Source organism: Malania oleifera, chromosome 3 (assembly GCF_029873635.1).
Source record: "Malania oleifera isolate guangnan ecotype guangnan chromosome 3, ASM2987363v1, whole genome shotgun sequence".
Classification (NCBI taxonomy): Eukaryota; Viridiplantae; Streptophyta; class Magnoliopsida; order Santalales; family Ximeniaceae; genus Malania; species Malania oleifera.
This window is the reverse complement of record NC_080419.1, coordinates 5,454,610-5,526,698: the sequence shown is the minus strand read 5'-3', so window position 1 is coordinate 5,526,698 and position 72,089 is coordinate 5,454,610. Positions and strand designations below refer to the sequence as shown.

At 37.6% G+C, this 72,089-nt stretch overlaps 4 protein-coding genes and 1 long non-coding RNA gene across 6 annotated transcripts; 4 read left to right on the top strand and 1 right to left on the bottom strand.

Annotated features, from left to right (window-relative positions):
• Positions 1-10,236: 10,236 nt before the first annotated feature.
• On the bottom strand, positions 10,237-12,158 carry LOC131152016 (uncharacterized). The gene is made up of 2 exons (XR_009135811.1): positions 11,506-12,158; positions 10,237-10,686 (listed from the first exon to the last, which is right to left on the bottom strand). It is a non-coding gene; the product is annotated as an uncharacterized LOC131152016 (long non-coding RNA).
• On the top strand, positions 11,153-16,307 carry LOC131152014 (cellulose synthase-like protein G3). The gene is made up of 8 exons (XM_058103569.1): positions 11,153-12,174; positions 13,006-13,095; positions 13,311-13,439; positions 13,514-13,726; positions 14,039-14,141; positions 14,773-14,951; positions 15,048-15,395; positions 15,615-16,307. Exons 1-8 carry the CDS (start codon positions 11,563-11,565, stop codon positions 16,161-16,163), a joined length of 2,223 nt encoding a protein of 740 aa, XP_057959552.1. The 5' UTR covers positions 11,153-11,562; the 3' UTR covers positions 16,164-16,307.
• A 3,327-nt stretch (positions 16,308-19,634) lies between these two features.
• Positions 19,635-27,020, top strand: LOC131152015 (cellulose synthase-like protein G3). The gene is made up of 8 exons (XM_058103570.1): positions 19,635-20,529; positions 21,414-21,503; positions 21,981-22,109; positions 22,182-22,394; positions 22,614-22,716; positions 25,445-25,623; positions 25,720-26,067; positions 26,311-27,020. The coding sequence occupies exons 1-8, from the start codon at positions 19,918-19,920 to the stop codon at positions 26,857-26,859; spliced, it is 2,223 nt and encodes a 740-aa protein (XP_057959553.1). The 5' UTR covers positions 19,635-19,917; the 3' UTR covers positions 26,860-27,020.
• Positions 27,021-28,514: 1,494 nt separating this feature from the next.
• LOC131151616 (cellulose synthase-like protein E6) lies at positions 28,515-30,277 on the top strand. 2 transcript variants are annotated; one of them, XM_058102885.1, is made up of 2 exons: positions 28,515-29,244; positions 29,659-30,277. In XM_058102885.1, the coding sequence occupies exons 1-2, from the start codon at positions 28,632-28,634 to the stop codon at positions 29,661-29,663; spliced, it is 618 nt and encodes a 205-aa protein (XP_057958868.1). In that variant the 5' UTR covers positions 28,515-28,631; the 3' UTR covers positions 29,664-30,277. The 2 variants fall into 2 exon arrangements, with proteins under 2 accessions (XP_057958868.1, XP_057958867.1); XM_058102884.1 differs by having other exon boundaries at positions 29,656-29,671.
• A 14,744-nt stretch (positions 30,278-45,021) lies between these two features.
• On the top strand, positions 45,022-47,129 carry LOC131151767 (serine/threonine-protein kinase BLUS1). The gene has a single exon (XM_058103169.1). The coding sequence runs from the start codon at positions 45,092-45,094 to the stop codon at positions 46,892-46,894; it is 1,803 nt and encodes a 600-aa protein (XP_057959152.1). The 5' UTR covers positions 45,022-45,091; the 3' UTR covers positions 46,895-47,129.
• The last annotated feature ends 24,960 nt before the right edge of the window (positions 47,130-72,089 follow it).

The window sequence follows — 72,089 nt, the reverse complement described above, 5'->3', positions numbered from 1 at the left end:
AGAATAGGGAGAGTTTTAAAGAGAGAGAGAGAGAGAGAGAGAGAGAGAGAGAGAGAGAGAGAGATAAGACTGAGTTTTCTTAATGAAGAAGAAATGAAGATTTCCTTTTATAACCCTTTGACACGACCCAATTTCGTTGACAAAATAGTGTTCTCGTCTATGAATCTTTCATTGACTTCATTGAAGAATCGATGGCCTTGTCGACGAATCTGAGATCTCCGATTTTTCTTAGACTTCTCAGTTTCTCCTCGTCGACGAGTCTCTGAATTTCGTCGACGAGAAGAACACATGTTTTGTGACGAAATCTGATTTCGTCGACGAATCTTGCTCTTTTACCAAAATGTCCCTCTCTTTAGAATTAAACCCATTTATCATTGTTCAAGTTCTTACAATCTCCCCTCCTTACAAAAATTTCGTCCTCGAAATTTGCCATTCATCTCTCATTCATAAAGTCATACCTGGCATACACATATACGAATTACCAACAAGAAACTTACGACTACTACAACGCAATCCCATCATACACATACACATACATACCCTCACTTATGGCGGAGGAATACCGTGGTTACATATACAACAGTCTCAAGAGTTCACAATACATACACTCCTTACAACTAACCACCTATCCCAACCCACAGTAGGATCATATACAAGTGCTCAAAATAATTGTGGATACTTCCGGCGTATTTCTATTTCCAGTTCCCAAGAAGCTTCCTCAACCTCGTGGTTTCGCCACAATACCTTCACTAACGGTATCTCTTTGGTACGAAGCTTCTGAACTTTACGGTCCAAAACCTGAACAGGTATCTCCTCATATGCTAAAGTATCCCCAATTTCCAACTCATTATGACTAATAACATGTGAAGGATCCAACATGCACCTCCTCAACATAGATACGTGAAACACATCATGGACCCTTGAAAGTGCTAGAGGTAATGCAACCCTGTAGGTTATCGGACCCACTCGCTCAAGTACCTCGAATGGTCCGATATACCTCAGGCTCAGCTTGCACTTCCTCCCAAATCTCATCACCCCCCTTTCATCGGAGCGATACGCAGAAAAACCTTACCTCCCACTTCGAACTCTAAATCACTGCGGCAAACATCTGCGTAACTGTTCTACTGACTCTGAGCCGATCGAATCCTCTCCCAAATCAAACCCACCTTCTCAGATGTCTGTTGTACAAGTTTAGGTCCTAACACCTGACGTTCACCAACCTCATCCCAACACAAAGGAGATAAACACCTCCGACCATACAATGCCTCGAATGGTGCCATCCCGATACTAGATTGGAAGCTATTATTATAAGAGAACTCCACAAGTGGCATAAACTGTATCTAGCTACCACCAAAGTCTAACACACAAGCTCGCAACATATCTTCCAATATCTGTATTGTCCTCTCCGACTGTCCATCAGTCGGGGGGTGGAACGCTGTACTAAAAGTAAGTTTCGTCCCCAATGCCTCCTACGAGTTTATCCAAAATCGAGAAGTAAACCTTGGATCCCGATCCGATACTACGGACACCAGTACCCCGTGCATTCTCATAATCTCATGCATGTACAAATATGCTAGCCTACTCAAAGGATAGCCAACTTTCATCGGTATGAAATGAGCATATTTTGTCAATCTATCTATGATCACCCAAATAGCATTCTGCCCGTGAAGCGTTGGTGGCAATCCGATCACAAAATCCATGGATATATGCTCCCATGTCCACACCGGAATACGCAAAGGCTGCAATGGCCCTGCCGGCCTATGATGTTCAGCTTTCACTTGCTGACACGTCAGACACTGCTCCACGAACTAAGCAATCTGCCTCTTCATACCAGACCACCAGAAGGTCTCGCGCAAGTCTTGATACATCTTCGTACTACCAGGATGTACTGTATACATGGAATGATGCGCTTCCTCTAGAATCGTCCTCCTGATCTCATTATTATTCGGAACACACAGTCTGGTCCCAAACCTCAACACACCACCCTCAGAGATGTTAAACTCTGTAGCCAATCCCTGCTGTACCTTTTCCATAACTTCTGCCAACTCTGCATCACTAGCCTGTGCGGCTTTTATACGCTCAATTAAGGTTGGTTGAACCACCAAACCAGTAAGATAAGCTTGATGATCACCAACCACCAACTCTATACTCGAGCTTTCCAAATCTCGTCTGATGTGACATTGAGTTACGACCGCTGATATAGCCATAAGCCCTGACTTCCGGCTCAACGCATCAGCCACCACATTAGCCTTCCCCGGGTGATAACTTATCGTGCAATCGTAGTCCTTAATCAACTCAAGCCACCGTCTCTGCCTCATGTTCAACTCCTTATGTATGAAGAAATATCTAAGGCTCTTATTGTTAATGAAGATCTCACACTGCACCCCGTACAAATAGTGTCGCCAGATTTTCAGTGCATATACCACAACAGCCAATTCCAGATCATGCGTAGGGTAGTTCTTCTCATACTCTTTCAGTTGCCGAAAAACATACGCCACTACCTTACCCTGCTGTATAAGCACACATCCCAAACCCTTCAAGGACGCGTCGCTATAAATCACAAACCCACCATCCCCCGAAGGAATGGTCAACACTAGTAGTAGTAACCAGTCGGTGCTTCAACTCTTGAAAGCACTGCTCGCAATCACTGGACCACTCAAACTGCACTCCTTTCTTGGTCAATCGTGTCAAAGGTCCAGACAGTTTAGAGAAGCCCTCTATGAGCCGACGATAGTAACCCGCCAGTCCCAGAAAACTCCGAACCTCCTGCACATTCTTCGGCCTTACCCAGTCGACCACAACTTCAATCTTGCTAGGATCAACTGATATATCATCCCCAGTAACCACATGGCCTAAGAACGCAATCTGACTCGGCCAGAATTCACGCTTCTTCAGCTTAGCATACATTTTCTTCTTCTTCCACAGAATCTGTAACACTAGCCTCAAATGTTCCACATGCTCTTCTGTACTTCTCGAGTATACCAGAATGTCATTAATGAGCGCCACCACGAACCGATCCAGGTACTCATGGAAAATCCTATTCATCAGATCTATGAACACCGCCAGTGCATTCGTCAACCCAAACGGCATGACTAAAAACTCGTAGTGGCAATATCTGGTCTGGAAACCAGTCTTCGCTACATCCTCCGCTCCTCACCTAATGATACCCTGACCTCAAGTTGATCTTCGAAAAGACCCGCATTCCCTGCAACTGATCAAAGAGGTCATCTATACGAGGTAAAGGATAACGAGTAAATCATCTGGAAACATGAAGTTCCCTACAACTGCTCCTTCAAATCCTGAAGTTCTACTGGAGCCATCCGATACGGAGCTTTAGAGATTGGTGCTTTACTGGATAGTAACTCTATCACAAACTCCACCTTATGATTTGGAGGTAAACCGAGTAAATCATCTGGAAACACATCCGGGAATTCGCGGACTACTTGAATGTCCTCGAGTCTCAACTCATCCCACGGCGGTTCCTTTATACAATCTAGGTACCCCTGACATCCATCCAAGAGTAGCCTCCTTGTCTGTAGTGCCGACAGAATCTATGGCGCTGGACGCACATACGATCCCACGAATTCATATTCCTGCTCCCCAGGAGGTCTGAAAACTACCACCTTCCTATGACAGTCGATCACGGCATAACTGGAGAACAACCAATCCATCCCCAGAATGACATCAAACCCCGACATGTCGTATATCACAAGATTCGCCAGTAGCAGCTTTCCATGAATTTCCATTGGGCAGTCTACCAACATCTTCCTACAGAAAGATATACTCCCAGATGGCGTAGTAACAGTTAACACCTCATTCATGTCTCGGGTCTCAAACTCACACCGTCCCACAAAATTTACAGACACAAAGGAATGGGTTGCACTCGAATCAAACAAAACATAAGCTTTATTCAACAGTAATAATAAGGTACCTGTCACCACGTTACCTGCATGCTCAGTGTCCGTTGGAGTAAGAGAATATACTATGGACGGAGCTGTATTCGTCTGAATGGTTCCCCGAGGTATCTGATTGCTCCCTCGGTCCCCACTAAATGCAGGCACGTCTCTCCTCGTTGCACGACAATCACGAGCCATGTGACCAGGTCGACCACAGTTATAGCAATTACCATCAAAAGACCGACACTCACCCTCGTGCCATCTGAAGCACCTGGTACAACGACCACAAGTCTGGCTCATCTGAGAATCCTGAAGCTCGGTATTCTGACGATAGCCTGAGCCCTTGCTCCTTTTCTTCCACGATCCCTAACGAGATCTTGTCTGAGAACCAGAAGGTATCGTCCTCTTCCTCGATTCCTAATCCACCACATCCTCTCGGATACCAGTGTCGATCACCATGGCCTTATCCACCAACACCGAGAACTCGCAGATCTGAAGCATACCCACCAGTCTGCGGATATCCTTCCTCAAACCCTTCTTAAACCTCTAAGTCTTCTCATACTCGCTCGAGATCATACTTGGTGCAAAGCGGGACAGCTCTATGTATCGAGCCGCAAACCCCTGCACCGTCAAACTCTCCTAAGTCAAAGCAGAAAATTCATCTGCCTTCGCATCACGTACTGAAGTCGGGAAGTATCTGTCAAAGAACACCTCCTTGAATCGGCTCCATGTCATTTCCTCAGGACCAGCTCTCTGCTTCTCCAGCAGATTCACCGCATTCCACCATCAACCCGCCTCCCCAGGTAGCTGGAAGGTAGCATAAAGAACTCACTGCCTGTCCGTGTAGTGCAGGACTTCCAGAATCCTCTCAGTCTTTTCCATCTAGTCCGCTGCTGTCATTGGGTCAGGTCGTCTAGAGAATGTTGGAGGATGCATGCATGTGAATCTCTCAATGGTGCACCCTGCAGCAATAGGAGAGTGCTCGCATCTCCTTACACTTCGCGCAATCTCCCGTAACACCTGCCTCGTCAAACCTCGAGGCACAGAAGGAGACTCATCACTCGCAGTCTCCTCAGATCCACTTCCCAGGTCATTATCCTTGGAATCCATTCTGTAGCACAATAGGAATCTATCAGTATCCCTATAACACATATAGTTAACACAATGATCTACACTAATCGTGTTAACTACTCCCTGTCAGGTCTAGTTATGTCCTATCACACCGACACGAAAGTCATCAATGATCTGCCCTACTTTTACTGGAATCGTCATTCTAGGAAAAACACGGAATACCGTCGATAAATCCCGGTCTAGCAACCGAACAACCCTTAACCAACTCTACCCATATCCACATTCTATACTCTAGTATGTACTCATAACTAAGCCTAACCAAGTCTACAAGATCTAGTAACCTGGTTAGCTCTGATACCAAACTGTCATGCCCCAAACCCTGAAATGGGACCCCAAAGGTGAAAATATAATCTAACCTGTCCCTGTATCTAATAAAAACATCCAAAGATACAGTACAATGAATGAGGGTTCGACCCTATGGGGTTCCCAGGCACCCTAAATAGCATCCAATCACAATCATATACGCAGTAGAAAAAGTTCATTCTATAACATCATATACCGTATCATACTAGAGTTTATACAAAAGAAAAACATGGCTCTATCAAAACGTACAAACTGGGTGCCTAACACATCCCAAAATGGCAACCCACCAAAAATACAGTCCTAACAATTACCCAAGTGCTAAACACAGTACACCAGCCACTATGCTTCCTACACTAGGACTCTAGTTCCAGTTACTCGAAGGACATGTAAAAAATATACATACAGCAGGGGTGAGACACCTCTCAGTAAGGAAGAACACAGGTTATATCGGTGTGTGGCATTTGAGTGTTATCATGACACAACATACACGCGTTAAATGCATTCCAGTACTAATTTCCACAGTGCATACACACACACACATACACATACACATGATCAGCAATCCTCGATGTCGTCACACCCTTCGGCCCAAATTCGGTTCACGACATCCGGTGTTGGCCCGGCTAACCCGCGAAGCACGGCACCATCGGAACATGGTTAGTCCTCGACTCCCATGGCATCATACCAGTACTAACTGGTGGATCCACACCCTTCGGCCTGATTTGCCGATATAGGCTCACGCCCTCGGATATAGAGCCAGACACTCTTGCCTACATGGCAAGCGATAAACACATGCCGTCGGATATAGAGCTAGACACTCTCAGCACCTGGAACAATTTCGGAACCCAGTTCCTACTATCATTTCAACATATCACACACACATGCATGCTCAAATAATCAAACAAACCACACCCATTTGGTAATCTAAATCATGGTTCTTCAAACAAATACAGTTTAAACAAGTCAAGGCACGACCATCCCAATATCACAGTATAAATAACACATATACTCAATTTTCAACAAAACCCGGGATTAAGCCTGTCGCCCCCTTTTTCCTAAAACTGTAATAATGCAAAAACCCATAATTTTTCCCGTTAGATCCCCCCAAATGAGTAGCCAAAATACACATAGGACCGTGGACCACAGTTCCACCGATTCCAATTTCAAAAATAACCAATATAAACATAGTTCCCCTTACCTTTTCCTTGAAAAGCAAATCCTGAACTCTAAGGCTCCTAAATAGTGAATCGTGTTCCAAAACCTATAAATCACAGTACAGAATATATTCACAAGACCATTACTTACAAAACTACCAGATCAGAAATGAAAACCGAGCCTTACCTCGATTTTCTGCCAAACCCGAAAATCTCCGAATCAAGATTCCAATCCATAGAAGTTGTAAAGAATCCTTCCACGATCCTCGTGGTAACTTCAGATTTTCGATTCCATCAACGATCGGCGAAGAAATCTAGAGAGAGAGAGAGAGAGTAGGGAGAGTTTTACAGAAAGAGAGAGAGAGAGAGAGAGAGAGAGAGAGATGAGATTGAGTTTTCTTAATGAAGAAGAAATGAAACTTTCCTTTTATAACCCTTTGACCCGGCCCAATTTCGTCGACGAAATAGTGTTCTCGTCGATGAATCTTTCATTGACTTCGTCGATGAATCTTTCATTGACTTCGTCGATGAATCTTTCATTGACTTCATCGACGAATCGGTGGCCTCGTCGACGAATCTGAGATTGTTGATTTTTTTGAGACTCCTCGGCTTCTCCTCATCGATGAGTCTCTGAATTTCATCAACGAGAAGAACACAGGCTTCGTCGATGAAATCTGACTTCGTCGACTAATCTTGCTCTTTTACCAAAATGTCCCTCTCTTTAGAATTAAACCCATTTATCATGGTTCGGGTTCTTATAATTCCACCACCTCTCAGTCTCTCCTGTCAGTTTATAGGTGGCAAAGAGGACCCTCGGTTCCTCAGTACACTGCAACACAACTAAGACTTTCTTGATCTCTTGCATCCAGTTCTCAGCGGCTGCAAGATCAACTCCACCTGAAAACGCCGGAGGGTTCATCTTCGTAAACTTTTCTATAGTGCACTCATAGCCTGCAGATGGGCCACCCTGCTCCCTCGAGCTCCTAGAGATTTCAGTCATAACCTGCTGAGCCACGCTACGTAATACTGCGCAGAGTAGGTCCCAGCTGCACCTGAAGGCCCTGCTCCATCACTACCATTTACATGGGCACTATTGCCTCCTGGATCCATCCTCAAACAACAAACGCAACTTACAAATCCTATTCTCATAATTTACCCACCTATCCTCACCACTTACCTCAACATTTCCAACTTATTTCTAATCTCAAGTCCTACATTCTAGGAACACAACCCGACAATAGCTTACTATGGTTTTCCTGAAATCGTCGCCTCAGGAAAAACACAAAAACTACCACGGAAGTCCTGCCTCTAGATTGTGGAACAAAACCTCAACTCATTTCCTAAACTCTGGTATTGTTTCCGTTGCATTCTAAAGTCTATAGAACCTAATAACCTAGGCTCTTATACCAAACTGTAACGACCTACTTAATTTCCAAATTTTTTTTCCATATTACAAAATCACAACCCTCAACTCAGCGGATCATAATCCACCTGGACCCGCGGATACCAGGGATACATCAGAACACATAATGGAAGTCCAAGCTGTAGGAAACATACAATCACAATATTATAAATACAAAAACATCCATCACATTACCATAAATACCAGAGTCACTGTATCCACTATATTTCAGTATATACATCCCAAAAAAAAAATCTAGGGACATTTCCCCCAAAATCTAACTGTCTCTACTAAAACTTACCCTTCAAAGAGGGTAGATAAATAATACTAGATCAGCGGGGCTTTTCCCGCTCTTCTATCTGGGGCTCTTGAAAAGTTTATAAAATTTTGGGGTGAGACACCTCTCAATAAGGGAAATAAACTAATACCAGTGTGTGGCAACATGAGTATTCCGTATTATACATCTACCATACAGAACATATTCAGTAACTATTTTGTCAAATTTGGGAAAACATATATATCATCAAAACATGGCAGAATATGCTGCATTTTCATATACATATTTCATCTCATATAATAATAATACAAAAACATTCCTGGAAGATTAACTGGCTGTTGTCATGTATTACCCCCGCATGACTAGGTTGTGTGGCTCGAAGGCGGGGCCTGACAATGGTTGATCGACTACTGCCAAGTCAAAAGTACAGTTTGTAAGTCTAAAGGGTCTACCTGACCTGGTCCGTACACCAGGGGCGCTGACACACTTCTTAAAAACCACATCGACCATCCAATCTCACACCACTCTGTACAATGACGTTAACACAAATATCATGATCATGATGACCATGGACACATAGCAACGATACCGTGCAAGTGCTAGCCTAGACCAATCTAACCAGGTTCTGATATCATATAACATATACTGAAACTGTGATACATGGATATTTCATATCATTAATTATCAAATCAGTCATATCATTTTGCATATATACGTTTATCATGAAAATCATCGGCCCATACACCAGTATTACACATTTTACCATAGCTTGGCCTGTACGCCGGCAAATCATATCATAGCATAGCCCGTACGCTGGCAAATCACATCCATATCTCGGCTCGTATGCCGGCAAATCATATCATAGCACAGACCATACGGTGGCAAATCACATCCATAGCTCGGCCCGTATGCCGGTAAATCATATACATAGCTCAGCCCGTACACTGGCATATCATACACATAGCACGGCCTGTACGCCGGCAAAACATATAAAAATCTAGGCCAGTACACCAGTTTTCCATTATAAAAATCTGTATCATTAACACATTCTTAGAAACAGTATTTCATATTAAGTTTTATTTATGCCACACTAAACAAGTTTTTTATATATTTGACATATCATTACTTTCAACAACATTTTCTCAAATATAAATCATATATAAATATATTTATTTTCCTGAAATCAAATGCTATAACAATATACATATTTTTCATAAAATACTAGCTTAGTTTATCCCCTTACCTTTGTCCTGAAAAGCCCATAAATCAAACACTCCTGCACTCACAGGGTTCCCCGTTCAATACCCTGAAAATAATATTCTCCAGAACTAAAGTTCAGTATTTCTACGCGTATATCACTTCCTACAACTGTCAATTAACCAAATACTAAGTAGAAAGCCTTACCTTGGATTTGGGATGGTTTCCAACTCAGCCCCATCAACTATCCGCTTCGGTAGACTTGCAGAGAAATTTTCCAGAAGCGTTGTGGTGGCTTCAGATCGTCGAACCGGCTGAAATCCGACCCAAAATCTTAGTGAGGAGAAGAAACCATGTGAGGAGAGAGAGAGATTCGGCGTAGGAAAATGAAGTGAAAATCACGTTTAACCCTATTTATACTGCGGGATTCGTCGATAAGCCACGTTACCTCGTTGACGAGTCTTGTAGAAAGTTCGTCGACGAACTTCAACCCTCGTCGACGAATTTCAAGTTTCCAAAAATCTTCTCTCAGTATTTTCTCGTCAATGAATTTCAGCCTCGTCGACGAGCACCTGTTATATCCTCGTCAATGACTCCCCTGTATTCGTCGACAAGGAGCTGAAAAATTCCTCAGGATTATCCTTTCCAAAATGCAACGTCATCAACGAACGTGAAGTCGACTGCCTCCTTCTATTTTTGAATTCCATTTCCATTTCTTTTTATTATTTAAATACCATTATACTTCGAGTCGTTACATAGGAAATTAAATAGGTAGAAACAGTATTGCACAGCTAAAATAAAGAATGGAAAAATAGGAATTGATACCAAGATTTACGTGGAAAACCTCAAACAAATTGAGGAAAAAATCACGGGTAAGGCTAAAAGGAATCCACTATAAATAAGGGATAATACAACTTCTTTCTAATTATAAGAAGAGAACAATGATACATTTTTCTTGAATTAGGAGTATACAAATCTCTCTAATTATAATAGAAGAAACTACAAAAAATTGGAGCTGCTTCGGGGTTATATCCTTGAACCGCAAACATGCCCTTTTAAAGGCATTTAGGTATAATGCTAGATGAACAAAATACGGATGTGCGCTGTGAGGCAGCTAGACGACTGACAACATTCACATGGGTGGTATGGCTTCACGTATGACTTGTTGTATTTGTCATGGGTTGTAGGTCTTCATATGGGATGCGCAACAGGAAATCACATGGTATTGGTAGCGTGCAGGTCTTCACATGGGTATGCAGGGGATGGCATGGGCATGGGCGGCTTGCTCCACATTTACTTCATGCAGGTCTTCACATGGACAGTCTGCTGCTCCATATTTAATAATAAAAAATACTTTATTTTTTCACATAACTTTGAGTTTGAAACATGTAATTTGGATATGGAACTTGGTTCCACACAAATCCGAATTTAAATTTAAGTTTTACAATAGATGTTTCCGGACATTACTTAAAAAAATAAATCATGAATAGGTTGTTTGAAATTTATATTTGAAGAGACTTCTCGAGAAGGAAAAAATTTAAAACACTTGGGTGTTAAAAAACTTGTTGTGAAATCATACTACATAGCCTTGTAATAACTTGTATGAAACAATTTTAGTTAAAGGAATACCATTTACAAATTTTTCTCCTCGACAAGACACAAAACCAGCCTTGGGATCAATTCGGATGGCTAACCTTTTGTTATATTCTCTCTATCTCGACTGAATGAGCAGAGTCAAAAAAGGCTTTGTTCTTCCCTATTTATAAAGCAGAAGGGATAAACAAAAAAAAACAAAAGTAATATAGATCCGCGGAGGACAATTGGGAAAACAACTAAGGGTATCTTCTCCCAAAGTTGAAAAACCAGTTTGAATCCTTAGTCAATTCTCTTAAACCAGCAAATCAACGCAGAGAAGACTGTTTGGATGCGTTCATCTCGTAACCAAAAAAGACATCAAGGCATGAGTGAGAGAGAGAGTGAGAGATATTGGCACTGACCCATTTAAAAATGAGAAAAAACAAATAGTCTTCTCAAACACTGGCAAAGAGGCAGAGAGAGATCAGTCAACAAAATACTGCTTCCTACTATTCATTAATAGATCGAAGTTTTCTAGAAAGCAAATCAACTCAAACAGAGAAGCATCACCTTCCTTAAAAGGTGGGTAGGAGTGGCACATCCAGTCGTGCTCTGCAGTCTGCTGCAATGGATTCTCTCCCTTTAAATCTCTCCAAGCCCATCAGATCGGCAGCCATAGCCAACAGATTACACGCCCTTATTCACTCCATAGCCTTAGCCTCCTTCATATATTACAGAGCATCTTCTCTGCTCTCCTCTGCCACAAACAGATCAACCTCTCAAAACAGAGCACCTGTTTCGGAGCTTTTGATCTTTGCTTCTGAGCTGCTTCTCTCCATCCTCTGGCTCCTCAACCAAGCTTTTCTATGGCTTCCCATTTCCCGGGTCGTCTTCCCTGAGAGATTACCGGCTGACGAAAAGCTGCCGGCCATCGACGTTTTCGTGGTCACTGCGGATCCGAGGAAGGAGCCGCCGCTGGGGGTCATGAACACTGTTCTGTCAGCCATGGCGCTCGATTACCCGCCGGACAAGCTATCGGTGTATCTCTCCGACGACGGGGCTTCTCCCTTGACTTATTTCGCGGTTCAGGAGGCGTGGGTGTTTGCGAGGTCGTGGCTTCCGTTCTGCCGGAGGTATGGTATTCAGTGCCGGTGCCCGGAGGCTTACTTTTCAGATCCGGAATATGATGCTGGCAGTTTCAGCAACAGAGATTTTTTGGAGGCAAGAGACAAGATCAAGGTTAATTGACAACTTAACTCATTTATTTTTACTTTATTGATCTGACATATCACTTTACGACGACATGTTGAGATTTAATTTTTGAAATTTTTTTTTTTCACTTGAGTCATATATTGAGCATAGGGTGGCAAAACGGATGAGCATGTCGAATTTGGAAAGAGTAATAATAAATCATAAATTAAAATTCGTCCAATTAATAAATAGGTATCCCTAAAGCATTTGTTAAGAAAAATATAATATATTAATTTTTTAAAAAAATTTACTAAAATTAAAGTAAATCTTCTTTTTTTAAAACTGTTCGTATTTAGTTTTTCGCTTAATATTTTTTTATTAATATCTTACCATTTGTAAGTTAATAACACTTATTTATTATCTAATTTATTTTTTTTTTGAATAAATTTTAAAAAAAAGTGATTTGAAATTTAAAAAATAGTACCTACAACCTATTTATAATTGTTTTCATCTAAATATTTAAAAAAAAAACATAGTTATATAACTTATATTTTATCTCTATTTACTTAAAAAAATATATGTTACAGCATACATGCATTAAATATCATAATTTATGTATACGTAGAGAATTTAAAATTTTTTTATAACAAACTAAATAGGAGATCCTTTGATTTGATTAACCTGTTTATTAATTGGATTGAGTTTATGTTGGCGTATTTATAACCAATCACTCATTCTTAGACCGATCTTAGACCGAAATCCATTTTAAAAGGATGAAAAACATTTGACCCGGGTCTCGAATCGTTTCATCATCTCTAATTAAATATTTAATGATGATGATGACTACGACGACCATAATAAGGTTGGGGATTTCTGCAGATGAAGTATGAGTTGTTCAAGGAGCAATTGATGAGAGCTGAAGAAGATGATAAGAAGACGAATGGTGTATGTCGTCCTCCGGTGGTCCAGGTATATCCCTAAGCAGTACACTGCTTCTATTTTTTATTCCGAAAGGAAGAGCGCTGGTTTAAGGCTATCCAATTTCGGCCTTGTATGGTTGTTTATCCTCTCTGTCTAATGTTTGATGAAAAATGTCTGACAAATAGCTTTATATTTGATAGCTTAGCACCCTTATTAATCTAGTACAATACATAATTAAAATTAACTTGACCAATATTATGCAGGTGATGAACAATTGCACTACTGATGCACCAGACACTGAACGAGCAGAGATGCCTCTTCTTATCTATGTTTCCCGTGAGAAAAAACTTAGTCATCCTCACCATTTCAAAGCTGGAGCTCTTAATGTCCTTGTATGTACACATCTATTTTTCTCATCCACTTCCTCTTTTTTTATTTCTAATAAACTCTTTTGTAATTGTTGTAGCTTAGAGTCTCGGGCATCATCAGCAATGCTCCCTACATACTTGTGTTAGATTGTGACATGTATTCCAATGACCCAACTTCTGCCCGGCAGGCCATGTGCTTCCACCTTGATCCTAAGATGTCTCCTTCCCTAGCTTTCGTACAGTTTCCTCAAGCATTCCATAATGTCAGCGAGAACGACATCCATGGCGGGAGCATAAGAAATGTATTTGTGGTATGGACTTGAAATTCTTATGATCGGACACTAATTTAGTTCCAATCAGGCAAAAGAAAATATATTTTCTTTTATATTTTTCCTGTATCAAATACCATTTAAACTGATGCAAAATCCATATATTTTGTTTTCTTTCCAACTTCATACCGGAAGATGAAAAAGTGATTTTCTTCATTTTCTTAATATTTTTGAAGTTCTAAGTAAGGCTTTTACAATCACGTCTTGTAGTTCTTAACAATTCGCTATCACTATGTAGTAATGCTTTGCTGAATTCTGATATGCAAATGGCTAAATTCATAGATGCAAATGCAGGTAAAATGGCCTGGTATGGACGGGTTGAGGGGACCGTGTTTATCTGGCACAGGCTTTTACATGAAGAGACATGCATTGTATGGTGGCGTTAGAGCGGAAGGAGGTATGTTCACCACTCATTCATCCAAAACCAGGTTATGACCGTTCAGATTGGAAAAGTCATCGACCTGGAGTCCACAACTATAGTGAAATTTTTCCTTTTATACAATTGTTAATTCCAATTTCCACCAAGTATGGAAAATTTAACAACAAAAAAACTTACTAAATTAATAGCTTATTCAAATAGGTCGTAGTTAGTTGAACCAAACAATTCCTTTGCATGAAAAATACTAGTTGTAGATCTTTAGCAGATAGTAACTTCACTAGTAAGATGCAAGGAAGGGATTGATTAAGTCAAAAAGCAAACTAGCTCTTTGTTTATATACGCTTATGTACTATTTATTTAATAAATTTCCAGAGATATTTTGTTTGTAGTAATGAACAAAAATATAGATTTATGCAAAGAATTCAACAAAAAAGTTTTTGGATTTGGTTTAAAAGATTATTTTTGTTGAAAATGGAAAAACTTATGCTAGGTATTGCACTTGTGGCTAAGTTGGACTTGAAAGAATCTCTAACCTTATTAACCTTGCCATTAATAACTCACTAAAGTTGTTATTTATTCTCATTTCTAGACTATTTCCAAATTACAAAACATCCCAAGAATGATTTTCCTATGTAATTGTATTGTCTAGTTGAGGATATCCATCAACTTAAAGAATCATTTGGTTCTTCAAATGATTTCATCAAATCAATTCGCCAAGGTCATCAAGGATTTATCATGGACACTAGAAATTCGTCAAATGCAATGCTTCGAGAGGCAGTGTATTTAGCATCTTGCACCTATGAAAAACAAACTCGATGGGGTGAACAGGCAAGCACAAAAATAATCATGAATGTCTTCTCATATAATCAAGTTTTCCTGGCAATGAGTTTCTAACATTTTTTTATTCTGTGGACTAATTCGCAGATTGGTTTCCTATATAATTCTGTGGCAGAAGACTACTTCACCAGTTTCATTTTGCACTGCAACGGATGGGCTTCTGTATATTGCAATCCTCCAAGGCCAGCATTCTTGGGTAGTGCAACCATAAATTTCAATGACTCATTAGTTCAAAACACAAGATGGAGTACTGGGTTGCTCGAAGTTGGGCTATCAAGGTTTTGCCCCTTAATTTTTGGGTCACTAAGAATGTCTATTCTTGAAAGCATGTGTTATGCATCCCTTGCATTTTATCCCCTCTACTTCTTCCCTTCATGGTGTATAGCTATCATCTCTTCGCTAACCCTATTAAATGGCATCCCCATGTATCCAAAGGTGAGAATTAAATTATTGCATACTGTTTTTTTCCTTTTCTTGAACTTGTTCTTTCATATTTATGCCATGTTCCCCTCGGGGACAATGGTTTTAAGCCTAGAAAACAAAGGAAATTTTCCTTAAATATATATATATATTTGACCCAAGTCTTCAAAGTCACCGGTCCATCTGTAAGTAGTTGTTGATATCCTCATCATTGTCCGTTCTATTCTTTTGCAGGTTTCAAGTTCATGGTCCATTTTATTTTTGTTCATTTGCCTATCTTCCCTCTTGGAACATCTAGCAGAAGTATACTTCACTGGAGGATCGATTTGCGTATGGTGGAATGAAGTGCGAAATTGGATGATAAAGTCAGCAACATCTAATTTTTTTGGAAGTTTGGATGTTATGTTGAAAATGGTTGGCTTGAGACAATCTAGTTTTTTGCCAACAAATAAAGTTGTCAATGAGGAACAGGTTAAGCAATACCAAAGGGACATATTTGATTTCCAAACATCAACCATGCTTCTTGCTCCATTAGTAACATTGGTCATTTTGAACATGGTTGCTTTCTTCGTTGGAGTTGCTCGAATGATCATTGCTGGAAGTTGGGATGAGCTACTTGGGCAAGTTCTTCTCTCATTTTTCATCTTATTGGTGCTTTACCCTGTAATTGAAGGGATGGTATTGAGGAAGGACAATGGACGCATCCCACCTGACGTTACATTTTTATCTGTTTTGTGCACGATCATTATCTTGTCTTTGGGTTCTATTGTTTTCATGTGGTGAAATGAGGTCAAGCATCACATAATAAGGGTGCCCAATTCATGTAGAAGGCGGAAGTTTTTTGTGTTGATTTGTTGGGTCCAAATTTAATTTTATGCCAATGTTGTAATGTTATTGCTAATTCAAAACATGCAAGTTCAAAGCAAAGTTTTTGTTTTTGTTTTTTTTCCCCTAGAGTGGAAATACATTTTCAAGAGTTCCCTTTTGGAAACTAGATACCTCTAAATTAAAATAGTTAATTTAATCTTGGGGGTACAATAATAATTATCTTGATTCAATTGTGTTTTGCATTAGAAGTTTATTAAATTCAAGCAATTAACTACAGTAAGAAGTGTTAGGAAATGATGATCAAATTTTAAATAGTAATTAATGTCTAAGGGGCTGTTTGTTTCATAGGTTATGATTTAGCATCTCGAATTTAAATGTGTTTATGAGGTGCGAGGAAGGAAATAACCAACTCTAGTCTACGTAGATGGACTAAGGAGCCCCTAGCTTATCCTATCTTTCACTTTTATGACTTTAAACAAGGGTTAAGAATGAATAGACTATGAAATGAGCACACGCAAAAGTCCAACGTATTACGATCAATAATCATGTAAATATAAAAGACATAAACGAAAATCAAAAGTTAAATCAACTACTTTTTTAGATATTTTTAAAGAAAAAATAAATTTGAAATCTTGTGAACACAAGTTCAACTCTGTCCTTAAATGACATAATAATTAAAAGTATATTAGAATAGTAAAAAATGTTAAAGAAGACAAATAAGAAAATAATGTATTAAAAAACAAGACCTAATAATTATTATTTAACTTAATAAGATTTTAAACTTTTCTCTTAGTGCTTTGAAAATTATAGCATCTAGTACTACATGCCAATCCTAGACCTAATAATTATCACTCCCCTAACTACCATGTGAGCGGATCTCACTCCAAACACATGTTGATGAGCAGATCATACAATAGATTAGTGATCAAACCTATTTTCCTATTAATTTGTGGACCGAATCAGTCATTTAATAAATAGTTTTTAATTTAAATTAAATGACCAAAAAAATTCAAAATATAATTAAAATAAAATATCTTTAATTTTTTATGAAAATTAAGAATTTTAAAAACATTTCTAAATTTTTTTTATTATCATATACAATAAGTGAGTTTTGAAATACGATGACTAAATAAAATAATTTTCATAATCTTTATTAAGTTATATAATTTTAAATTTTATTCCATTTATTTTCATCTTATTTATAATTGCTATTTGATTTAATGACAAAAATAAGCATTTGTTTAATTTAAAATTTTAGCTCGTTTTAGTTTTACAGATATTAATTAAATGGATTATTAGTTTTCAATTTTTGTTTTTTGTTTCTTGCTCTTAAGATTTTTTTTTTTTTTTTTCTTTTTGAGATATCAAAGAGCATATAGAAGAGTAATTCAATGAAACAAGAAGAGGAAAGGGAAAATCTTATGATAGGAAATGAAGAAACCGCAGCAGAGGGGGAAAACGGATGTTCTAACCTTGAGTTTGAAACATGTAATTTGGATATGGAACTCAAATAAGTGTAGATTTGAAGAAAAATCGTGGAACAAATTGTATTGAGAATCTATACATTCACACTAATCTGAATTTAAATTTAAGTTTCGCTATCAATGCTTCCATGCATTATTTAAAAAAAATAAATTATGAATCATATTAATTGTTTTTGAAATTTATATTTGAAGAGACTACTTCTGGAGAAGGAAAAAAATTTAAAAACTTGGGTGTTAAAAAGCTTCAAGTTTTTTTTTGAAAATTAAAATTTATTTTAATTAAAAAATAATTTAAAATAATTTGAATGAAGCTCAATGATCCAACCTTTTTTAGTAAAAAGAGTTTCGGACCATGTAGCGTCATTTGTCCTAGCATTTTTATGGTTTATTTTATTGTTGATGCAATTACTCTGCTTTCCATTTACAGGAGTTCTGACTCTGTTCGACAGAGCAGCTGATGGAAAGACTCCCCAGTCCACGTAAAATAATCAGGAGGCCGCCGCAGACAGAAACTTCCAAAGCTCATAATATAAGAAAAATGGTCATTCAGATTCTTGGTCGATAAGTTTTCAAAATGTTCATTCAGATTCGTGGTGGCCAAGTTTTCATTGTATGGAGTATGCCCATTCAGGTTCTGAGAAAAGACGTGAGGAAATTGTAAAAGCCATACAAAACGAGAGAAGCTGATTCATCATCTATCAGTTTGGTTATTTTAATTTATTTTTTAATTTGACCGGTTGTGAATGATGATCACTGGGTTGGTGATTCTGACCATCACCTTTTTTTTTTCACTTATATAAAACAATTTTAGTGAAAGAAATACGAGTTTTTTCTCATTTTATTATTAAAAATATATAAAATATCAAATAATACTTTGAATGGGAAAAAATTTCCTAAAGTAATGCTTACGTAATCTCGCAGCTTGATGTTACGAGATTTAAACCGATAGACCGCTATAAAGACGACACGTGGCAAAGAGGGAACCAAATCTCGCAGTTTGGAGCTGCGAGATTTAAAGAGAGCAGCCAGCTGGAAATCGACGCGTGGCACGTAAGGGGCGAAAATCTCGCAGCTTGAAGCTACGAGATTTAAAGGACAAGCCACCGTCACCTTCCCGAGTTATGCAGGGAACTTACCTGGATGCTGCCGAAGGTGGGAACTTACCTCGTCACCTTGCAAGGGGGAGAAGGCTGGAATGCGACGGCGACGGAAAAGGATACTAGCAACGTGGGCAACGGCGCCGGCAAGGATGGTGAGCGACGACGGCAGCAAGGGGTGTTGGCGACGGTGGCGGCGAGGACTAGTTCTGCTTCAAGAGGTGTTGCAGGGTAAGGACGGGAAGGTTGCCTGAGGTGGAGATGCGTGGTGGTTGTGTCGGTTTTCTGGTGCGATCCGGAGTTGATAACGACGACGATGACGGTGACGATGGTTGCCGAAGTTGTTTGCAGTTGTGTGGTGTCGTGGCCGGATCTGCTGGTTTATCGGGTGAGGTGGTGAAGTTGCTGCAAGGGAGGCTGGGCGAGTGGAGCAGGGGGTTGTGGAGTAGAGAGCGGCAGCGGTGGCTACTGTTGCTGCGAGTTGCCGAGAGGTGTGGGTCTTCATCGGAGTTGCAGAGGCTTGAACTGACGGCAAGGCTCGGCTCCTTTAAATCTCGCAGCTTGGTGCTGCGAGATTTTCTCCCCTCCGCCACGTGTCACCTTCTCACTGGTTGTTTGGTTTAAATCTCGCAGCACCAAGCTGCGATATTTTCTTCCCTCCGTGCCACGCGTCACCTTCCCAGCAGTCCTCAGTTTAAATCTCGCAGCATGAAGCTGCGAGATTAAGTGAACATTAGTTTGGAAAATTTTTTCCCAATCAAAGTATTATTTAATATTTTATATATTTGTAATAATAAAACGGGAAAAAACTCAAAGAAATACAATTACAAATTTTTCTCCTCGACATTACACAAGCCGGCATTGAATCATTTAGTCAATTCTCTTAACCCAGCTGATCAACGCAGAGAAGACTGGATAGGAAATTGAAGCAATATTGTCATCAGAGAGAGAGAGAGAGCTGAATATATATACAATACTGGGTTAGTCCGCAAAATACTGCTTCCTATTAATAATTAATAAATCGATTTTTTTTTCTAGAAAACAAATCAGTTCAAACAGAGAAGCCATCATCTTCCTTAAAAGCAGGGTAGGAGTGGCACATCCAGTCGTGCTCTGCAGTCTGCCGCAATGGATTCTCTCCCTCTCAATCTCTCCAAGCCCATCAGATCAGCAGCCATCGCCAACAAATTACACGCCCTTATTCACTCCATAGCCTTAGCCTCCTTCATATATTACAGAGCATCTTCTCTGCTCTCCTCTGCCACAAATAGGGCAACCTCTCAAAACAGAGCACCTGTTTCAGAGCTTTTGATCTTTGCTTCTGAGCTGCTTCTGTCCATCCTCTGGCTCCTCAACCAAGCTTTTCTATGGCGACCCATTTCCCGGGATGTCTTCCCGGAGAGATTGCCGGCTGACGAAAAGCTGCCCGCCATCGACGTTTTCGTGGTCACTGCGGATCCGAGGAAGGAGCCGCCGCTGGGGGTCATGAACACTGTTCTGTCGGCCATGGCGCTCGATTACCCGCCGGACAAGCTATCGGTGTATCTCTCCGACGACGGGGCTTCTCCCCTGACTTATTTCGCGGTTCAGGAGGCGTGGGTGTTTGCGAGGTCATGGCTTCCGTTTTGCCGGAGCTATGGTATTCAGTGCCGGTGCCCGGAGGCTTACTTTTCAGATCCGGAATATGATCCTGGCAGTTTCAGCGGCGGTGATTTTTTGGAGGCAAGAGACAAGATCGAGGTTAATTGACAACATAACTCATTTATTTTTACTCAATTGATTTGACATGTCACTTTTACGACGAACATGTTGAGATTTAGTTCTCGAGATTTTTTTTTCAACAATTTATAATCAAAATTGAGTCATATATTGAGTACAGGGATGGCAAAACTGATCCGCATTGAGTTTGGATCGGTCGTAAATGGGTGGAATTTAAATGATTGAAAAAATTATAAATTCAAATCCGCCCTATTTAAAAATAAATATCCGTTAAGTACTCGTTAAAAATTACATAATATATTTATATTAATTTTTTTAAAAAATATCATTAAAATTGAATTAAATCTTCTTTTTTAAAAAAAATAACACTTATTTATTTTTTTTACTTAATCTTTTCTTAGTAATATATTAACATTTGTGAGGTAATAACATTTATTTAATATTTAATTTATTTTTTTCTTTAAATATTCTTAAAAAAAAGTGATTTAAAATTTAAAAATATAGTACCTATAACCTATTTATAATTTTTTTTATCTACATATTTCAAAAAAAATGTAGTTATATAACTTATATTTTATCTCTATTTATTTAAAAAATAAATGTTGCATCATACCTGCATCAAATATCATAATTTATGTAATATAGAGAATTTAAAATTTTTTTATAACAAACTAAATGGATGTTCTTCGAGTACCCGATCCAAACTCAACTAATCCATTTATTAATTGGATTGAGTTTAGGTTGACTCGTTTATAAACTACTCACTCTTTCTTAGACCGAAATTCGTCTTAAATAGACGTATAGCAGGTCCCTCATTGGGTCTTGAACCGTTTTATCATTCCTGATTGAACATATAATGATAATAATGACAACGACAACCATGATAATATTTGGGATTTCTGCAGATGAAGTATCAGTTGTTTAAGGAGTCATTGATGAGAGTTGAAGGAAAAGATAGGAAGACAAATGGTGTTTGTCGTCCTCCGGTGGTCCAGGTATATCCCTAAGAATTGCACGCTGCTTCAATGTCATTGTCCTCTAGGTCTAATGTTTGTTGAAATATTAGGTGAAAAAATAAAATAAATTTATTATATATTTTATTAACCGATTTATCACCCGTTAAATTAATTTTGGAAGTTTGGATTTATATTTGCTCACCTATTTAGAAACTAGTTAATTTAGGCCTACTTATTTAGGATTCGATACGAACCAAACCCGACTTATTTTGTCATCCTTTCTCTTAAGAGTACAAAATTAATATATATAAAATAATTATCACATGAAAAATTTATTTAATTTTAGAAGGATGATCATTCTTTGACTTATTTTATTTTTCTTCTTAAAAATATATATGTTAATAATAATCTCATTTAGTCATTTAGCAAAATGTCTGACAAATAGCTTTATATTTAATAGCTTACCACCCATAGTACAAATATATAATCCAAATTAACCGGGCCAATCTTATGCAGGTGATGAACAATAGCACTACTGATGCACTAGACACTGAACAAGTAGATATGCCTCTTCTTCTCTATGTTTCCCGTGAGAAAAAACCTAAGCATCCTCACAATTTCAAAGCTGGAGCTCTTAATGTCCTTGTATGTATACATCTATTTTTCCCACCCACTTCCTCCTTTTATTTCTAATGAACTCTTTTGCGATTGTTGTAGCTTCGAGTCTCAGGCATCATCAGCAATGCTCCATACATACTTGTGTTGGATTGTGACATGTATTCCAATGACCCAACTTCTGCCCGGCAAGCCATGTGCTTCCACCTTGATCCTAAGATCTCTCCTTCCCTAGCTTTCGTACAGTTTCCTCAAGCATTCCACAATGTCAGTGAGAACGACATCTATTGCGGGAGGAATAGAGATGTATTTGTGGTATGCACTTGAAATTCTTATCAATGGACACTAATTTGGTTCCAATCAAGCGACAAAAAATTTATTTTCTATTACATTTTCTCTATATCGAATACCATTTAAATTGATGCAAAATCCATATATTTTGTTCCCTCTCTCACTTCATAACGGAAGATGAAAAAGTGAATTTCTTGCTAAATTATTAGATGCAAATGACTAAATTCTTAAATGCAAATGCAGGGAAAGTGGCCTGGTATGGATGGGTTGAGGGGGCCGGGTTTATCTGGCACAGGATTTTACATGAAGAGACATGCATTGTATGGTGGTGTTAGAGCGGGAGGAGGTATGTTCACCACTCATTCATCCAAAACCAAGTTATGACCGTTCAGGTTGGAAAAGTCCTCGACTTGGATTCTACAGTTATAGTGAGAATTTTCCACCCAGCATGGAAATTTTAACAACAAAAAAACTTACTACATTAATAGCTGATTCAAAGAGGTCGTAGTTAGTTGAACCAAATTGTGACAACCCGAAAATTCTACTATTTATTTTTTTATTTTTTTATTTTTATTTTTTTTAATACATGAAACTCTGATATCATATCTAAACCACCCGACCCTCAAATGGGTTACCGAGTACAACTGTCCATAAGGTATACTATAACACAGTGGAAACATAATATATATATAAATCTCATATACAATACCAGAGTACTAATATCATCATAATACAAAAGTATCTCTCTCCCAAAACCACTTATACAACCCAAGGTACATAATACATATCCATACACAGATAAATAGCAGTGTCTCACCGGCACTAACTTCAACCCTAAAATCACTAATCTTGCCTGGAGCACTCTAAGCTCGTTTCTCTTGATTACCTAAAATGTTTAAGATTTTAAGAAGTGAGACACCTCTTAGTAAGACCGAATAAATTATTCTCAGTGTGTGACAACATGAGCTTTAATGTATCATAACACGTTTATTTAATTAATAATTTAACTGAGTAATCATTAAAACTGTACTCATTTCCATATACATATATAAACATTCGCAACCATGTATTTTTCTCAAATATATGCACATGCTCAATACATTTCTCTGGGCTCGAAACCCAACATGTCTGTAAACGTAGATTCACCATGTTTATAATGAGGAACCAACCTAAGTGAATATTCATATATCACCAACATGTAATCACCCCACATGACTGGGTTGTGTGGCTCGAGGGCGTGACTTAGTCATGGTTGGCTTACCAGGCTGAGTCAAAACAATGCTCGTTTGTAGTATAATTAACCCACCGCAACCTGGTTCAGACCCAGGGGCGGTCAACATCTCTCCACAAGCCCAATTGACTTCCAATACCAACACTCTCCCCGAGTAGTGTGGATGCACTGACTCATTTCCTAACAACGATACCGTACTCTCATATACATCACTGGTCCATCAGGGTTCTCATTTCTACATCTTAGTATAAAAACTGTCATTTCTATTATGTCATTTCCCGGTATAAAACCGTCATTTATCTTAATATCAAAAATATCATGTCTGTATTTTGGTTTAAAACCATCATATATATATATATATATATATATATATATATATATATATATATCAATATCAAAAATATCATATCTGTATTTCGGTATAAAACCGTCATCACATATATTAATATCAAAATATCATATTTCATCACTTCACAATATCTGCTGTATTTTCAATAATTCCCATAAACTAGTATATATCACATTTCATTGTAAAATATCCCCACATGTTTATTTTACAGTAGCAAAATCATTTCTCATGCCACACAAATTTTAAGTAATATTTCATAATATAATAATCACCCCAGAAAAATATATGATAATCCAAAATTAGTATTTTCAAATGCCTGATATGTCAAGAGATCATATACAATATTTTCATATTTTCATGCTTTAAATTAATCATTTAATTTCCAAAATGTCTGACATAATTTATTCCTCTTACCTGTTTACCAAGAATATGCTGTAAGGATCCTGAACCAACACCTACGGCTTTTGGAGCACAAAAATCTGGTATTTATATACCTTAGTTTAATCAGTTCAATCCTGAAATAATAACTATTTAGTATTCCTAGGCTCACACACTCCCATTAACTGGTTAAATCACAAAAACCACGAATATAATTCATTTTCTTACCTCAACCTTGGAGTGATACCTACGATCTCCAAACAGCTAAATTGCTCCAGTTAAACTGCAGAGAAATGTCGCCAGGATTCCGAAATTACGTTTCTCCTTCAATTCAGGCTTATATCGAGTGGGAAATCAAAGAGAGAGAAGAAGAGGGTCGCAACCCTAGGAGGGAGGGAGGGAGAGAGAGAGAGAGAGAGTGAGAGAGTTTTAAATTTTGTCCCAAAATAAATGACTTGAATTCAATTTATAGGCTGCTAACCAGAGGAAAACCGTCAACATTTTGGTTTTAACCAAGCTGTTTTTTCACCGTTTTACCCTTACTACCCCTCAGTAACTCAAAATTGTCGACGGTTTCTCTCTGTGCCCACAAAACCGTTGACGGTTTGGCCTGTGCCAAACCCACTTCCCTCCTTTTCTTTACCATTTTCATTATTTATTATTATTTTCCTTTTCTGGGTCTCTACATAAACAATTCCTTAGCATGAAAAAGACTAGTTGTAGGTCTCTAGTAGATAGTAACTTCACTAATAAGATGCAAGGAAGGGATTGATTAAGTTAAGAAGCAAACTATTCTTTGTTTATGCTTCTATACTATTTATTTAATGACTTGCCAGATATTGCTTGTTTGTAGTAATGAACAAAAATATAGATTTGCGCAAAGAGCTCAACAAAAAAGTTTTTGGGTTTGGTTTAAAAGATTTTCTTTTTTGTTGAAAATGGAAAAACTTATGCTAGGTATTGCACTTGTTGTTAAGTTGAACTTGAAAGAACCTCTAATCTTGTTCACCTTGCCATTAATAACTCACTAAAGTTGTTGTTTATTCTCATTTCTAAAGTGTTTCCAAATTACAAAACATATTGAGAATGATTTTCCTATGCAATTGTATTGTCTAGTTAAGGATATCCATCAACTTAAGGAATCATTTGGTTCTTCAAATGAGTTCATCAATTCGATTCGCGAAGGTCATCAACAATTTGCCATCGACACTAGAAATTCATCAAATGCAATGCTTCGAGAGGCAGTGTACTTATCATCTTGCACCTATGAAAAACAAACTCAATGGGGTGAACAGGCAAGCACTAAAATAATCATGAATGTCTTCTCATATAATTGAGTTTTCCTAGCAATGAGTTTTTAACATTTTGTTATTCTGTGGGCTAATTTGCAGATTGGTTTCCTATATAATTCTGTGTTAGAAGACTACTTCACTGGTTTCATCTTGCACTGCAAAGGGTGGGCTTCTGTATTTTGCAATCCTCCAAGGCCAGCATTCTTGGGTAGTACACCCATAAATTTAAATGACTCATTAGTTCAAAGCACAAGATGGGGCACTGGTTTGCTTGAAGTTGGACTATCAAGGTTTTGCCCCTTAATTTTTGGGTCATTAAGAATGTCTATTCTTGAAAGCATGTGCTATGCAACCCTTGCGTTTTATCCCCTCTACTTCTTCCCTTTGTGGTGTTTAGCTATCATCCCTTCGGTAACCCTATTAAATGGCATCCCCATGTATCCAAAGGTGAGAATTTAATTATTGCATAATGTTTTTTTTTTCCCTTTCCTGAACTTGCTCTTTCATATTTATGTCATGTTCTCCTAGGGGACAATAGTTTCAAGCCTAGAAAACTAAGGAAATTCCTCCCCACCCCCCCCCCTTTTTTATTTTTAATTTTTAATTTTTGACCCAAGTCTTCAAAGTCATTGTTCCATCTCTAAGTAGCTATTTTATATCCTCATGATTGTCCTTTCTATTCTCCTATAGGTTTCAAGTTCATGGTTCATTTTATTTTCATTCATCTGCCTATCTTCCCTCTTGGAACATCTAATAGAAGTATACTTCACTGGAGGATCGATTTGCGTATGGTGGAATGAAGTGCGAAATTGGACGATAAAGTCAACAACATCTTATTTTTTTGGAAGTTTGGATGCTATGTTAAAAATGGTTGGCTTGAGACAATCTAGTTTCTTGCCAACAAATAAAGTCGTCAATGAGGAACATATTAAGCGATACCAAAGGGACATATTTGATTTCCAAACATCAACCATGCTTCTTGCTCCATTAGTCACGTTGGTCATTTTGAACATGGTTGCTTTCGTCGGGGGAGTTGCTCGAATGATCATTTTCGGAAGTTGGGATGAGTTGCTTGGGCAAGTTCTTCTCTCATTTTTCATCTTATTGGTGCATTACCCTATAATTGAAGGGATGGTAGTGAGAAAGGACAATGGACGCATCCCACCTTATGTTACATTTTTATCTATTTTGTACGTGATCATTATCTTATCTTTCAGTTCTATTGTTTTCATGTGGTAAATTAGGTCAAGCATCACATAATAAGGATGGCCAACTCATGTAGAAGATTGAAGATTTTTGTGTTGATTTGTTGGGCTCAAATTTAATTTTATGTCAATGTTATAATGTTATTGCTATATCAAAACATGCAAGTTCAAAGCAAAATTTAGTGTGTCGAACAATCTTTTGCTGGCTTTTTGTTTTATTTTTTTCCCTAGAATGGAAATACATTTTCAAGAGTTCCCTTTTAGAAACTAGATATCTCTAAATTAAAATAGTTAATTTAATTTTGGGGGTGCAATAATGATTATCTTGATTAAATTGTGTTTTGCATTAGAAGTTTATTAAATTCAAGCAATTAGCTACAGTAAGAAGTGTTAGGAAATGATGATCAAATTTTAAATAGTAATTAATGTTTAAGGAGTATTTGTTTCACAGGTTGGTTAAGCAGCGTAAATTTAAATGTTTTTTACGAGGTACTAGGAAGGGAATATGTGAATCTAAACCTTGGCGTGGGACCTGAGCTGCCGCTCGTTTTTTTTTTTTTAACTTTTATTTCGAAAAAATTTAAGTCGTTCAGGGATGTCCTCACAAGTGAAATTGATCCTGGTGATCCACATTGTGTGACTTGTACATATAATTTGGTGGACCTGTGATTTGGAGTGATTTTGGTGGACCTGTGATTTGGTGGACGTATGACTTGGACCTATGATTAATTAGACATTTAGGAAAGCATGATTTTTGCATCTACACATAAAATGACAATATGTGAGTTAATTAAAAATCATTTGACTTAGATAATTCATTTCCTCACTTTAGGTTTTTTTTTCCCTCGGTGAAAAACTTGTTGGGTGGTCTTGGATCTTCTTAACCCCAAAAACTAGCTCATGGGATGAGACTTTTCCTCACACTTAATAACTGACCACCAAGTTTCTTCCACAACCAATGTGGGACAAATTCAAACAATCTCCCCCTCACACATCGGACTCCAAACTCCTCACGAATTGGGATCGGGCTCCAAACTCCATATGAATTGGGCTCACCAAATTGGCTACACTACATACCCAGCATCCCAGGGAGAAACCATGGGCTCTAATACCAATGTTGAATGGTCTTGATTCTTCTCAATCTCAAAAGTTAGCTCGTAGAGTGAGACTTTTCATCACACTTAATAACTAACCATCAAGCCTATTCCACAACCGTTGTGGGACAAACCCCAACAAAACCACCATCTTCTTTAAAAATCAACGTTTTCTAGAAAGCAAATCAACTCAAACAGAGAAGCCATCATCTTCCTTAAAAGCAAGGTAGGAGTGGCACATGTAGTCGTGCTCTTCAATCTACTCAGGCCCGGGTTTTCATTAAAGCCATTGAGGTGCTTGCTTAGGGTCCCAAAATTTTGGGACCCCTAAAATTTTTTTTTAATATAATAATGTTAACATTATTTATAGCTATTAGCTATTATGTCAATACTCAGTACCCTTACACATAATAAGGGTTATGCGCCTATATGTATATATAGATTATAAATCCGTGCATGACCTCTCTCTCTCTCTCTCTCTCTCTCTCTCTCTCTCTCTCTCTCCCTAGCCCTTGGGATTTAATTTAACTATTCATGGAATTCACGTGTTTGGTGGGTGAAGTGCACATCGCTAAAATTACTTAATATACTTGAAAAAAATTAATTTTAAATAAAAATAAAAATAAAATAAAATATTAAAAATTGCTAATTAAATCATTTGCCTAGGCACATATTATTGGGAAGAGCCGCTGGCTCCTCTGAGTCTGCTGCAATGGATTCCCTCCCTCTCAATTGCTCCAAGCCCATCAGATCAGCAGCCACAGCCAACAGATTACACGCCCTTATTCACTCCATACCCTTAGCCTCCTTCATATATTACAGAGCATCTTCTCTGCTCTCCTCTGCCACAAATAGGGCAACCTCTCAAAAGAGAGCACTTGTTTCAGAGCTTTTGATCTTTGCTTCTAAGCTGCTTCTATCCATCCTCTGGCTTCTCAACCAAGCTTTTCTATGGCCACCCATTTCCCGGGATGTCTTCCCGGAGAGGTTGCCGGCTGACGAAAAGCTGCCCGCCATCGACGTTTTCGTGGTCACTGCGAATCCGAGGAAGGAGCCGCTGCTGGGGGTCATGAACACTGTTCTGTCGGCCATGGCGCTCGATTACCCGCCGGATAAGCTGTCGGTGTATCTCTCCGACGACGAGGCTTCTCCCCTGACTTATTTCGCGGTTCAGGAGGCGTCGGTGTTTGCGAGGTCGTGGCTTCCGTTCCGCCGGAGGTATGGTATTCAGTGCCGGTGCCCGGAGGCTTACTTTTCAGATCCGGAATATGAGCAGTTTCAGCAGCAGAGTTGTTTTGGAGGCAAGAGCAAGAGACAAGATCGAGGTTGATTGACAACATAACTCATTTATTTTTACTCAATTGATTTGACATATCACTTTACGACGAACATAGATTTAATTCTTAGATTTTTTTTTTCAACAATTTATAGTCAAAATTGAGTCATAAGAAAGGAAATTAAGACTTATTTTGAGAATATATAATTGACTGAAAATTACTTATCTGTCTGTTCAAGAGTTTTTAATATATAATTAAATTAGTTTATAAAAGTAGTACGAAATAATTTCTTGATTGAAACGGATCATACGTTCAAAACTAGCGTATACTAAAAATACATAATTTTGGGGGGAAAAAAAATAGTCCCTTCTCCGGAGGATCCATCAGACCCTCTCATCCAATGATTAACCTCGATCTTCTCTCTTTCTTCCAAAAACTCACTGTTACTGAAATTGGCAGCAGGATAATATTCAGACCTTTCAAAAATCCATGCTTCCTGAGCGGCGTAATAAGTCAGAGGAGAAGCCCCGTCGTCGGAGAGAACACCGACAGCTTTTCCGGTGGGTAATCCAGCGCCATGGCAGACAGAACAGTGTTCATAAACTCCAGCGGCGGCTCCTTTCTCGGATCGGCGGTGACGGCGAAAACGTCGATGGCGGCCAGCTCTTCGTCCCCCGGCAATCTCTCCGGGAAGACAGTCCGGGAAATGGGATTCCATAGATAGGCTTGGTTGAGGAGCCAGAAGCAGGAGAGAAGCAGTTCAGAAGCAAAGATCAAAAGCTCTGAAACAGGTGCTCTATTTTGTGGGGTTGCTTTGTTTGTGGCAGAGGAGAGCAGAGAAGATGCTCTGTAATAGATAAAGGAGGCCAAAGCAATGGAGTGAAGAAGGGCGTGGAATGTGTTGGTGATGGCGGACGATCTGTGGGGTTTACAGAGATGGGGAGGGAGAGAATCCATTTGAGCAGTACTCCTTCATTGCTCTTACGAAAAATGATGTCATGATGGCTTCTGCGTTTGAGTTCATTTGTATCCTGCAAAAAAAAAAAAGAAAGAAAGAAAGAAAGAAAGTTGACATTAAATAATTTACTTGATCACAAGAAGAAAGGTAAAGAGGATTATGAATAAATAGAGAAATTAACGAACTCTAAGAAGAATAGGAGATAACAGTCAATATTCATGATATTGGATTTATACTTGTTAGTTTGTGGTAAATAAGTCTAGAATTGATTTTATTTGCTAGCTTAATATTTTATTGGTTGATTGTAATTGGATATGTTAAAGCTTGATATACATTTGGGTCAAGTTGGGGTTCAACCATATGTATCAAGCATACATATGGATTCCTCCGGTAATAACAAGTGGTATCAGAACTCTAGTTGTAAGAAGATTTTGTGTTCTAGTCTTGTCGTCTGTCTTTTTTCTATGGTGTTATTATCATTTATTTATTTATCCACGTACTGTCAGGCTGCACATGCAGAGGAGTGTTAAAACTTAATATACACTGTTGGCTCACATCCTAACAACTTAAACTTTTAGATAAAGTGGTAATCTAATAGGATAATATGTGACTGCCTACACTAGATAACTGTCAAAGGTTAAAACTTAAGTATATATACATTGATATATGACTGTTGAAATTTTGTATTGTGAGAATAAAAAAGCTGTCAAGCTTGCTGATGTCGGCGATAGCCCGTTCCCACTTGCAATCAGGTTAGTGTGTGTTTTATTTTCTGTACTTTTTCAAAATTTGATTGTTGTTATATTGGTAAATAAAGATAATCTTTGTCTAACTTTATATGAATATAATATATTGCAGATGACGAGCTTCATTTCTTGCCTCGCACGCCTCCATGCATACTCTATGGTTATATGAATATAACATTGATATGATGCGTGAGGACTAGGTAATACATTATTATTTTCATTGGAATCATAAAATGTGGTTACATAATATCAGTATTATTCTTACATAAATTGTTTGTTAGCAATTTATATGGATGTCGTACAAAGCGGATGTGTACACTAATCTATCATGTATATGCTTCAATGGAGTATAAGTTTGGCTTGTTGACACTCCCCTAATATGCATTCAGGTCATGGAGTGGCACCTGTCAGACCGAGTACTGCAGCAATTCGAGCTAAGATAGCAAAACCCTCATCTAGCTCATACCGGGTACAACCTCGACAAGCATTATCAGGATCTACACGAATGTGACCAATGTGGAAATTATCATATTGAGTGGCGTACATTCTACAATTGTACCCTCCATATGTGGCAAGAATGACTGGACCATGTCGTCCACATACTGACTAATCTTCCACTACGTTGGCATACACCTCTATGGGCCGAGGATGGATATAGTGAATGGTACCAATCTATCACTATTTGTTGCATAATTAAGTAGGACTTCCAGTTTGCATAAGATAGTGGTGAGTGAATAAATTATTCAATGCATATAGTGAACATATAACTACTTTCAGTAACTTATTAATATTATTATAACATTCTGTTACAGAAGCATATGATGGGGGACATCCAGTTATTTGACTGTGTGTCGATATGCTTGGCTAGACTAATTGCCGCTGCATGTATGCAGTTTAATTGTCGCAGATGAACCTTGTCGGTTAGTTCACAGGTCTGCCCATGCCGACATTGAGGGTGCCGAATTGGATGATGACACTACAACTATTGAATAGACATCCTGTAACGTCCCCTTTTCGGGCGTTGTCACTTTCCTTATGGGCCTTGCGCTCATGGCAACAACGAGTACCTATCAAAGCACTCACTGAGATTAAGGCATTACGTATCGCCGTCCCTCAATTCAGCAAGCCCCCAGGCGGAGAGTCTTACTTCGCCACAATCATTCATAAGTAAGAGTTCCCGGGGATCGGGGTAACTAGCCCTTTGCTCTGATACCAAATTGTAACGTCCTGCTTAATTTAACATACAATGAAACATAATGGATAAAATGGTCAACCAGAACCTGTGGGTATCAGGGACACTTGTCATACACAGCGGAAACTTAAGCAGCAATAAATTTAAATCACATTTTCGTAACCATAAAATTCAAACACCAGAGTCAACTACATTACCAAATACCTGTGTTTATATACAATCTCCCAAAAATACCAAAATAAACCTAGGATCTCACAACAAAAATCTCCTGATCCTAGATCAGAACTTACCCTTCCAGCAAGGAAGTTCAACTCACTCAACGACGACCCAGACCCGTCAGTCCCTCCAGGTTTCTAGAAAAATCATTTAATATGCGGGGTGAGACACCTCTCAGTAAGGACAAATAAATTAAAATCAGTTGTGTGGCAACATGAATATTTAATGTTGTAATACATATACCATACATTTCACATACCATAAACATAAATTATAATATGATTAAATAAACATATAATTTCATACTTTCAAGTAATCATACTAATTATGTGTTATATGATATAATCAATAATACTGAAAACTGCCTAGGATGAATAGTTAGCTGATGTCATGTATTACCCCCCATGACGGGTTGTGCAGCCTGAATGCAGGACCCGACAATGGCTGGCCTACCATTGCCGAGTCAAAAGTCTGTAAGTACGATGGGCCCGCCACACCCTGGTCTAGACTGCCAGGTGGACGTCTACACTCTACACTGAAAGCCTCATCAATTTGATCATAAATATCTTATCTATAAGCTACGGTACCATGCTCCTGAAACTGAACTAAACTAACATCCGAGATCTGATAACATATAGTACATCAACATATACTATTTATCATAAATCAACTAATAGCATTTTATAAATCTTACATTAACATAATAATTACGGCCTCGTGCCGAAAACATAAATAAATACAGCCTCGTGCTGAATAACATGAGTAAATACGGCCTCGCGCCAAACATCAATTACGGTCTTGTGCCGAACATATCATATATTCTGAAAACATAATTTACTGTGTTTACCATGTTATTCCTGAAAATACTTATCAACATGCTTTATCTTGTAAATCTAAGTTAACATAGTATTTTATATATATATATATATATATATATATAATAATAATAATATTATTATTCATGCCACACAAATTGAAGAAAACCGTATATTCCTTCTGAAAACACATTTCTTGTACAATTGCAGTATTTTCCCAAACTTACCTTTTCTCAATTATGCTCGTATATAATCACATGCTTTCTGAAAATTATTCTACTATTAAATAATAGTAATTTCAATAGAAAATAACTGTTTTAATTTATCCCCTTACCTCGCAACTGAAAAGCTCCTATGAATTCTGGTCTCATACCCGTACGATTTCCTATTCAACACCCTAAAATCGACAACTCGCAAAACTAAATTTCAGTATTTTCATGCGAATATCATTTACTATAACAACAATAAGACCAAATTTGGCATAAAAAGTCTTACCTCAACTCAGGAATATATTTCGACCAGCTTCTACCAATGATCCGCTCTAGCAGATTTGGAGAGAACTTCCCCAGGAGCGTCGTGGTGGCTTCAGATCCTCGAACCGGCGGAAATTCGGCCCGAAATCAAAGAGAGAAGGGAGAGAGAGAGAGAGAGAGCAGAATAAGCATTGTAAAGGATCAAACAATACCATATGCAACAATCTTAATGGTGAAATACAGAATTATTCCACAACCATAGTAATATAAAGAAAGTAAAGATAAGACAATGATACAAGGAATTACGTGGTTCGGCAAAGCCTACATCTATGAGAGCAATCGGCAAGAGATTTCACTATGAAGATCAAATATTACACACTACAATGATCTGCTCTCCTTCTCTCACCCTCTCTCACTCTTTTACATGTCAAAAGATACCTAGAAAAACATATATAACAAGCCCTCGGAGACTTCCCTTCGAATCCCCAATCGTCACACCGTTTACATTCAAAATTCAAATATTTTCTCGCAGCCCAAAAGCACTCGTCGATGAGAACAGGGCACTCGTCGATGAGACAAAGAAGACCCCTCCTCGACGAGTCATTAAACTCTGAGATTTTCTTACTTTTGGTAACTCCTCGTCGACGAGCACTTTGTGCTCTTCGACGAGCCTTTGCTGTTGCCTTACACCAAGAACACATCCATATGTTTTTCTCCCTATGTTTATAAACCCCCGAAGTAAAAGAGTCACACGATAAACAACAATCTTCACCTTGGCGATTATACGCCCTTTAGGAGAAACCTGAAAAACATATATGACTACTCCACCTTGAACTCAGAACGTTCGGTTGGGACCGTCTCCCTTCTAGCACTTGGACACACCAAGTCCAAGCAACACCACTTGAACTTGCTGATGGCAGTTTCAACTTCTACCATCAACGCCAATACAATTGTAGATTCAACACCCGAAGACTTCACCCTAGGCTTCCCATAAGATTGTCCCACAATAATAAACACAAAAGCTGCAAGCTTTAATCACTAAAGCCTCTTATATAGTCTTTAACAAAACTAACAACTGATGATTCACTTTGTTACCTGCTGAAACACCCCATTGCAATCATGGGAACCTTTGACATATCCCAGACATCACAACCCATCCTTGGGTACCATATGGTAGACCTTCCATATCGATTCTCCGTAGAACCCCCTTGAGAAAGAAAACGAAGTCTCCCTGCGGTTCCATCCATAAAGTCACCCTAAGATAACACCAATCTCCTTGTAGCCCTGTTCACAAAACCACCTTGAGATAACACCAATGTAACACCCTAAATTGGGTCTGTCAGGGAGCACTATGTCTCTCCTCCTCCTCCTCCACTTAACCGTAGAGTTCTTATAGGAAAGTTGCCGAAAATAAAGGTGCACCTTGTTGATATGGGTAGTAACATTTAATCCTTTTAAGCCTTTCTTCCATGGGATATCACATTCTCCCCCACTTAGAGAACGCAACATCCTCATTGCGAACCCACATTTCCAAACCCAGGAGATGTGAATCTCATCACACTTCCGGCTGGGTAATTGCTTTAATACCATTTGTAACACCCAAACTTGAGTCTACCAAGGAGCACTGCGTTTCTTCTCCTCCACCTGGACCATACAACTTGGGGGTGGGCCTTATCAGACTAATGACTAGCCCCACAGACAAACACGTGTCCTTTTCAGTGTGTTTTTTCCTCACTCACACACTTTCTGAGGAAACTTCCCAAAAGGTCACCCATCCCAAGATTACTCCAAGCCAAGCATGCTTAATCATGGAGTTCTTATGGGAAGACTCCTGAAAAGAAAGGTGCACCTTGTTGATATGGGTAGTAACATCTAATCCTTTTAAACCTTTCTTCCACAGGGTATCACATTCTCCCCCACTTACAGAACGCAACATCCTCATTGCGAATCCACATTTTCAAACCTAGGCGATGTGAATCATCACACTTTCAGCTGGGTAATTGCTCTGATACCATTTGTAACGCCCTAACTTGGGTTTGCCAGAGAGCACTGCGTCTCTCCACTTCCACTTGGACTAGAAAACAGGGGAGCGGACCTTATCAAACTAATGATTGGCTCCACAGACCAACACGTGTCCTTTTCAATGTGTTTTGTCCTCACTCACACACTTCCTGAGAAAACTTTCCAAAATGTCACCCATCCCAAGATCACTCCAAGCCAAGCACGCTTAACGGTGGAGTTCTTATGTGAAGGCTCAGGAAAAGAAAGGTGCACCTTGTTGATATGGGTAGTAACATGTAATTCTTATAAGCCTTTCTTCTATGGGATATCACAACCAATCTCCCTGCAGTTTTTTCCACGCGAATAAGCAAATCAAGACCTATCTTGGTCGTACCCAACACATTCATGTCAAAACCTTTCAATAGAGTTCCCAACTGATTAGTCTTAGTCAAAGCCTTTCCACCCAATAACATGTTATCCACACACAACATATACATCAATCCACGACATCCTATCACCCTCTTCAAACTAAAAGCCTCACCAACTTTTCTGAGTAGTAATCTGATAGTGCACATGAGCCCACCGTGATCCTGCTGGTCTCCTGAGCTGAAAAAACTCCCTGCAATATGAACTATGTCATCTTTGCCCTAAGTCTATTGCTCCACTTGCATCACATACCCATTCATACCGTGCTATTGTTGACTCGAGATAGAAATCCCCGCATTTTTTCCCTAAGTCCTTAACTCCCCATGAATAATATGATTGATGCTACTGCAGTTTTATGGCATTTGTTTCTCTTCCTTTGCCTGAGTACGCTGTCCCATGACTTTATCACTGAAGTCATCTCCTTGATCACCCCTTTGTTTGCCATAGGATCACCCAACTTGCACCAACCTTTCTTATACCCCAAAAAAGTGTACCGTCCAAACATAACGCCACGTCTAGATCCTCCATCACTAGAATAGTGCAACAGTGGACATTCACTCACAACCGAGTAGTCCATCGCAAAACCTGACCACAATTTACCTGCAACTTTGCCATCTAGCGATACCTGTGACGATCGGTCGCGTAAGAAACGCGTCATACTCACTGACTTCACCAAGAAGTACCCTGCAAGCCCTACATATAACCTGCCCTGCTTACAAAACTCCTTGAACAAAACCAGCATACTCAGCCCTAATGTTTGACTTGAGAATCTCTTTCCCGGTCTAGTTCTCCACCTCAGCCATTGCATGAAGTACACCAAGACCCTTCGTGATAAACACACGAAATACATATGTCTATCCCTTGATGCTATCATCATTGGTTCCCAAATGTCTGAATACATGTAGTCACCTATATGTTTTAACCGCATATGCCACAGGATACTTGACTCAGATTCAATAGTTACAACTCCACCTACAACCATAAAATCCTACAGTGCATAGATATTTTCTGCTACTTTTTCCCCTTTCATCACTATCAAGTTACCTTCACACACTTTCATTTCTCCACATTCAGACTCGTAACAATATCCATTATGGTCTAAAGTTCCCAATGAAATACCATTTTTCCTTAGACCCGATTCATGCTTTACATCACATATGATTCTTACAACACCATTATACATTTTGATTTTAACATTCCCAATAACAAACATTTTTCATGAAATATCATTTTTCCATCAAAATACAACCAGTATAAATTGACCTGTATATGTCAAACCATTTTCTAGGATAAAAACATCTAGTATCTAAGATCCATGAATCACTCGTGAGGCACTCTGAACCCAATGAAACACGTAGCATATCTCTATCACTACATTTTGAGTCTTCATTCACTACACTTGCAAATTTTGATGAACCCTTAGACATATATTGTCATTCCCGTTTTCACCAAACTAGTGCAGAAGAATTCTCATCCATGACGTGATACAACACGTCCTTAGCCAAACAAAAATGAATGATTGCTCTTGTTGGCTTTTTGAGTCCGATCTCTGTTTTGATGCTAACAAACCATCAATGTCTTATGTGTGTATTTAGTGCTTGAAGAGGTAACATTTTAGAACACACACATAAGGAGTTGAAAATGGAAGCCAGAAGAAACTCAAAGAACATGTACGTCATTTGGCGCATTCCAAGGAGGCCACAAGAGCAAAGAAGATTGAAGATATTTAAATTTCAGTTGTATTGCATTTAGTTTTTCTATTTGGTGTGTAATAATGTTTCGCATGCATGGTATGAATGAAAGCTCAGTAATGACCGTAGAAAAACTTTAGGGCTCAAGGTCGACCGACGCCGGAATTTTTCGGTAGGCTCAAATGACCTTAGATAGTCCCTAGGTCCCTGCACTTCACTTAGGAAAATAACGGGGGTAAAATATGGCTTAGGGTTTAAAAATGAAAGGGCTTTGGGCAACCGAACTAGGCACATTAAAAATGCCTTGATCGACCGAATAGTTCACTGGTCAAAAATTTGACTTGGGTCCTACGATCAAACCAAAATGAACTGAACGTTCACGGTCGATTGAACATTGAATGAGTACTTTTTGACTTGCCCCGAGCACCCAAACTTCATGTTCAAATTCACCTCAGGAGACCAAATGTTGAAGTTCAGCAGACCGAACTTTTGATCAGGCGACCGAACCTCAAGCATGTTGGAAAATCGCCTAGTTTAGCCACCCGAACCAATCCTAGGGCATCCGAACATAAAAAATACACTTTTCTTCATGTGTCTGTTCTGGCGGCCGAATCTCTCGAGTTGCCAAATTTTTACCACAGGTAATTAAGAGTAATTGAGGTTAAAAATTGATTAAATATTTTTAATAATACCCAACGTGTCCCAGCGGTCATATTTTTCGTAAAAACTATATATTCCCCTTCATTTTTCAAAATTAGCAAATTTTTTCTCTCTATATTTATCCTAATCAAAGTTTCCCTAAAACATATTTATATTGCAAAATCTTTTTGAGGTTATATTTTATACGCACCATTCTCTTCCATTCATTTTGAAAATCTTTTTGAAAAGAACATTTTACTATGGGCATCTATTTCTTGCATTCATAAGCATTTACTCTCACATAGTCTTTCATTTCTGAAAATCATTTTGAGAGTAAACTTAAATGTTTCTCCCTGTAAGAACCTGAACCGAGATAAATGGGTTTAAATAAATAAGAGAGGGGTAAAATTTGTATTTGAACTGAGATAAATGGGTTTATTTTTCCCTAATTATTTAATCATTTTAAATTTTCAAATCTTTACATTCTCCTCTCCTTAAGAAATTTTGTCCTCGAAATTCGTTACCTAATCATTCATTTCCACAAATTTTCAATTTACTATATGTCATACCATAATCCCAACAACACAATTATATAATTCCCAATATACATCCAAATCCTCTATATAAGGACCAGTACCACGACTAAGAAACATCACCATCGATGGATTTGCCGTGGTTTTTTGAGATCGTCGACTGAATCAGAAAATCACAGAAGTTCGTCAAGGGATTTCTGTCTCCAAGTTATAAAACAAAATCCTATACTTTCCTACACCATATCTACTTCTCAACACCTAACCTAACCTATCCATCTATCATCCTTATCCTAGTTGTTTCCTATACTCTGGTATAAATCATCTCTAACTTAATACTCTAACATTTCCATATCCAGGCGATGTGAAATTAATCATACTTCCGACTGGACATTACTCTGATACCATAATGTAACGCCCCGAACCCTTAAACCCAGGTCCGGTGCGTTATACTTGATAAAATCTCTGATAAATCATAATTCATAATATACGCAGCGGAAAAACATAATCATAATATCCATAAACATAGTTCTATAATACCACATTTTGTAATTCCACAGTTTACTAACTCTATTTAAATTTCACAATATCCATCCAACACCCGCATTTCCATAAATACACAAATCTCCAAAACATTTCAGTATTTTCACAATCATTCCTTACTCAACAGTCTTAAAACATAAAAACATAAAATATAAATATTTACATTCCCTAAAATTAACATAGAAATATACCATTTTCTTTTTCTATTTCCCAATAATGTTATAAAAACTTCGAGCTCTCAAAGCTCGATCTTGAGGAAATCCTGAAAAAGATAAATTCATATTCGGATGAGACACGTTTCAGTAAGGGAATAAACAATATATTAAAACAGTGTGTTGCTCACATGAGTTTATAAATACCATTTTAGTAACATTTGCAAAACATTATCATAAACACTGAAATCATTTTCTAATCCTAATCAATCACATGCAAAGATTTAACCCACGAGATTACCCAATGATAGGGGTGATTACCCGCCCATACAAGTAGCACCTATCTGCTCTGATACCTAGACAACCCAAAGGTCACAGCTAAAGCATACCAGGGCACTCACCTTACTTAGTAAGCCCTTAAGTGATAAATTAATCTCGTACTCACACAGTTCATACAAAAGTTTACCGGTGAAGGCTCCCAAGAATAGGGAAATCTACCCGCCCACACAAGTAGTTTCCCTCTACCCTAACACGTTATGCAGCCTGTTGCTACACCTGATACAACCAGAGCACTCGCCTTTCTCAGCAAGCCCTCGGACGAAAAGTTTGTCTCGCCCAAACGTAACATGTTCTACTAGCATAAATATTGCTAATACCATAATACATTATTCTTTCTGTCATTGTTCAACCATTTACCTATGTTCATGTTAATAACTTTATTATTTCACTTTAAGTGACTCTTTCCCATTTTACATTGTTCACATTTCACATTTCATTTTCATTTCATTCATTTATTTTTTCATTTCATTTCATTTCATACCTAACATCTTTCAACTGTTTTACCCAGCATTTTTCAGCTGTTACACATTTACCCAGCATTTTTCAACTGTTTTACCCAACATTTTTTAGCTGTTTACATGGTTGCATTAACACACACAAGCAACGTAGTCCATATCATGTTTTATTCACAATGCATTACTTACTTAACCTGCATTTTAAACATTTAACATATATTTGCACAGAATTTCATGTCACATAGTTTAGCAATAAAATTCATACATTGCCTGTAAAATACGCCAACCAACATTTAACGTTGATATACCAAAAATACCTTTCATTCCTTACAACCCTACACAGCACAATCAACCATCTCATATCCACACTCTCCATGAGACGTTTGTGTCACACCCCAAACCCCGGGTTCTTACAGTTTGGGTGCACTATCTCTGTAGAAATCATGCGCAACAGTACTGTATTTACTATGCCCCACCGAAGTTCTCAAACCATAACTTGCAATTTAACATTCACATTTAACAATAAATATTCTCAACACATTTCAGTATTTCCAACATCTCATATATATATATATATATATATATATATATATATATATATATGTATGTATATATATTGTTGGAATTGGTGTGATCCCAAGACGGGGGGCGGTGAATTGGGTTTTAAATAATTTTTCGCTAATTTAAATAATTACGCCGATTCACCAATTATCATATCCCGTTCAATATTAAACGTGTGTATGTAAAATGATTAAGCTATTGGTTTATGCATACACGTGTATCTCATTCAATGTAAATGTGTGCATGCAACTAAATATAACAGTAAATAAATAGGCATACACATATTGAATTTAAAGTGCAATAATTTAAATGAGATAGGGAGAAAGAGACACAAGATTTGTTATCAAGGTTCGGCCAAAACCAGCCTACATCCCTGCCTTGGGCATTCCCCCCAAGGATTCCATTAAACCTGCTCACTTAACCGGGCGGAGCAAAAGCCTTTTACATCCTCTCCTTACGGGCCGAAAAAAATCCTAACTCAATTATTAGGCTAAGCTGAACTAGTCTCACTTACGGGGCTGAGACTCCCTAGTTCAATTAAAGGGTTGAACCCAACCGTTACAATAAAACCATTTTGTACATAAAACATGGTTTCTGAAATACAAGCAGAGATGTACATGCTTAAGCTCATAAAATATGCACTCTCTTATGATATGATTTATGCTCAGTAGAGTAAGGATGTTTTTCTAAATAAATATTCTAATCTTTAAAGAAAGATATATATGATAAGATGCTTCAAAGATTTGAACCCTAATAAAATATTCTCCTAAAAATAATTTTCAAACGCACCAGAGAATCAAGGGTTTGCTCTAAAAGTATTTTTGCAAAAACTAATGTGTAAGATCTTTGATATTATATGAGACATGCAATAAAAGTTTCAAAGATCAAATGTAAAACAAATATTTTCTCCAATGAAGATTTGCAATAATATTGTTTGGAGAAGATAGGATTTATGCTCAAAACGTTTTTGCAATAACCATACTTTAAAAATAACAGCCCAATAAAAATACTCTTTTAAAAAAATGTTTTCAACAAAAGAGTCAAAAAGAGTTTGGGGAGTATGAAAAGATTTGACCCAAAAATGATTTTTCAAGAAAAAGAGTATGTGGGGGAACTTTGATTAGTAAAAATATTTGAGAGAAAAATTAGGCTACTCAAAGTTGCTAATCTTGGTTTATGAAGGGGTATATATAGACTCAGGGAAATTTTTTACCGTTGGGGACACCCTGGGTATTATTAGAAAAGTTTAATTAATTTTAAACCAATTTTAGCATTTAAAAAATACCCCAACCCGAGAGATTCGGTCGACCGAGCCATAGGTTCAGTCACCCGAACAGACACAATAGAAAAATGTCATTTTGAAGTTTAGGTGCCCGAGTTCCGGTTCAGTCGGCTGACTCAAAGAAAAAAGCTTTATGTCCACAGTTCGGGTGCCCGAAGTTAAGTTTGGTTAACTGAATCAGCAAGTTCGGTCGCCTGAGGCATATTTGAGCATGGGGTTTGGGTGCCGAAGGAAGGGGAAAAGTGACCTGACATGAGTTCGGTCGCCAGGGGAAGCTCAGGTTAAATTGGTTCGGTTGCTCGAACCAAATCAAAATTTTGACCGGACATCAGTTCGGTCGCCCAAGGCAATTTGAACTGCCTTGGTTCGGTCGCCCGAAACCTCATAAAAATGTCTTGTTTGGTCTTTTGAAGCTATTCAACCATGTGTGAATAAGTTATAGCATTTTGTGCAAAGGGCTACGAGTCCTACGGTCAAACTATGATCTAGGCATTTTAATTTACCCTAAAATCCTGACGTCGGTCAACTTTCAATCGACCGAAGTCTTTCATACGGTCATTTGATTAACCTACGGTCTGACTATGACATTACTGAGCGTCCAAACATATCATGCAAATGCATGCAATATTATAGACTAGAATAAAAAATAAATGCAATTATAACAAATTAAACACACGTCTTCTTCTTTCTTCTTTGCTCTTCAACTCTATGGAATACGTCAGATATGAGCTTTACATTCTTCCAAGCTTCCATATCCTTTACCTCGTGTGTATGCTGAACCATGAGTCTGTTCAAAAACACTAAATGCACACATGAGATGCTTGTACTTTGTTAACATCAAAATAGGGATCGGACTCAAAAAATCAACATATATATATATATATATATATATATCATAATTCATCACAATATTATCTTTTTACTCATAACACACGATTTGAATAATACACATAATTATATCATCTGAAATAATAAGTCAACTCATGTTGAACATCTATTTTACTATAAATATACACGATAAATTATCTTCACAATTTATCTAGAAAATTTATTACTTTAATCATTCCATTTTCGCAAATAATAACTAATAACATAACCCTATGCTCAAAATCATAGTTTAAACAGTTGGTTTTTTAAAGCCCATATGATAATCTTGTATATATATATATATATATATACACACATATAATTTCCATTTTAACCAGTTGAATTACAAAATTACTGGCTTAATCTATTCCCCTTACCTGGTTTCCAGAAATTACGCTTGCAGGGATTCCGAAATTATACCTATGGCGCTCACCCGTACTCTAATTCAATAAATCCTAATTTAATCAAATCAACCTCCAATAAATACTATTTTAACATTTACTAGGCCTGTAAACTCCAAATAAATAATTAAACTACAAAAAATAACCAATTTGCTTAATTTCCTAAATCTTACCCTAACCTTAGATTGATACCTAAAAAACCCAATTCAAAAATCTGCTCCGCTAGACTTATAGAGAAACGCTCCTAGAACCACGTAGTGGTTTCAGATTGTTAGTTAGACTAAAGATTTGAGACAAATTGAGGAGAGAGAGTGAGTTTTCTTTATCTCAAGAGTGCTGCCTACGACGCTTCTACAAAAAATCCACTTTGATTAAATTGACGGTAGCGAAGAATGGAACCTAACAGTATTTTCCGTTTTTTGATCGACTAAGTATTGAGAGAGAGAGAGAGAGGCATGAGGAGCGTAGAGAGATATGCAGAGAAAGAGATGAGAGGCGCAATTGGATTGTGAGAAGCTTCTTGAAGAAGCGTTTACTAAACTATATATATTCCAACTAATTTTTTTTGTTTAATTAATTAATTAATTTAATAATATCTAATTAATTAATTGATTAATAATATTTATTTTTTTTATTTTTTTATTTTTATTTCGGGTTACCATAACCAAGATTCATAACATTAAGGTGAATCTCAACATCAAGTACCAATAGTAGATCATTTCTTCCCAAAATATTAAGGACAACGAATTCAAGTTTTGTGAGATTTGATGGCATAAAATCACTTTGAAAAATAAATAAAAATTCAAAGTTAGGTAAATATTAAAATGAAAATGTTATACAAACATATATTTCAATATAAAAACATTTAAGGACACGTATTCAATATAAGAAATATAGTTTGATAAAAAAAAAAATAGAAGTTGTATAGATAACAAATGTTTAAAATAAATAAACAAGATTCTTACCTTCAAATAATACCAACAAAAAATTAAAAGATTATATTATACTATTAGAGATTTGATCGTCAAAATGAAATAAAGAGATAATTATAAAAAAATTAAAGTAAAGAAATTTGAAGGTATAAAAAATCAGTAGTCTAGTTTTTCAGGAATTAGATATTGCTAATTATTATTATTTTTTTTTGTAAAACATGACACAAACATTATATTAACAATAAACTATTATAGGAACATATTAAAAATTATAACATATTCTATAATATACACGTTTTATAACAATAACTTTTTATTATTGCTTTTTTACACAGGCTGTACAATTAAGGAGAGGTTGGGGGTGAATGCACGTGCCAGCCTGTAATGTCGTTGCGTTAAACTGTACGCTGCCCCCAGAACTCAACCGTCTCTCTCTCTCTCTCTCCATATAAATAAAGCAGCAGTGACTCACAAGCATCATCTCACTTATATTTCACAGGTATTCCGCTCAAACCCCTTCTTTTATCTTTTTCTTTTACCCTTGCGTTCGTTCTTTCATCTTCCTCAAGAAAACCCTTTCGACCTCCCAAAACCCATTTCATTTCCTTGAACTCATTCCCAAGATAGCGCCATTTCTCATCTCCCAAAATTTTCAATTTTCAAGATCATCGATATCATGACTGATCGCCAAGAAGAAGACTCGCAGCGCTGCAGAGTCCAATACCCTCTGGACTCCAATTCCTACCGGATTCTTGATAAAATTGGGAGCGGCGTGAGCGCCATTGTCTACAAGGCCCTGTGTCTGCCGAACTCGACGGTAGTCGCCATCAAATCCATCGACCTCGATCAGTCCAGGGCCAATTTCGACAATGTCCGGCAAGAGGCGAAGACCATGTCGCTTCTTTCCCACCCTAACATCCTCAGCGCTCATTGTTCCTTCACCGTCCGCCGTTGCCTCTGGGTCGTGATGCCGTTCATGTCTGCTGGCTCTCTTCGATCCATAATTTCATCTTCTTTCCCAAATGGCTTGATGGAACCCTGTATTGCTATTGTTCTCAAAGAAATTCTTCATGCTCTGTCCTATCTGCACAACCAAGGCCACCTTCACAGAGACATTAAAGCTGGTAATATACTTGTCGATTCAAATGGGACCGTCAAGCTCGCGGACTTTGGGGTCTCTGCTTTGATTTACGAGTCCAATTCGTCTCGTGCGTCTTTGTCGTCGCCTTCATCGTCGTCGTCGTTTATGCTGACCGACGTTGCGGGGACGCCGTACTGGATGGCGCCGGAAGTGATACACTCTCACAATGGGTACAGTTTCAAGGCCGACATATGGTCATTCGGCATTACTGCTCTTGAGTTGGCCCACGGGCGTCCTCCTCTGTCGCACCTCCCTCCGTCAAAATCCTTACTCATGAAGATCACAAAGCGTTTTCGATTCTCTGATTACGAAAAGAACAGAGAAAGTACGAAGAAGCAGAAGTTCTCGAAATCTTTCAAGGACATGGTGGCTTCTTGTCTTGATCAAGACCCGTCGAAGAGACCCTCCGCGGAGAAACTATTGAAGCATTCGTTCTTCAAGAACTGCAAAGGTCCCGATTTCCTGGCCAAGAATGTGCTTCAGGGGCTGCCTAGCGTTGAACAGAGGTTCAAAGAAAGCGAACTTAAAGCATCGACACCTACGAAAATAGCAGTACAGGAAGATGATGAAGAAGACGAGGAAGGACAGAGTGAAAAACAGAGGAGGATCAGCGGGTGGAATTTTAACGAGGACGGATTCGAACTGGACCCGGTATTGATCCCGGCCGTGAGAGAAGTCTTCGAACTGAATCCGGTATTGATCCCGGCCATGAGAGAAGTCGATCTGGTGGTGAAACAAGTCCGGTTCGGCGGCGAAACGATCATTCCTGATATAGAACCGGAGCATTCTAGTGTCGGCGGCGAGTCGAATCAGAACTCTCCTGAGCAAGTTGCGGCAGAAGAAACCCAAGCTGAAATCGAGGCAATTGAGGCCACTGCGGGAGAAGAAACTGGCCAAGTGGAAACAGAGACAAATGAAGCCTCTGCAGATGAAGAAATTACCCGAGTGGAAACAGAGGCGAGTGCGTCGTGGTCAGAAGAAGAGGAGGACACAGAGAACCCCATTGTCGGCATCGAAGCTGGGATTGATGCCGGGGGAGGCGGCCGCGTAGTAGGACCGGTGGAGGAAGTGGTGATAGGAAGCTTGGAGAGGCTGGAACAGAGTTTGCAGATTCAGAGGCAGCAGGTGAGGCTTTTGATGGGTGCGATTCGGGGGGAGGATGAGGGATTGACGAGCAGAGAGGAGGAGTTGATGGAGGCGTTAGAGAGGACGAGGATGGAACTGGAAGTGGAGAGGAAGAGGAACGCGGGACTGGAGACGGAGGTGCAGTTTCTGAGGCTTCAGCTGTATGGGGGAACGACGGAGGACGGACGCAGCATTAGCATGGCTGGTCGCTGAATTCAAAATGCGCACTGTCAACGGGGTTTCCCTCCTCCCCCTCTTCTCTCGGTGATGCTTATGTGTATACTCTCTACTCTCTACTACTATGGAGGGACTTCTCATTTTGTTTCCTTTTGACAAACACATTTTCCTTGCTTTTATAAGTCAAAATGCTATGCTCTAGTACTCTCTCTCTCGCCAATGTACTAGCGATTTTGCCTTTTTGGGAAGAGATAAACAATTCCATTTTGAGTATACAGCGAGTCCTCCAATTCGCAAATGCAACGAGGCCAACTCAAAGAATGTGAGATTGATCTTTTGACTTCCATAACTCGCTGCATTTGGGTTAAATAAAATGTAATATAAAAGTATATTAATTATTTTATAAATCAACACAATTAAAATATAAATTTCTAAATTTATGCTTTTAAATATTTTTTCCCCCTGTATTTAGAGAGGTTTTGGATTTAGATTTATATTGGGTTTAAATGTTATGTATTATAAAATTTATTGATTATTTAAAAACACCCAAAATCTAAATCTAAGATTTGAAGGTCATGCTCTCCAATATAGTGTCTTTAAGTATATATAGACATGTGGTTGGGCTTGAACTTGGGCATGTGCATGGGCGAGCTTGGGCTTGGGCTCAATAGAGAAACTTATTCAAAACACCCAAATCTAAATCTAAGATTTGAAGGTCATGCTCTCAAATACAAATACAGTGTTTAAGTATATATAGAAATGTGCTTGAGCTTGAACTTGGGCATTTGCATGGGCAAGCTTGGGCTTGGGCTCAAGAGAGCAGCATGATTGGTCATGGTGTATGGGGTTGGATTGCCCTTATAGTTGATTGATCATGGAAGCTTGAAGCAATGTAATGTACTCTATGTTATCCTTGGCTTTATATACATGTATAGTTGTTAAGTTATAAACCTAAAAGGAAAGAAATATGATAATTTGAGAAAGTAAGAGTAGAAATGTGAAGAATCAATAAATCAATCAATCGCAACACAAACACAGGGCTAACAAGATTGCTTGCATTTGCTTGTCATCTTTTTAGTAACTATAGAATAAAACGGTTTCTTCGTGCAATTATTCATGCACTAGATACTTAGTGTTCGAGATGCAACCACTCATTCTACAATTTTTTGCTTGAAATAATTTTTGTTTTTTAAATTCAAACTATGTGGGTGGTCATGAAAGGATTGATTTATTTTATAATTGCACTTATTTATGGCCAAATATTAGTTATTGACACAAGTAGTGAGGCAATTCAAATTATCAATGGACAAGGGCAAGTGTAAAGAATTATGGTACTGTCGTAATTGAACAATCAAAAAGTGCTTAGAATGTTTGATGATTTTTCCAACTATTATGTTTGAAAATATGAATATTGGGTTTCAAATTTGAATTTGTGCAACTTCTATTTCTAATCTTCCTTTCCTGGTTTGTGAACTTGATGAACCAATGCAATTGTAGATGGAAGAAGGATGATTTTAATTTGATTTTACTTAACTATTTATGGAAGAAAATTAAAAAAAAAAGAAGAAATTCCATCCCTATTGTTGCAAATCAGCTAAAGAGGGTTTAGACTCTTAGAAAAAGTTATTCCTTTTCAGTGAAATTAGCCTACCACTACCTTCTTAGATTGAGATCTCCAAATAATTGACACTTTAATCAGGAACTAGCTTCAACTTTGAAAAAAGAAATGGCTAAAAAAAAGTGTTGGAAATTAAATGCATGCCTAAAAATAAGATCCTTGTGTGGAAAATGCTGAAGAGTCTCCTCCCTACTAGGAAGAATTTGAATGATCATCAGTTGAGGAACAGCAATAATGTGCCTTGTGTGGTTTGGTTGATAAGGATATTAGTCATGTTTTTCTTAAATATTCTTTTACGTAGCGCATCTGGTTTGCTTCCCCTCTACAATCTAGGCTAGAAGGTTTCTCCGATTCGGGGGAAATCTTAAATATTCTTTTACTTAGCGCATCTGGTTTGCTTCCCCTCTACAATCTAGGCTAGAAGGTTTCTCCGATTCGGGGGAAGTGCTAGATAATTTTAGATATATATAATTTCAGAAAAACTCATTCTAATCAAATCCTATCCAATATTGCGGTTTACTTTTAATCTATTTGGAATGGGAGAAATATCTGGTTTTCAATAGAAAAAGCTTAAACCCTTTGCTATTATTCATTAAGCATGAAACCCTTGCTATTACTCAGTAAGCTTCAATCCTTCCTGAGACTTGAATTGTCAGGAAGATATGATGAGTCGGATAATAGAAATTAACTAAGGGCCTTAAATGCTTTGATTTATCTGGATTTGTTTGTTTTTATCTGTTGTGATGTTGCTTCCAAATCTAATCAATGTGAGAACATAGCTGTTGTTAGTACTATATTTAGGAATCTGGATAAAGGTATTTTTCTGGATCTTAGGGGTTCTAAGTTCTAGGCTCCTTGGCTCATCAAGCAGAAACACATGCATTTAAGGAAGCTCTTCACCGGGCTGTTATGTAAAATATCAACAGGATCCTAGCTCTTCAGAGGCAAAGAGAGTGATTAATAATATTTGTCACAAAGTCTTGGGGGGCCGGCCCATGTGACGAGCAGGATCAATTCTCCAAATTGCTTTGATTGAGTAGTAAATGATATGAAACCCAGTAATATATATGGTTTAAGAAATGGGTTACTTTAAAAACTACAAAGTTTTCACTAACCTATTTATTTTATGCGCAGTTAGAACACCTATTTAACATACCACTAGTTCATTGATCACTTAGGTCTAAGCAAGCCACTAAGCAGTAGTCAATGATTTGCATCACGAGGTTTGGATTTGGCAGTACGGTTATGTAAAAAATGTATTAGCTCCTCTTCACACTCGTCCAGCGGACGGTACTCGATTGAACTAAAGATTACTTTCAAAATTGATCGATCAAGGCTTTAATTCTTTAATTTATTCAATTACCTAACCTTTAAATATCGTATAGCCCTACGAAGGAGACAGACTATCCTAATCTCAGGACACCTATTTAACATACCACTAGTTCATTGGTCACTAAGTCTAAGCAAGCCACTAAGCAGTAGTCAATGATTTGCGTCACCAGGTTTGGATTCAGCAGTACAGTTATGTAAAAAATGTATTAGCTCCTCTTCACACTCGTCCAGCGGACGGTACCCGATTGACCTAAAGATTACTTTCAAAATTGATCGATCAAGGCTTTAATTCTTTAATTTATTCAATCACCTAACCTTTAAATATCATATAGCCCTACGAAGGAGACATACTATCCTAATCTCAGGACACCTATTTAACATACCACTAGTTCATTGGTCACTTAGGTCTAAGCAAGCCACTAAGCAGTAGTCAATGATTTGCATCACCAGGTTTGGATTCGGCAGTACTCGTCCGACGGACGGTACCCGATTGACCTAAAGATTACTTTCAAAATTGATCGATCAAGGCTTTAATTCTTTAATTTATTCAATTACCTAACCTTTAAATATCGTATAGCCCTACGAAGGAGACAGACTATCCTAATCTCAGGACACCTATTTAACATACCACTAGTTCATTGGTCACTTAGGTCTAAGCAAGCCACTAAGCAGTAGTCAATCATTTGCATCACCAGGTTTGGATTCGGCAGTACGATTATGTAAAAAATATATTAGCGCCTCTTCACACTCATCCGACGGACGGTACCCAATTGACCGAAAGATTACTTTCAAAATTGATCGATCAAGACTTTAATTCTTTAATTTATTCAATTACCTGACCTTTAAATATCGTATAGCCCTATGAAGGACACAGACTATCCTAATCTCAGGACCCCCAAAAGTGTGCTAAGAACACAACTCTCAGTTATCTTTTTAAGGATTATTTTTAATATTTTTATTTATTTTAAAAATGCTCCTTACCTTACCTTTAACTGCCATGAGGACTTGCATAAAACAAAGACTTCCCGATTTCAAACATTGAAGTCATGCAAAGACATAACCTTCAAGATTGAAGGAGAACTCTTTAAGGTTTTCATTCAATGGTACAACAAGATAGGCAAGGGTAATAAAACGATTAAACACACTCACAATTTTGCAATTAAAATCACAACTAATGCAAAAATCACATGCAAGGTGTGCACTATAACTCAGAGATTCTAATAAAACCAATAACAAGAATTCGTAGTGATTTTGTTAGAATCTCCACCTCTCAGTGTCCGAATGTCTCGGAGAATGGGTCTGAAACGACGAGGGGTGATAATTGGAATCGCCACTAACCTGTTATTTTTCTAAGTGCGGTTAGTTCACATAATTATTACTCGTTAATTGGTCTTTTAGATTAATTCAAAGGTCAATGAATAAATAGTTTGGTTTGCTTTTACCATAACTGAGATCGGAAGTATAATTATGCAAAGGGAAGATATTAGTACCTCTTACAGACCTGTTCTACAAACGGTACCTAATTAATTATGAATTATTTTAATTTGAATCATGTAACTCTTAATTAACTTTTAAACAATTCAATAAACATTAAAATTTCAAAAGAAAATGTAAAATTAAGTGTAATTTAAAAATGTCTAATAAGATCTCCAAAAGTGTGGATTCTTATTGAATAAACCCCCTTAGAACTAATATAGGTGATGCTTGAAATATCTTTTTATCCTTTGTTTTATCATCGGGACGCGCACACACAAAAAATAAGATATATATAGATACTAAATATATAAAATGATCATATAATTTCATCAAATTTAAGCAAAAAGATTTTTAAACATTCCTAGATTTCCAAAATTTTCAAGAACTTTCTAATATTTTTCTGCAATTTTTTTGAGATTTTTAAAGAATTTTCTCCATTTTATTTATTTTTGATATTTTATTTTTCCATTTTTTTGGCTCCCCGAGTCAAGAATGACTCAAAGAATTTTTATTTATTTTTTTTCAAATTTTTTAAAAATAATGTGTCCTGATATTTTATGATTTTTTTACTAAAAATAATGTGTCCTGATATTTTATGATTTTTTTACTATCCTTCCCAATTTTTAAAAAAATAAAAATGAAGTAAATTTTAATTTCAAAAAATAAAATGACCAGTTCAGAAGAGGTTAAATCGGTTCTACCGATTTGAACCGGGTCAATGGGTTAACTTGAGTTGAGCCACCAAGTCGATCCAGTTCAAAATAGTAGCAAGAGATGCTGCCACTAGGGGTGTAATCGGTTCGGTTATGGGCAAAACTGAAAATCGAATCGAACAATGTATTATTCCACGGAGAATCAAACAATTGTGGTTCATTTACGATTTTTTTTAACCAATGTTTAAATATGTTTAATTATTTTTCCCAATTATCCGGTGAAACAATGGTTTAGTTTTAAACAAAAAAAAAAATCCTCCAATTCGGTTTTTGATTTCTAACTGAATTGAAACTCAGCCCAATACAAAGTCCATCACACCAATTAAGCCTTTATTAAAAGGGCCTTTTATGGAGGGCCAAATATGGGTCAGGCGCCATAAAGCAAACCCTCAGCCCATCAGCTAGCAGCTGGGGAGCCAAATATGGGTCAGGCGTCATAAAGCAAACCCTCAGCCCATCAGCTAGCAGCTGGGTTGGGAGTTGAGAAGGAAGGGAGGGGGAAACCTATATTTATGGGCGGGGGAGAGACTTCAAATCTCTACCACATCCAAATGTGGGACGAGAATGGGTGAGGAGGTTAAGAGCATTGAGAGTTTTTATACTCTTGCGTCACTGAAAATTCGTGAGGGAGGGGAGTCTCTCTAAGTTTATAAAAACAAACTATTTTTCTCTCTTTTTTATTTCAGATTTCTATTTTGATAATTAAAATTAAATGTGAAGTTGTATTTTCTTTATTCAAAATTGAATTTATTAGAAAATTATTAGTTAAAGAATTTTCTATTTTCAAGAATCGAAATCGAAACCAAAAATTGAAATTTTGAACTGCAATTTTCTTCCGTTTGGTTTCTGGTCGATTTTCGATTTTTTGGTAAATATTGTACACCCCTAGTTACCACATGTCAGCCGGTGGTAGCAACATGTGATGGTAGATGATATTTCTGATTTTTTTTTTCTTTTGTAAAATTAAGAAATGCCACGTGGCATAATGATATCAGCGTGATGCCGCCCATCACGTGACAGAAGGTGATAAATGCAGGAGGTTTGACTAACTTGATAGCGATTCGGCCGTCCAAAAAAAGTACAATTTGAACGGTGCTTTCACGTTGATGTTTCAGATGTGGCTTCCCCTGTTTTTTTTTTTTTTTTTTCGGATTACGCACCGGGTATCCACAAATCCATTTTACGGTTCATGTGACTACTCCTACGCCCCTTAAAGTTGACCTCACAACTCCAAAGGGAGAGTAAATTCAGGAGTCCAGGGACAGAAATGAATCCGGGAGGATTTGAATACCTGATCTCGTGAGAGGCACTCCCGTAGTCCGCACTATCACCTGGACCATACCTGGGAGTGGCCTCCCCGGTTTCTTGACTTTAGGCAGCATGACAAAAAATTTATGCTCTACTCAGCCCCTAAAATGACGTGCTTCCTTCGGAGCTGAAGCTGATCGAGTTGAAACAGTATGTTGATCCTCCGGATCAACTTCAACATTCTAAAATTTTTTGTATTCACTGATTTTGCAGAGTTTGTGCGAGTTATGCATTGTTTGGTAGCACTTGAATCATTTGATTAATCTTCTTCCGTAGGAGTAAGCTTGATTTTTTGCACGCATTTGAGTTCCCAGATTGATTTGCTGATTTTGAGTTTCTCACCTTTCAGGGCTGCGGATATTCTTCTTCCGGATTTCTGATCTACATTCCCAGATTGATTTGCTGATTTTGAGTTTCTCACCTTTCAGGGCTGCGGATATTCTTCTTCCGGATTTATGATCTACTTGGGTATTTTCTTCTCAGAAGGTATCTGTAGGCTTATTCTACTGAGAATGTCCCGTTTCTCGTGAACTTCCAAGCCCACTTGGTCCGACTCAAGCCATTGCTAAAACTTAAAATCCCATTGGGGACACTAGGGTTTGGTTCTTCCGAAGGAAGGGTTTCTCCGAGTTTTTAAGGTGGGGGAGGTTGGAGCTTGTATTGGGTAGATACTATAGTGGCCTCTACGGGGGGCCATTTGTAGGATGCCTCAGTTCAATACCAAAAAAAAAAATCCCACTTAAGCCAGGTCTCTTGCGCTATGGCAGAGAGACAGGGTAAGCCAGATGGATCCCACAGTTCTTACTTCTCCTTACTGAATATGAAATGTGGATGGCTTACCCTATCCTTGTGCCATGACCGGCTTGAGGTTTTTATGTAGGCCTTTCTCCATTAATGATTGGCAAGAGTTTCCTTGGAACTCATTGGTAGCGAAGTCCAGAAGGAGACATTGGTGCATGATGTTTTGGATCCATATAATTCAATGTCAAAAATGAACTTAACACTATCTATGATTTGACAACATAAATTTCCAATCTGAAATTTAAATTTATTTAGATTTAAATAAAATATAAGATAAAATTATGTTAATTTTTTTCAAATTCAGATGAATTTAAATTGAAGTTTAGAAATTCTTACTCCGAAACTCTACATTAATAAAATTGGGAGTTTGGCACGACTTTTTTTTTTTTTTTTCTGACAAGAAAAGGAGAAATAATTTTTCTCGTAGATAGAAAATACAAACTATTATAATTCCTAGTCCTAAAATAATTGATTTTTGATTGTTATTTGAGTTTAAGGATTTAGTGTAACAAGTTATGTATTTGGATAGGGGATTATGTAAGGCATTAACACTTATTGAGATCATATTTGAGCTAATAGAATTTAAGTAACGAATTTAGATTTGTATGAATGTAGACAAAATTTAATATAAGTTTTTATTATACTTTATTCAAATCCAAGAAACTTTCCATGATTTTTCGGAAAGATACAAGTCTCCTTGTATTTTATAAAAAAGAATTGACTTGACAATAAAAACTGAGACAACCAACCAAATATTAATACTGTTTAATTTGCTTGAGGTAAATTGCAAAAAAAAAAAATTGTTGAAGGATTTAATTCTTGTCTTCTTCTTGGGAAACACTTTGCTCAGAGTGTTTCACTTTTCAGGAGATGGAAGTGGAGAGGTCCAAAACCTATTCAATTTTTTCTATTATTTGGGAGCGGGAAAATGGAATTACCAAAATGGCATTATGCAAAAGGTGAAAAAGGAAACAAATGTGAGTAGTGTGTAAAACGATAGCTAGTAATGAACCTACAACCAGTGCAGCAGGCAAGCAAAATTTCACCATTGATCTACATACCTCGAAGCTAGAATTATTCAAAATCTATATTTAATCAAACCGCCTCACCAACCGTCCAACTAGTCCAAATAGACTTTTCTTACAAATAATTTTTTGAAAAAAAAAATAAATTCATCATAAAGGGAAGAGACAAGCAAGAAGCTTGAAACTTTCGATAAGATAAAAAAACCAAGAGAATGGCATGTAACCTAGTAAAGTGGGATCAATTTTAACAAAGGAAGAAGAGTACAAAGATCACTCCCCTAAGTCTATTGGGCTTTTGTAGAGCCTAATTGCGTTCAATTTGGATGATAACTCAACTTTTCTTTAATGGGAGATTTCTATCATAAGGCTTAGTCCATGGAGCGAAGGATTGTACCCGTTTTGTAGTTCATTCAGAATCCTGTGCACAGTATATAAAATGATTATTTTTGGGTGATTAAGGTATGTGGTCACACTTCGCGAGAGAGCAAGAGAGAGAGTATTGTACCGTCGCACTTTTTGTATTTTTTCTTCCTGATAATATTGAAATCCCTACAATTCTGTAAACGTAGACAAAATTGCTGAACCACGTAAATATTGTCTTGTGCATGTGATTGATTTTTTTTTGGCGTGTATTCTTTTTCTATTTTGTTTCTCATAGGTTTCGGGAATTTGTTGTTAATTCTCAACAAAGTTTGCTAAAACATGCATGAACTCCTCCCAATTTAACAGACTCAGTTTTTTGTTTGTCTAACTCCATTGATACAAGTTTAACAGACATCTGTGAGACACCTGTGACGTGTTGAAATATTTATCCTTGAAGATTCTTCCATTCCTCTTCTTTCAGATTTTCCAACAAATGGCTGCCCGAATTGCAAGTTTGAATCTTTTGAGAAACCCCTTGAGTCTAACGAAGTTCTAGGTGCGGAACAATGAAGTCAAATGATTTGGCATAACCCATTGAAGGTGCAAGCTTTGCCACATAGAGGTCCAAATCTGTCTGCTGAAAGAACAACGTAGGAAGAGATTATCCACTCCTTCATTATTTATTTATTTTTTATTTTTGCAAAGAGAGCACATTGAGACCAACATCCACCCTCTTTTTTTCAAATTATTAGTCGTTAGGATTTTATTTTTAATCTCCAACCAGCAAAGTAATCTTTGAGAGGATGAAGGTGTTCCACAACATTTTTGTGGGCACTCTTAAGTTAACACAAGAATACTTAAGGGATAAATATATGTAAATACTAGCCATTTGAGAAAATTTAAGAGGTGGTAAGACCTCATAAGTAGGAGTCAGACTCCCATTTTTTTATGTGTGTATCATATACTAATTTAAAAAACTCAATTATTGTTGGGTTATTTCCTTCCATGTGGAGGAAAGCCTAAGTGAGCTTTATTAAAAACTCAAAGTCCAGTCCTTTTAGTATGAAAACCTAAAGGAAGTTATAAAAAGAGAGGAGAGAAGAGAGGAGTCGTCACTTCCCAAAAGAAAGAGAGAAACAAGTGATTTTTCTCATGCTGCTCGGATTTCATCAAGATTCCGATCCCACTTCATCTGTGGTCTGATAGAGCTAAAATTTGGAGGAGAGGTTCACGACTGAAGGAGCTACAATCTGAACGGTGGAGATCGGATTTGGAGCTCGGGAGTTGGGATTTTTTCCCATGAACAGTAGCCACAAATTTGATATATTCTCTCCATTTCTCTTTATATTTGCCAAGATTATTGATATCTTAATGAGAGATATTTGTATCCTCTAATTATGATTAGAGAAGACTTTGTGTACCCATTATTGATTGATAGTGGAAGCTTTAACTGGACTAGGTCCCGTGATTTTTCTTCCTCACATTGGGGAAGTTTTCCACGTAAAAAATTGATTGTGTTCTTGTGACTTGGTGTGATTGATTATTTTTCTTATTATTTTTAGCACGTATAAAAGTAAAGATACACTATATTTTCTTACATATAGGGAGAAGAATTATTCTGCTGTGGTCGTTTGTTGATATCTCTCCTAACAAAGTGGTATTAGAGCCCAGTTGACAGATTGTCAGGTTGGCAGTTTGAGTTATGGAAGCAAATACTAGTAGAATGATTAATCTCAATGGTTCAAATTATCACATATGGAAAGGAAAAATGGAGGATTTTATTTATGTGAAAGATTATTACCTATCGGTGTTTAGTGCTGAAAAACCAGAAAAAAGTCTGATGTGGAATAGACTTTGTTACATCGACAGGTGTGTGGGTATATCAGACAATGGGTAGATGATAATGTTTTGGACCATATTAGTGGAGAAATAAATGCATGTTCTCTATGGAATAAGCTTGAATAGTTATATGCTAGAAAGACTGGAAATAATAAGTTGTTTCTGATTAAACAAATGATGGCTTTGAGGTACCAGGACGGGACTCCTTTATCTGATCACTTGAATACATTCCAAGGAATTATTAATTAGTTGGCTCGAATGGGTATTAAGTTTGATGATGAGATACAAGGGTTATGGTTGCTTGGTTCATTACCGAACTCGTGGGAGACGCTCATAACTTTATTATCTAACTCCGCTCTAGAAGGTGTAATCACAATGGATATGGCCAAGAGTTGTTTGCTAAATGAAGAGATGAGAAGAAAAACACAGGGATCCTTTTCACAGTCAGAGATCTTGGTTATAGAAAATACGGGGAGAAGTAAGAGTAGATGTCCGAAGAACAAAGATAACAGTAGAAGCTAATACAATAAGTTTGCAAATGTTGAGTGTCATCATTGCGGGAAAAAGGGACACATCAAGAAATATTGCAAACAATTGAAGAAAGAAAATAAGAATGAGAGAGGGAAGGGAACAAAGAATGGAGACGACAAATATGGTGATGATAGAGTTGCTACTACCACTCCTGTAGAATTCCTCATTGTTTATGATGATGAGATGATAAATATTGCATACCATGAGACCAGTTGGGTGATTGACAGTGGTGCCTCCATTCATGCAACATCTCGGAAGGATTTCTTTACATCCTATAGATCTGGTGACTTTGGAACAGTAAAGATGAGAAATGATGGCTTGGTTAAAGTCATTGGAATTAGGGATGTGTATCTGAAGACAAATAATGGCACGAGTTTAGTTCTTAGAGATGTGAAGCATATTCCTAACATTTGTTTGAATTTGATTTCTGCAGGTAAACTTGATGACGAAAGGTATTGTAGCACTTTCAGTGATGGCTAGTGGAAGCTCACCAAAGGTGCTATGGTTGTGGCTTGAGGCATGAAGCACTCTGCATTGTACATTCTGCAAGCAAAGATCTCCAACGACATTGTTAATTCGATGGAGGATAACGGTACAACAAAGTTGTGGCACAAAAGACTGGCTTACATGAGTGAGAAAGGATTAGCTCTACTGGGGAAGAAAAGTCTATTATGTGGACGGAAAAGTACACTTCTGAAAAGGTGTACTTATTGTTTGTCAGGAAAGCAAAGCAGATTTTCCTTCAAGAATTCCCCTCATTCGAGAAAGTCAGAAATACTGGATTTGGTACATTCAGATGTGTGTGGCCCTATGAAGACGAGAACACTTGGTGGCTTCAGATACTTTGTGGCCTTCATAGATGATCATTCAAGGAAGTTGTGGGTATATATCTTGAAGTCAAAAGACCAACTGTTGGCTGAGTTCAAGAAATTTCAAGCCCTAGTTGAGAGATAGACTGGGAAGAAACTGAGGTGCATTCGAACTGATAACGGTGGAGCGTATTCTGGTCCATTTGTTGAGTATTGTAGACAACAGGGTATTCAACATCAAAAGACTCCTCCAAAAACTCCTCAATTGAATGGCATAGCAGAAAGGACGAACAGAACACTGATTAAGAGAGTGAGATGTTTGCTTTCACAAACCCGGTTACCAAAATCCTTTTGGGGGAACGCATTGAGCACTGTTGTTCATGTGTTGAATCTTACACCATGTCTTCCTCTACAATTTGATGTGCTCGGCCGAGTTTGGACAGGTAAGGATGTTTCCTATAATCATTTGTGTGTTTTTGGGTGCAAAGCATATGCATATTCCAAACGATGAAAGGTCCAAACTTAATGAAAAAACGTGACAATGTATATTCCTTGGCTATGATCAAGATGAATTTGGATACAAGCTTTATGATCCATTTGAGAAGAAAATTGTGAAAAGCAGAGATGTCGTGTTTGTAGAAGATTAGACGATTCAGGATATTGAGAAGGCATAGAAATCTATGTCTCAGCAGGGTGACAGTTTGACTAATGTGGATCCAATTCCTTTGAAGAAATTTTCATCTCAGTTTGAGAATGATGTTCAGGATGACCACTAGGGTAGAGGTGATGTGGATGTTCCCTTACAGGTTTAGGGAGATGTTGAGACTGATGAGCAGTTGACAGTGCCAGAGATTCCACAAGAGATTCCATCCAGGAGGTCAGCGAGAGACCGACATCCTTCCACTCGGTATTCAGCAGAACAATATTTGTTATTGACTAATAGGGGAGAGCCCCAGTGTTTTGTAGAGGCCATGCAAGATGAGATGCAGTCATTGCCTGATAATCACACCTTTGAGTTAGTGAAGCTGCCTAAAGGAAAAAGAGGTTTGGAGAACAAGTGGATTTACAAGAAGAAGCCAAATGAGTCCTCTTCACGGCCACAGTATAAAGCTAGATTGGTTGTAAAAGGGTTTGGTTAGAGAAAAGGTATTGACTTTGATGAGATATTCTCTCCAATTGTAAAGATGTCATCGATCCGTATAGTACTCGTCTTAGCAGCTAGTCTTGACTTAGAAGTTAAGCAGATGGATGTGAAAACTACCTTCCTTCATGGTGATTTGGAGGAAGAGATTTATATGAAGCAGCTAAAGGGTTTCAGAAAGGGAAAGAGGATTATGTGTGCAAGTTGAAGAAAAGCCTATATGGTTTGAAACAAGCACCGAAATAGTAGTATAAGAAGTTTGAGTCCGTTATGGGGGAGCAAGGCTACAAGAAGACAACTTCGGATCACTGTGTATTTGTTCAGAAATTCTCTAATGATGATTTCATTTTCTTACTGCTTTATGTGGATGACATGCTGATTGTTGGCAGGAATGCTTCAAGGATTGACCAGTTGAAGAAACAATTGAGTAAGTCACTTGCTATGAAGGATTTGGGGTTAGCAAAGAAAATTCTTGGCATAAGAATAAGTCGTGATTGGAGTGCCAAGAAGTTATATTTGTCACAGGAGGTGTACATTGAGAAAGTGTTTCAGAGGTTCAATATGGACAAGGCTAAAGTGGTTATCTCTCCTCTTGCTACCCACTTCAAACTAAGTACAAAGCAATGTCCTTTTATAGATAAGGAAAAGAAAGACATGGAAAGAGTTCCTTACTCCTCAGCAGTCAGAAGTTTGATGTATGCAATGATTTGCACAAGACTAGATATAGCCTATGCAGTTGGTGTAGTTAGCCGATTCTTATCAAATCCGGGAAGAGAGCACTGGAATGCAGTGAAGTGGATCATGAGGTATCTTCGAGGCACTTCTAGTTTGACACTTGGTTTGGGAAAAGGACAACCATTGTTAGTTGGCTACACAGATGCAAATATGGCTGGGGATGTGGATACTCGTAAGTCTACTTTGGGCTATTTGATAACTTTTGCAGGTGGGGTTATAACTTGGCAATTGAGACTTCAGAAGTGCATTACTCTTTCTACGACAGAGGCAGAGTTTATTGCAGCAATGAAAACAACTAAAGAGTTGCTATGGGCAAAGAAGTTCTTGAGAGAACTTGGGTTCGAGCAGCAGAGGCATGTGTTGTTTTGTGATAGCCAGAGTGTTATTCATCTTGCTAAGAATTCTAATTTCCATGTAAGATTGAAGCACGTTGATGTATGATACCATTGGATCAGAAATGCGTTGAACGATAAGTTATTGGATCTTGAGAAGGTTCACACTGATGATAATGGTTCTGATATGTTGAGAAAGACATTACCAAGGGAGAAGTTTGAAGTTTGTTGTTCAATCGCCGGGATGGCGATTCCCTCCACATAGTTGGAAAGGGGGAGATTTATTAGGTTATTTCCTTCCATGTGGAGGAAAGCCCAAGTGGGCTTTATTAAAAGCTCAAAGCCCAGCCCTTTAGTGTGAAAACCTAAAGGAAGTTACAAAAAGAGAGGGGAGAAGAGAAGAGTCGTCACTTCTCAAAAGAAAGAGAGAAAAAAGTGAATTTTCTCATGTTGCCCAAATTTCATCAAGACTTTGATCCTGCTTCGTTTATGGTCCGATCCAGCTGAAATTTGGAGAAGAGGTTTATGACTCAAGGAGTTACGATCTGAACGGTGGAGATCGGATTTGGAGCTTGAGAGTTGGAATTTTTGGCCGTGAACAGTAACCATGAATTTGGTATATTCTCTCCAATTATCTTTGTATTTGCCAAGATTGTTGATATCTTGATGAGAGATATTTGTATCCTCTAATTATGATTAGAGAAAACTTTGTGTACCTATTATTTGATTGATAGTAAAGGTTTTAATTGGACTAGGTCCCGTGGTTTTTCTTCCTCACACTGGGGAAGTTTTCCACGTAAAAAATTGATTGTGTTCTTGTGGCTTGCTGTGATTGATTATTTTTCTTATTATTTTCAGTATGTATAAAAGTAGAGATACACTATATTTTCTTGCATATAGGGAGAAGAATTATTCCGTTGTGGTTTTTTGTTGATATCTCTCCCAACAATTATTTGATTAATTTTCTTGCCTTTAACTTGTCTAACAAAGGATATATCCTAAAATAGGATATGCTCAAAGCTTCGGCCACTCTAACTTCCTTCTGGCTAGCCAAAATATCGAAAAAGATCTAGGTAAAGCTTTTGGAGCATTAAATTTGCAACCCACTCGTTCATCCAAAGTTTTGTTTTGCTCTCTTCTCCAATCTTGATCATGTTGTGATCCAAAATAGTTTTTTCTTTTTTTATTTTATTTATAACTTGGGAAATCCAACCACTATATCGCGCCACTTTGGACATTATGGTGTGTCACCAAACCCGAAGGGATGAAAGTCGTCTGTCCATTGACGCACCCCTGGTGATTCATCGGGGTAAACTTTGAAAGGGGAATCCAACCTATGACCTTGAGGTCACCAAAGTCATAAGTCACCCATACCACTTGAGCCAACCCGCTGGGCTTATGATCCCAACTAGTTGCCTTCAATTTAACAATTTTTTTTCCCATAAACCCTATCCTAGACAACTTGATGGCATTAATAAGGATCATTCAGCAATGTTGTACCTGTATTTGATACAAATCACCGATTTCCAGAGAGCCAAGTTTTTCTTCCTAAATTTCCATAATCATTTTTATTAAGGCTTTGTTCATAAGTTCTAGCTTTTTAATGCCTAGCTCACCCTAAAATTTGGGTTGCGCCACTAAGTTCCATTTCGTAAGGGGATATTTGAACTTCTCCTCTGATCTTTGCCATAGGAAATTCCTCTATATCTTCTCTAAAACATGTACAACTTTCTTTAGCATGGGTAGAATAGACATGAAATAAATAAGTTGTTGGAAAGAACAAAGTTAATAAGGGTCAATCTATCTTCCAAAGAGAGAATTTTTGATTTCTAAGTTGCCACATTCTGCTCCATTTGTTCCATAATCGGATCCCAAATATGCCAAGAGCGTGATTTGACTCCCCAGAGGGAGACCCAGGTATGAAGTAGGAAAAAATCCAATTTGCTATTAAAAATTCTAGCAATCACATTCGCGCCTTTCGAAACTCCAATAAGGAAAATGAGGCTCTTAGATAGATTAACTTTTAGTCCCACGACCACTTCGAAGCATAAGAGGATGGCTTGTACATTCTTGAATTCAGATGAAGAGTTGTTGCAAATTCAGGAATTCATTTATGCAAACGATTTTGTTATTTTAATGTGATTATTGAAAGTGATTTGCGAATTGTTATTGATTGGTTTCGGAAAGGTAGATGCACATTTTGCTACCTTTGGAATTTTTGGGAGGACCTCGTGGCGGAACTAGAGGGAGTAAGCTTCATGGTGATCCATCAAGGGAGGGCAATAGTGCGACTAATTTTCTCTTTAGAGAAGAAGAAATGGGAAACAATGTTATCTACGAAGAACAACATCTTTTACCACTTTCTCTGAAAGGTATCCTTTAGATGGATAGGTTGGGTTTCACTTCCTTTTGTTATTAGTTCATCCTTTTGATTTTTGTTTGATTGGTTTAGATTTTTTGATTTTAGTTTATTTTATTATCCTTTTTTTTATAGGCCGGTTTAGATTTGTTTCTTTTAGCTTTGTTTGGTTTTGTAGTCCAGTTTTGGTTGGTTGTTGGTGTTGTTTTTGGGACACATTTAATGTTTTTTATCTGTAATCTCTCAATGCTTGTCTTGTAACCATAGTATTACTTCACCATAAGTGAGGGTATATTAATAAATAATTGGAGGTGCCGCCCTCCTTTAAAAAAAAAAAAAAAAATCAATCAATCTCAAACAAGAGAAGTGAAAAAATGAAATTTGACGGATTATGAATATTAACTCCTTTCAACAAGTCTTTGACCATGACTTTGGTAATCATTTGCGAAAGTGGCTTCATAATAATGACAAAAAGGAATGGAGATAGGGGATCTCCTTGCCTTAGACCCCTATAGCTTTTGAAAAAACTAGTAGCCTCTCTATTACCCAATACCAACAAAGTTGTAGAGGTACACTAGTTTATCCAACTGCTCTATTATTCTCCAACCCTATAATTTTCAAGATGTTGATAAGTCAATCCTATTTCACATGATCAAAAGCCTTTTCTAGACCAAGTTTGTAGATGAAGCTTGTCGCAACGTCCTCCAACGCGGGGCTGAAACACAACCATGTGTGTCTTGCCCTAGGGTACGCGAACTGGAAAAGGTGTGTGATTTTGAAAATGATATTTTCGTGGAAAACAAAGTGCAATGGAGTCGCCATTAACCTTTTGGAGTACAGTTAGGACACTTGATTACTACCCCGTTAGGGGTAGAATCGATCTGCGCCACTAGAGTCGGGCTCGGGAGTTCGGTTACGCGAGAAGGTATTAGCACCTGCTACGCGCTCGTTCTTATGAACGGTATCTAATTAATCGAAAATTATCCCAAAATAAATATAATTAGTCTTCTTATTTTAGTCCCTAAAAAGTGTGAGAAAATGTACAAAATAAAATACTATATAAGTATTCTCTCAAAACCAGGGCATACCATACTCCCAAGAGCTCAATGCCTTCCATTGCAATCATCGGGATTGGAAAATCGAGAATATAGTATAAAAATATACCCCGTGATTTTGAAAATTTGTAGGGTTTTTCTAAGTAGGAAAATACTATTCCAGGAGGTTTTTAGACTTATTTAGGATGAAAACAAATTTCTGGACCTTAAAAACATGTTTTCTAATTTTTCTCGATTTTTGGTGATTTTTTAAATATTTTTTTTTCACATTTTCCCAAATTTTAAAATAAAAAAAAGGCAATTAAGAAAAAAAATAATGAAAATCAAGTCCCAAAAATATTTTGAAATTTTCTCTTAAGTTTTATAAATTTTTTTGTGATTTTTTTTTGAAATTTTTTATGAATTTTTAGGGGTTTTCAAAAATTTAAATATAAAATAAAATAAAAGGCTAAACCGATTTCATACCGGTTTAGAGGACCAAACCGATTCGGGGAGAACTAGTTCACACAGGGGGTCAACTAGTTTAATGTCTTGGTCAAGACCATCAAGTCAACACACGTTGCCTTCTATGTGGGTTGTGTGCATTCAGGTGTATGTTAAAGTGTGTGCTGGAGAATGTGTGCGGTGCTATGTGTGGTGTCATTATGCGTGTAAAGAACATATGGACAATGCATAGTGTCACGGACCGACTATTTTCACACCGTTGTGAAAGGGCCATGCAGCGCTAGTTAAAGCACTCTTATTTAACTAGCCAGTCAATCGCTTACTAACATTCATCCATGAAACACTTTCATTAGCATTCAATCAAATGACAACGGAAACAGTAAGCATTCATGAAAGCAGTGGCAAACAAGTAATAAACATTAAATCTACGCAATTCATTAACAATGTGTGTTTGGCGAGGGAGGCAAGTATGCTAAACACGTTGACAATAGTTAGTAATTTTACAATGATTGATGAACACTCACCCTCCCCTAAAGAGGTTTTTATGTAATTATCATTCTGATACTAGGAAATATCAAAGTGACCGAGGAGTCATATTGCCTTATTTGGCATATAAAGACACTATTAGTAGAAAATAACCCTATACTAGTATTTATATGATGAAAATCCATCCCAAGCACAAAGAGACAAGTAGTCACAGGAAAGCATAATGTCCTGAACAAGCTTAACTCGTGACATTCTCCTCCATTTATGCGGTCGATGCCCTCGTAGACTTTGGCGGTAGGTACACTTCAATAAGGAGCCATTCCTAGGTTGTGAGAGTATTCTGAAAGATAATAGAAATGAAGAATTTTCCCCTCATGATCTCCTTGTGCGAAAAATAATTTGAGTTTCATGTCACTAGAATACCACCAAAGGATCCACTCGTGATTAAACATGTTCACTCCACATGAGTTTCCTTCCAAACTGATTTCAGGGTTCTCCTTTCTATACTGTCCATTTTTGTTTCGTGAAAACAGAGGATATCCGGTTTCCAAATCCCCAGCATGTGTTTAATTCGGCTTCTCTTGACTGAACAATTCAGACCCCTAATATTCCATGACATTATTTTAGGATTCATGGGTTGGCTGCATGGCTAAGAGGCTCTTCCATTTTCTATGCATGGGAAAAATTCTGAAGCTCTGAATTACATTCCTCCTGAGCACATCCCACTACGTAACTAATTTCGAAGGCCTTGTCTATGACTATAACCCAACCATTGTTCCTGGTATCATCTGGATTGAGTCTGAAACTGGAGAAATCCACAAGCAAACCATAATTTCAATTATTCGAATAACATACCTGACTGCGAGGTGAGTTCTCCTTGCTCTCGTTCCACGACAGTAGAGGAATAGGCTCATTGCGCAGAGAAATCAGATTCGAGGCTTTGGTGTTCGGAGTATGGGCTTGGTTAGCAGCTTTAAGTTTGGGCCTCCATTACGTCTTTTTTAATATGGGTTCTCTGTTCGGAGCTGGCGCTTGGCCCTCCAACGCATCCTCTTTAAAATGGCTATTCTGTTCGCACTTGGCCCAAACAAAATCTCCCTAGCCACACGCCCGTGAAAATTCAACTTTGAATTTGAACTTGGAAAGGACCAAGTGACAGCTTGACAGTCCTCCTCCTTCCCCGATGACGTCTAGGTAAGTGTGAGAAGATGCACCTTTTCTGTGCGTGACACCAGGCGCCTCTTCCTTCTCCATTTCCAGCTGAAACACCATAGAACTCCACCTCTATTATGCTCTTTGACTGGCTATCTACCTTGTCCAAGAGAACGCTGCGTGCGTTTGCTTCCCCTTTAACAACGACATCTGGAAGCTTAGTTGTTCCTGGAATTGTTGGCTGCAACTCGAGGCTCAAATTGGATTTTTAAGAACCAGTATATGTTGTTCTGCGGGGAGCTCACCTGAAGATGACATTTTTGTTGGACTTTGTGGAGTCTAGCTGTGTTTGATTTGGATAATAACCCTGAAATAATATGGTGCGGGAGGCGCAGCTTCTTGAAGAGAGCTGCACTCTATAACTTTTTTCTTGATAATAGTGAAATCAACTTCGTGAACGTAAGCAAATTGTGGAACCACCTAATTACTACATTGTGCGCGTTATTAATTTTTCTTTGACGTCGATCTCCGTTAAAAATGAACATAAGTCCAAAATTTCCTTTTTCTGATTCTCAAATTTTCCTCCATCTAGTTGAATTGCTGATTATCGTCCATTAATCCCCCATATGCGATCGCTATTCTCTCCAAAATCGCCCTACTTCGCAAATGAAGGGGAAGCTCTTTTGATGTGAATCCAATTAAAAGAGTTAATTTCTCTAGGTTTGTGACTTAACGTGAATGGATTCCATCTCCTAAGCCTCAGAAATTTGTTTTGGAACAATCTTTTACACGAGATCCATACGTTATCGGCTATCTGCTTGCTATCAAAGATGAAGAGAACCAAGCCAAAGGATAGTCTCTAGATTTGTAGGCGGCCTTTGATGTCCCAAGAATTGATACACCAGTTACCAAGTGCATGTAGATCGTTTATGCCATCATTGAATCTTCCAACCAGACAACCTTTTAGAAATTATACTCTTTTTTCATTGCTTTGTTCATCTGCTTATATGAAAATGACCGAATCTTTAAAACTAATCTTGCAATCTCCTCTAGGGAGGTAATTTTTATCTTACAGGGCTTGAGCGTACGATTTCCATGAGATTGTCTTCCCATCAAACTTGTTGTGGACTCTTCCTGCTTTGTTGGTATCACTCGAGCATCGTAGCACCTTCAACGTTTTGATTTCTTCCTCGAGTCTTATGCATTCCTCCAGATGCTAATCCACCTTGAAATCCATGTATGACTCTATTGTTAACCTTTTTCATAAGCCTTAAGAATGCCCTGCTATATTTTTTGATGAATATATAGCAACAAGTTCTCGATCTCGATATTATTGATGTCGATTCCTTACCTTGATCCTTTTCTTGAGTGATTGACTGTAGGCTTGAAATTAGCCAAGGGATGATTTCATACGGAACAAGAGAGATCTGGAGAATCCTCTACCTCTGGTTGTGATAGATAAAAATTTTACCTCACCTTTGGTGAGAAAACTTGAGTTCCACTAATAAGTTTTAAACAAGCAAACACTTACTCTCCTCCATATTTTACTTGCTTGAGTGTTGCTGCAAATGATTCTTTTAGTCTTGTTATTGTTGGGAAGTGATCTACGAGCAACAATTGCACAAGAAAAATTACGCAAACACAATACGAGACCAGATTTATGTGGTTCGGTCCACTGTAATCTACGTCCATGGAAGCACTCACAATCTACTATAACTGGGAGAATTACAAGGAGGAGGATGAGGAGGAGGAGGCTACTACCCTTAACTCCACTCTCTCTCTCAACAAAGATTCACTCTGCCTCACACAACATTTTGTTTCTCGTACAACACACCACACCTCACTACACTGCACACCTCTTTACAACACACAACTTTCAGCACACACAACACATAATCTTGTCACTCACATACATTGTTGTCAATTAGGAAAACAAACCAAGAAAAGCTTCAAAAAGAAGAAACATATATCAACTAGTAGACCTCTAGAACTCATACACTTAGACTTGTTTGGTCCTACTAGAACCCAAAGTTTATGAGGAAAATAATATGCCTTTGTAATCATTGATGATTACTTAAGATGCACATGGGTGTTGTTCCTAGCCAACAAAGAAGAAGCTTGCATCTCATTAATCACTTTATGTAAGAAGTATCAAAATGAGAAAGGGTATAATGTCTCAAATATTAGAAGAGACCAAGGAAGAGAATTTAAGAATCAAGATGTTGAAAAATTTTGTAATGAACATGGCATAAATCAAAACTTTTCAGCACCTAGAACCCCACAACAAAATGGAGTTGCAGAAAGGAAAAATAGAACTCTCTAAGAAATGGCAAGGACTATGCTTAATGAAAATGACCTACCCAAATATTTTTGGGCCGAAGCTGTAAATACAGCCAGCTATATAATTAACAGGGTTTCCATTAGATCAAACCTAAACAAGGCACCCTATGAATTATGGAAAGGAAGAAGACCTAACATAAATTACTTTCATGTCTTTGGATGTAAGTGTTTCATTCTAAATAACAAAAACAACTTAGGAAAATTTGATGCTAAATTAGATGAAGGAATTTTCCTAGGATACTCCAAAAATAGTAACGCCTATGAAGTCTACAACAAAAGAACACTCACCATAGTTGAATTAGTTCACGTAGACTTTGATGAATCTAACCCTTTTTCAAGAGAAGTCAAAAGTGAAGAAAAAGATGATATGTTCAAAAAGGAGGATGAGATAGAAATCAAGGAAGAAAAGGAAATAAACAAAGAAAGGTCAAAAGATGAACTCATAGAAAATATGGAATTACCAAGAAAATGGAAGTTGAAATTAGGAATAGCTTCCCAAGAGGGGGGGGGGGGGGTGAATTGGCTTTTTAAAAACTTTCTCTTTAGTTCTTTTAAAGTTTTTAACTTCTTTTAATATTTAACCAATTCTTTGACTTGTTTATTTATTTTGTCAATCAAACAAGAACTTGATTTCTTTTGAACAATTAATCAACAACACAATTAAACACAATTAAACATTCAATCTTCAACCACACCAATAATTAAACTAGTCAAGCCAATCAACCACAATGCTCAAACCAACAACCAATTTGACTGCCAAATATAAGTTCACTGCAACACTATTATTTAGTACTCTTGGAATATAAAACAAATCTTTATACCATCCAATCACAATTAATATAATATATGTAATTTTTAGCTTTTGATGTTTTCAACCCTGTGGTGAATGTGAGTTTTGAACAAAGCCCTGCATATATGAAATTTTTTCTTCAATACGATGTTCAATATAAAATTCAATTACTCTTTCCAAACTTCATAATTCAAACAAACTCTTAAGTTAATTTATCTTTACGATGTTTAGCCAAGTAACATACTCCCGTATGGTTTCTGCAAAAAATGGTTCAACCAACGTACTCCCTTTCGGTTTTCGCAACCCAAATCAAAATCAAACTTTAAGGTTTACTTGATTTCCAAATATACGTAGTTTATATGATTTTCAAATTTAAACCATCCAAGAATTTAAATATGTACTGAAAATAAAGAATAGGGAAAGAGAGAGTGAGACGAAGATTTTTACGAGGTTCGGCTTATACCCAACCTATGTCCTCGCCTTTGGTAAACCACCAAAGGATTTACTAAACCTGTTCCTTTAACGGACGGAACAAACCTTTGCAACACTCCTTGGGTAAGGCTAGAGCCCGCCTTCTCCAGACGATATACCCTCGTCCGGTCACTCCTTACCTAGGCTAAAGCCCGCCTCTCTAAGCAATATCCCATTGCTTAGCCAACGATTCAAACAATCCTTTGAATCTTCAATCTACAAGAAATAAATGAAATAGATGCATACAAAGAACTTGCTCCTCAAAGAGCTGGTTAGTACACCAATTACAGCACAACTAAAATACTTCAAAGTAAACAACAATATGAAAATTAACTTGAAGCTCAATGAAGTTTATCACCGATTAATTCTTTCAATGATTGAAAGATTTAGAATTGGTAGCACAATTCCGGTGGAAGAAGATTAGCAACAACTCAGTTGAATTCGTGCACAATATGTGAGTTTGAGATCAAGAGAGAGCCTTGAGAATTTGAGAGAGACTTTGAATTTTTTCAGAATTTGAATTCTTGGTTCATTAATTCAATGATCTTTGAGGCTTATTTATAGACTTTAAAAGGTGTATAACTTGATCCCCAAGTGTCCTGGAGTATTCCCCAAGTTTTTACAAATTTTGAGCCCCAAGCAACCTCTTTTAAAAATTTGACCGTTATGAAAAAAATCAAAACAGCCGCGTGGCAGTAAACTGTCCATTTGTGGCAGTCATCTGTCCAATTAAATTAAAGGGGTAGAAAGGTGGCAGTTGGCTGTCCAAACCCACACAGATGCCTCAAAGTGCACTGGCAGTCGTCTGTCAAGTTCTTGACAGTTGTCTGTCATGCTGTCAGTTTCGAGCACCCTTTAGTATTTTGGTCATAATATTTTCTGTATAACTCCAAATTTAATGATCTTGGTGTCAAATGAAAGTTAAGAAAAAATCATAAAACTTTAATGTTGAACACATTTTAAGATAAGGATTTTTTGATGGATAAAAATGTACATCAATATAGATGTAGAAAAATTGACAGCATTTGAGAAATCCTCTTTTTGGTGCTTTTTATTCCAAAAATGATTCTAACTTCTTTGAAACAATTTTTGACCTTATAAAAATATTTTCCAAGTATGTTCAAAGGTATTTAGGTCCACTAAATTATCCTAAGAGTTTCATGCATCCATATTGAAATTCTTTAAAGTACTTATGAAATTTTCTAGACTCTTTCAAATTTTCAATCCTTGAGTTCCTTGAGGTCTTTATGCTTGATTTATCTTTCTTTGAGCTTTCCACGTTGATCACTTGAGCTTTCATTCTTGAAGCTTTTTCTTTAATATCAATGCTCTCATGATCTTCAAGTTTTAATCCATGCCTCAAGCTTTGATATAATCATCATTCTTTGAAGTATAAGCTTTCATGAAATCTTTAACCTTGCATTCATCATTGAGTCTTGAAAATACATCACTTAAACAAAGCATGGTAAGTTCTACTTGTTTGTTAGCATCAAAACAAGATGTTAAGACTTGTAAGGCCAACAAACTCCCCATTTTTTATGATGACAAAAAAGAAGCAAAAATTAGAGTGAGCCTTAAAAAGACTCACCCTTTCAATAAGCATCATATTAACAATATTTGCAAGATCAATATCAATTTCAAAACTTGGAGCGAGTCTTAAAAAGACTCCCCCTTTCAATAAGTATCATCTTAACGATATTTGTAAGATCAATATCAATTTCAAAACCTATTTTACAATCATGCTCATCACTATCAATTTCAAAACCTCTTTTACAATCATGCTCATCACTATCAAATACTTCTCCTTTTGATATATATTATGTTCATGCTCAGTTTTTGCAATTTGCAATACTATGCTCAATTTTTGCTTTAAAACTTCTCCCCCTTTTGACATCTATCAAAAAGGAAAAAAAATGATTAAGTTCAAGTAAAATCACATGTTTAGCATATCATCAAATATGCGTATCAAACATATGAACACAGTCAATTTATTATTTTTCTATATAGCTTGTTTAGTTGTTGGCTTTACAAGGTTTAAAATCTTGTTATCTTGTTTTGATGCTAACAAACAAGTGAAATTTAATGTATTTGTGTGAGTAATAATATTTCAG

Excerpts from the sequence above, each read along its gene's own strand:
- LOC131152014 (XM_058103569.1), top strand. The coding sequence starts at position 11,563 with ATGGATTCTCTCCCTTTAAATCTCTCCAAGCCCATCAGATCGGCAGCC. Across the intron at positions 14,142-14,772 it reads TGGCGTTAGAGCGGAAGGAG|TTGAGGATATCCATCAACTT; the intron begins GTATGTTCACCA and ends TGTATTGTCTAG. Across the intron at positions 15,396-15,614 it reads GCATCCCCATGTATCCAAAG|GTTTCAAGTTCATGGTCCAT; the intron begins GTGAGAATTAAA and ends ATTCTTTTGCAG.
- LOC131151767 (XM_058103169.1), top strand. The coding sequence starts at position 45,092 with ATGACTGATCGCCAAGAAGAAGACTCGCAGCGCTGCAGAGTCCAATAC.
- LOC131151616 (XM_058102884.1), top strand. The coding sequence starts at position 28,632 with ATGGATTCCCTCCCTCTCAATTGCTCCAAGCCCATCAGATCAGCAGCC.
- LOC131152015 (XM_058103570.1), top strand. The coding sequence starts at position 19,918 with ATGGATTCTCTCCCTCTCAATCTCTCCAAGCCCATCAGATCAGCAGCC. Across the intron at positions 22,110-22,181 it reads CTGGAGCTCTTAATGTCCTT|CTTCGAGTCTCAGGCATCAT; the intron begins GTATGTATACAT and ends CGATTGTTGTAG. Across the intron at positions 26,068-26,310 it reads GCATCCCCATGTATCCAAAG|GTTTCAAGTTCATGGTTCAT; the intron begins GTGAGAATTTAA and ends ATTCTCCTATAG.